This window comes from Podarcis liolepis (assembly GCF_965112155.1).
Source record: "Podarcis liolepis genome assembly, chromosome: 2".
Lineage (NCBI taxonomy): Eukaryota > Metazoa > Chordata > Lepidosauria > Squamata > Lacertidae > Podarcis > Podarcis liolepis.
In genome coordinates this window covers 119,381,512-119,448,102 of record NC_139555.1, presented here as the reverse complement: position 1 = coordinate 119,448,102, position 66,591 = coordinate 119,381,512, and the positions used below count along the sequence as shown (strand labels likewise).

The window sequence follows — 66,591 nt, the reverse complement described above, 5'->3', positions numbered from 1 at the left end:
AGGCTTAGGAAATTCAGCTATGAATAATGTGCAGTGTAACTCAAGATAGAAGAGCCTGGTACAGGAATGATTTCCAGCAACAAGGGGCAAATCCACAATTGCTATTAGTGAAGAATTGGGAATCAGAAACTTTAAGAGGTGTACTGTCAATTATTGTCAATCTCCTCCGCATCACAAGTGAGCTAAGGGAACTTTGACAATGATGCTTTTGGACCTTTTTCTCACCATACACATGATTAGCTGGAATTGCAGTGAGAGGAAACTGCTTGCCTATGCAGGGGGGAGGGGTTATTGGGGCATTGTTTTTTGATTACGTATTTTGTCGTGTCGTAGTTATACTTTGATTTTGTTCTGTGAACTACCCTGAGGCCTCCCGGCATAGGTATATAAATTCAGTTAATAATTATTGTAGCACCCTGCTTGCGGTTAACGCTTAGCTGGAATGAAATATTCAATGCAGCAATAGAGAAATTAAAATAATAATTTATTTGTCAGACAAATAAATGAGACACACAGTGGTATATGGTTACCAAAGCTCTGCTCACTCCAGCCCTGATGGCCAGCACTTATATTTCCTCAGCCCAGCCCCCTTGCTCCTCCTTTGGCTGCCTCTGTCCAATCAGCCTGGTTGAAATTCCTATTGGCTGTTTGCTAGAACCAATCATAAAAGATACACCCATTTCCTATTACCTTTTATGGGAGACAAAGAGCTATATTTCCTTCTATCCATAAATGGCAGACAAGTAGCCATATATCTTACATTTGCCTCGACCAGGCACCTTAATTACCAGATCATCTTTGCCCTATTGCCCTATTCACTCCAAAACAGATGGCTAAAACAGATGGCTCATGGTTTTAATTTTTGTCTTAAACAGAGATCTTGGGTTCACCTTCTCACACACCATCAATGAAATAAGAATCTAACATAAGAATCTAACATTTCTTACTTTCTAAATCCTTTGCATAATTACATTTAAGCCAATATATTTCATACATAACATATATAGATTTTGAGAAGAAAAGGCCTTTTCAAAGTAAAAAGGAACTTAGTAAAAACAGTTTCCAAAAGCAACCCCTTAAATCTACACCCCCCCTTTCAAGCCATCTGCTGTTTCTATTAGCTCTTGCCCTTTAACCTTAGGAAGATGTGACTCGAGTGTGATGGGAGGCACATGGTATTTTCTGTTAAACAATAAATTTCACTATTTGCCAACTCTTAATTAGTGTTTTTGCAGCTTGATTGTATTCTGTAATTTGTATGGTCAATATGACCTTTTGCTCCCAGCCTGTAAATTCCTTTTACAACTTTAAGAAACATGTCTCCTGTTATAAATCGGGGGGGGGGGCTGTTCAAGGAGATAAACATCTGCCAAAGTACTCAGCCAGCTGCTTTATGCCTGGCATGAGACATACAAACATTTGCAAATATATTTGTTAAGCTCATTTTAAAATGCAGGCCTTGATCTGATGCCTCATTATAATAATAAGTATAATAATAATAATATTCATAGAGTTTACTGCAGCCCTCAGGAAGATACTATGTGGGATCCAGATTATTTTTTAATCCCAACAACAACCTGTGGTTCCACTCAAGATTCAGAGGGGTGGGGACATTCAACTCCACAATTCTACAACTGTACAAAGGCCTCAGTTTATTTATAGCATCTTTATTTTGCTCTTTGGCCAATCTCCCACTGTAGTCTACAAATATCATCCCTAAAGCAGCCTAGCGTATTTTTCGCCCTATAGGACGCACTTTTCCCCCTCCAAAAATGAAGGGGAAATGTGTGTGCGTCCTATGGGGCAAATGCAAGCGATCACTGAAGCCTGGTGCGCACCGACCCCTCTCGCTCTCCAGGCTTCAGGAAGCTCTGCGCAACCCTCGGGAGACCGGCTCCAAGGGTTGCGCAGAGCTGCCTGCAGTCCCAGGATCAGCGCAGCTCTGCACGGGCACCGGGAGCCGGGCGCAAAGTCCCGCCCCGTTCCCGATGGCCACACAGAGCTGCCTGCAGTCCCGGAATCAGCGCAGCTCTGCGCGGCCATCGGGAGTGGGGCGCGAAGTCCCGCCCAGCTCTGGATGGCCGCACAGAGCTGCCTGCAGTCCCGGGATCAGCGCAGCTCTGCGCGGCCATCGGGAGCGGGACGCGAAGTCCCGCCCAGCTCCGGATGGCCGCACAGAGCTGCCTGCAGTCCCCGGCTTAGTGCAGCTCTGCGCGGTCGCCGGTCGCGAAGTCCCGCCCCGCTCCCGATGGCTGTGCACAGCTGCCTGCAGTCCCGGGATCAGCGCAGCTCTGCACGGCCACCGGGAGCGGGGCGCAAAGTCCCACCCAGCTCCGGATGGCCGCGCAGAGCTGCCTGCAGTCCCCGGCTCAGCGCAGCTCTACGCGGCCACCTGTCGCTGGTCGCAAAGTCCTGCCCCGCTCCGGATGGCCGTGCAGAGCTGTCGGCAGTCCCGGGATCAGCGCAGCTCTGCACGGGCACCGGGAGCGGGGCGCGAAGTCCCGCCCCGCTCCGGATGGCCGCGCAGAGCTGCCTGCAGTCCCGGGATCAGCACAGCTCTGCGCGGCCACTGTGAGCGGGGCGCGAAGTCCCGCCCAGCTCCGGATGGCCGCGCAGAGCTGCCTGCAATCCCAGGATCAGCGCACTTCTCCCCATAGCCAGCCCCACAAGCTCGGGGGACAGCAGGGAGGCAGAGCGCGCCTTCCCGCTGTTCCCCGACCTGGTTCTTCCAGCCCCGGACCTGGGGGGGAAATAATTTTTTTTTCTTTATTTCCCCCCAAAAAAACTAGGTGCGTCCTATAGGCTGGAGCGTCCTATGGGGCGCAAAATACGGTATGTCCTCAAGCTTATAATTTTAAAAGACATGGATAATAATAATAATAATAATAATAATAATAATAATAATAATAATAAAATTTTTATTTATATCCCGCCCTCCCCAGCCGAAGCCGGGCTCAGAGCGGCTAACAACAATAAAAGTAGCACAGCATTCTAAAATCAATACATTTTAAAATCCATTCAAATCAAACTAATGGCACCTCCAAGATGTTTTTATTTGAAGACCAAAAGGAGCAAAAGGAAAAGAGATTAGAAACTCCCCTCAGCCTCGGCCTCCACAAACAGTGATCAGGATGATGGGAGCCAGAGCCCAGCAGCGCCTGAAGGGCCACTGTCTCTCTATCCCTGAAATAAGAACTATTTCCCGGTTAACGGGAACCATTGAAGCGGTGGTGGAGAAGCATGATATCCATGATGTATTTAATTATTTACACTTTAAGCTTGGTTACTGGGGGCTGGGGAAAGTTATATGGAAGTTGCTCAGCAAAGCTTCTTGGAGATATGATTCCGCTAATGAGGAAGTCTCCAGGACGCGAGTAACTCTGCGCTTCATTTTCTTCCCACATCAAATTTAAGGAGCACTTTGCTTTCAGCTTCCCACAGACTTGTCATGTGACAAAGACACATGAGAGCAAAAGCAGTAAAGCAGGCTGGGAAGTGCTGGGACTGCACAGTCATTTGGGCCTACTAAAGTTATTCAGGCCTAACTGCTAACTGTCACTCTGACATGTGACATAGTAGCCAGTTTCTCTTTTGTGCTCTCTGTAAGAAATCAGAGTCTGTCTGCTTCGGTTATGAGCAGAGTCAGTATGTAATCTCAGTCAAACTGTTTGGAACCATGTTGTTTATGAAGATGTTTATTTTAACTTAGTAAAGCTTTTATTCTTCAAAACTCTGCATTATTAATTTACCCTGCGCGTCAAGACTTGATAGTGCATTAGAAGCAGAGGTAGCAGCAGAAGCTGCAGCAGGGAGGTCATTCTGGCTTGGCCTCCTACACCTCTATTTTGACTTCTCCTTTCTCCCCCACAGCCAGTTAATCAGAAGAAGTCAACACCCTCCAGCACAGTGTGATATGTATAACCTCAGGCTTCCTTGGCTTCTGATTTTTGTGCAATTGCCAGAGATCTCTCTTGAGCTTTGGGAAGAATACACCACTATCATTTTTATAATTAAAAGGGGAAGAAAGTTATTGGGATCTCTATATGGTTTAAGGGGCAGGGACAGAGTTGGGAAAATATGTGTACACCAAATCACTGCAACATGAGTCGCTTGCATTTCGGTGATGAGCTTGGCTTGACCTTTGCTAAGAACAGTCCTGCTGGGTTAGTCCAAACTCCCATCTAGTCCTGCAACACAGTGGCCAATCAGACATTGCTGAGAAGCTCACAAGCAGGGCATGAAAGCAATGGGCCTTGCCAGGCACTGGTCACCAGCGACTGGCATTGGGGGGAAGTAACTATGTACTGCATGATTCAATATTTTGTTTGCTCTCAATCTCCCAACCTTCAGATTCATTGGATGTCTATGAGTGCTGGTGCTAAATAAGAGAGGGAGACAAAAAGGGTGGATCCTGCCCTTCTCCAGAAGCTCAGTGCAAATAAGTGAGAGGTCTGCTCCAAGGGTGAATGGGGACTACCCCACCAATCTCAACCTGCCTTCATGCCACCACCACTCACCTCCCTCCTTACTTACAAGTGGTGGTTCTTCTCCATCATTGTCTCTGGCTCCAGCTATCATGGTGCCCCTCTCACTCCCACCAAACAGACAGCTGTCACATTTATTTGTTGATGCTGACCTTGAAAACCCTAAATGACATTGGTCCTGTATATCTAAAGGAGTGTCTCCACACCCATTGTCCAGACCAGATACTGAGGTCCAGCTCCAAGGGCCTTCTGGAGGTTCCCTCAAGCATTAATACACTCAAGTGAGATTCCCATTTTCAGTTGCTGTTTTTAATACTAGTGTAGCCTTTTCAGGCTTTGCCTTCGGGTGGGAAGAGCATTGCGCCCGGGACAGGGAAGTGGGAGTCAAGCAGACACTCAAGGGTTGATCCAGAGAAAGAGCTTTATTACTACCATCCGGGCTGGTAGAAGGAGCAAGCGTGATAACTCACAAGCTTAGCACAAGTTCACAGTCATTTGCACAAAGCATATATTCGCCTCCAGTTCCCTCCCCCTTCTACCCCTCCTCAGGAGTCTTTCCTCAAGAGTTTCCCTGAGCATGAACAGAAAGCACTTGTCTTGGGACTCTTGGGACTCTTGGCGACCTTCCCAGGAAAGGGGGATGAGAAGCCAAGGGGGCTGAGGAGCCTTGCGTTTCAGCGTGTCTAAGATGTGTTGCAACTAGATGAGATAAGACTCAGTTCCCAGGCCTGCTTATTCTTGGCATTGATAGAGTCTATTCATTAGCTTCTTGAAGCTCTCTCGTGCTGATAAAAATAATGTTTTGCCTATGCAGCAGCATCTTGTGAGAAAGCAGAGAAGAGCAGAGAAAAGCTGAAGCTGTGGATTTTTAGAAGAGAGAAAGGGGAAATTTGGTTTTGAGGCTTGGGGTGAAGTCTTGAGCCCTGGGGAGATTTCAGGCCTAGGTGGGGTCACCTGTCCTCACCTCCTTCATTAGAAGCAGAATTTGAAGTTACACTAAGTTATATTTTAGGCTTCGGTTATGAATTCAGGAAGAAAGGAAAGTGAGTCATTTCAAAGTACACACTGGATATGGTAGAGAAAGATAATTATTTATGAAGAGGGAGGCTGCACTCCGTGTAACTCTACAGGTAGGGTTATCCCTAAAAGTTGTAAGTCCAGACATTCTCCAGGCATGTGATTCAATGATTCCCTTTCATCATTCAAGATGAATGAAAAATGAACTTCCGGGTTGGCGCCATCGCCGAATGGCGGACTCCCTCCGAGCTCCGGAGGGAGCCTGCTCGGCAGGGGTTGGGTCCTACCGCGCCAGCGACGCAGGGACCCTCAAAAACCATGGGCACGGAGCCCATGGACATGTTTGACTCGGTGGGCACCGTTAGCGCCCCCCCGACCCGCGAAGGAGCCTTTTTAAAGGCTACGGAGCGGGGGACAGGGGTGGCGTGGTGCTATGAGTCCTCTGCTTTCCCTGCTGAGCGAAGCCGCATGCCATTCGTCAGAGAGCGCTGACTTCTTCTATTGAAAATTTGGACTATAAACAACAACCCGTGAGTAATTTGGAAATCGGACTTAAAAGGAGAGGGGAAAAAAAAATTCGGATTCGGCACGAGCGGGGGAGATCCAAAAAGGAAGTCAGTCTCCCCCCCTATTGTAGACATTTTAAAACAAGGATTTGGCAACTAATGTCGGAAAAGGAGCTTGCTTCTGTTTATTGATAAAAATTATTAATTCCACGATGCGAAATTATAAGAACTGTGCTGGAGGAGAAGAGTGGATGGTGAGAGTGAAAGTGCAACCCCCCCGGGAACCGGGGCGATCCGCGAGAGAGCCTGGTGAAGAGAGACAGAGACTTTGACAGCTGTCAAAGTAGCTGTCAAAGTTGGAGAATATAAAGAGAACTTTGCTATGAGGACTTTGCTGGTTAGATTTGTTACAATTTGGATATAAATTGTCGAAAATAAGGAATAACAATTTGACTTTTGGATTCGAGGAAACAAAGTTACTATAATCCCCCTAGAGGGGTTTCGGGACATTACAAGAACGGTCGTAAGTGGAAAAATACTCTTGGAATCGCACAGGACTTGTTATCTCCTGGGAAAGCTGCAAAAGCGAAACAGTATTTTTTCTACAGAGGTGTCTATATTAAAGGAGACAATAGAAATATCTATTGAAGAACGGAAGGGACTGGACGCAAATTTTTGTTCCTGAACTAACAACAACCCCTGTAGAAGTATTAAATTTTTGAATTAGAATGTTTTTGCAGCGGAACAGGAAAAGAAACCTGAGAAAGTGAGAAAAAAGAACAAAGGACTGATGACGACTTGGAAAGAACAAGGGAGGAGCCATGTTATTGTGAAAGACCAAGGAAAACCAAAGGCCTGTCAGGGGCCTATTTAAGACTGGGCGTCTGAAGTTAAACATTATTAAAAAAAAAACAAAAAAAACCCGGCAAGGTGGAACTGGGGGAAAAAAATTGGCTATGGACGTGAGATCTCCAGGCTGACAGTAGATAGACTGATGGACATGGGGAATCAAAACCGGGGAAGGGAGGGGGGAGATTTGGAATCCAAAGGGTGTACAACTATTTTTTGAATTTTTTTATATTTTTTATCTTGTTTGGACATCTTTACTAAAAAAAGGGAATTCGTGGAAGGAAATTGGGGTGGACCTTGGGGGAAAATTTTTTCTTTTAATGATGAGGGATGGTGGAATGTAAGGGGAAAGTGGTTATACAACTAATTTGAATAATGGGTTAAACAAAATAAGTTTTAAATTGGGAGTAAGAACTTGTGGAACTAAATTAATGAAAGGGGAATACAAATAGGGAGGGGGATGGGGGAGTCCTGAAAAGATGTTAATGAAAGTAAGGCTTTAATTGTAAAGGTTTATTTTTTCTTTTTCTTTTGTCTTTTCTTTTTTGAGTTCTGGAAATTTCAATAAATATGATTTAAAAACAAAACAAAACAAGATGAATGAAAAATGAAGAGCAAACTTTATCTAAGGAGATAAATTCATTCCCAAGGCAACTCTGTGGAGGAAAACAGTTATAAATAAGTAAAGAAGCAGACAACAACTTTAGTTTTTGTGGCCAGGTGTTCCTTTGTGTTCAGATCAGGCCTCAGCATAATAATGTAGCATTTGGGAATGAAGATGCAGCCCAGAAGCCCAGCACTGGAAGCCAAGATAGAGAAGATCTGCACAGCTACCATGTATTTCCCCTTTGTGCTCAGGTAGGTGGGCACAAAGGAGACCCAAACGCTGCAGAAGACCAGCATGCTGAAGGTGATCAGCTTGGCTTCATTGAAGGCCCCAGGCAGCTTCCTGGCCAGGAAAGCCACCGTGAAGCAGATGGAGGCCAGGAAGCCCATGTAACCCAGGGCAGCATAAAACATGGCAACAGACCCTTCATTGCATTGTAGAATGATCTCTCCAGCCTGCGAATGCTTGTCAGAGTCTGGGAATGGGGGAGAGATACCCAGCCAAATGATGCAAATGACCATTTGGACACTGGAGCAGGAAAGGACAATGGAGTTGGCCAGACCTTTCCCTAACCATCTCCTCACCCTGTTCCCCGGCTTTGTGGCCAGGAAGGCCAGCACCACCATGATGGTTTTGGACAGCAAAGAAGATACAGCCACTGAGAAGATGGTGCTGAAGGCCGTTTGTCGAAGGAGGCAGGTGACTTTCCTGGGACGGCCAATGAAGAGGAAGGAGGACAAGAAGGACAGCAGGAGGGAGACAAGGAGGATGTAGGAGAGGTCCCTGTTGTTGGCTTTGACTATGGGAGTTTCCCTGTATTTAATGAAGATCCCTACAACAAAGCCTGTGGTTAAGGACAGGAAGAGAGCCAAAGAAGTCAGAAGAATCCCCAAATATTGTTTATATGATAGGAAGGTGATAATCCTCGGAATGCAGTGATCTCGGTCCTTGTTTGGATATTGTTCTTCTGGACATTTGGTGCAACGCTCTGTATCTGAGGAGGAGAAAAGGAATGGCTTTGGCTTTGCTTACAGACATATTCTATTACATGTCGAGAAATGCACTCATATGGGAGATATCAGAAAATGAGAATGTATTGTAAGAAAGGCAAGCTTTTTGGTGCATTTCCTTATGCGATAGTTTTCGGGCAGTAACACTACTTCATTTCCATATTTCATTTCGCTTTTAATTTGTATACTGCCTTTCTATATTGCTATGCAGAAGGAGGGTTACAAGCTGAAGAAACAACAAAATAGACAGCAAAGATCACAGACGTAATACACACAAAAAAGTCATAATAAAAGCATAACTTTAAAATAAACAACATATCAAATTAAGCAAAATTCAATAATATTCAATAATAATACTAAGGAATAGTAAACAGTAAAATTTAATATCAGCAAATAATAAATAGCTAACACTTACCATGTACAATAAAGAATTACTAATGTATAATCAATAAAAAACAGCAAGTCAAAATGAATAAAATACCACAAAACATGCAAACCATGTAAAAGTATCAAACTGAGAAACAAGGACACACAACTTATGATTTATTTATTTTTAATATCCTTGAACTCTTTGCTTCCAAGCTGCTACAGCTGTTCTCAAACTCCTTGTCTGGGATATCCAATAACGTCCTGCTTAAATCCAATAATTTGTAATTGTTCTACAATGCAGTGGAATGGAATGTTCACCTAATTATTTTGATTATTGTGCCTCATGCTTTCTCTCTTTTAAATGAATTGAAATTTTCGGTATTTCTCATTAATTTTAAAGACAATTTAAATTCACTTTTGTGAGGGTGGTTCTGGTTCTCTGATCCTAGAAGGCATGGTATAAAGTAACCAAAGCTGTGCCTTATTGGCAGGGCAGGCTGAACCCAATTTGCATCCCAGAGATTGCTTCCTGCAAGTAATTTCTTTCAAATTACTTCCTGGGAGGGGGTTAAAAATGAAGAAATCAATAAAGGATCTGCATCCAAATATGTCTTTAGAATCTTCACAGAAAGTTTCTAGCCAATATGTTGCCCTATTCATATTCTCCCAACCAATTCCATCTCCTGTGGCTTCACCCACCTTCCTGTGTAGATATGGTCCCTTCCCCACACGGAACACAAGCGTAGCAGCAAACCGGCTTGTCTTCTTGAACCACCTTGGCATATCCTGGGCGACACCTTTTGGTACACCTGGCATGAGGCACAGTCTAGCCATAAAGAACAGATGGCACATTAAAGGGGAAGTGTCAGCAATACTTGTGCATATGGAACACACTCAGAGAGTCTGGAAAGAACCCTTCAGGGTCGCCAGTCCCACAAGCAAGCACCCTTGATGTCAGGGGTGCCAACTTGAATAAAATATTGTGGGTGTCCAGGTAAGCCACACAACACATAATCAATGCCCATCAACTTTCCTAGGAGTTGGCTCCTATGGTTGATGCAGAACGGAAACCTCCCTTCTGTGTTTGCTTTTTTAACAATAACAATAATAGTTTATTTATACCACACCCATCTGGCTGGGTTTCCCCAGCCACTCTGGGCGGCTTCCAACAAAAGATTAGGAATACATTAAAATATGAATCATTAAGAACTTCCCTAAACTTGGCTGCCTTCAGATGTCTTATAAAAGTTAGGAAGTTGTTTATTTCCTTGACATCTGATGGGAGGGCGTTCCACAGGGCAGGCCCCACTACTGAGAAGGCCCTCTGCCTTGTTCCCTGTAACCTCACTTCTTGCAGAGCGGGAACCACCAGAAGGCCCTCGGAGCTGGACATCAATATCCGGGCTGAACAATGGGGTTGGAGACGCTCCTTCAAATATATTGGGCTGAGGCGGTTTAGGTCTTTACAGGTCAGCACCAACACTTTGAATTGTGGCTTTCAATTGAGTGCAGGAAGCTCCCGCAGCCAATTGGAAGCCGTTCCTTGGTTTTCGAACAGTTTGGGGAGTTGAGCAGACTTCCGGAATGGATTAAGTTAAAGAACCAAAATTCCACTGTACTCGAATTCGGCCCTTGGAACGGCTCCTGCACAACCACCCTGACCTTCCGGAACTGGCATGCCAAGCAGCCTTACTCCCAAGCTCTCTGGATTGCTCACTGGGCTCCAGGATGCTCTTGCGTGGGCTCTGCGATGTTCTCATGAGATCTTGCAGAGCCGGGCTGGATTTACCATTAAGCAAAATAAGTACATGCTTAGGGCATCCAGGGAAGGCGGGTACCATAGGAATTTTTCTGTTGCTGGATTTACCATGGACCATATTGTGCAGCTCAAACAGGTTCCACAAAAAAGGCTCCCACAATAAATGAAAAAATTACATACATACATACATACAAACATAGATACATACATACATACATGTGTGTGTATCTGCACATGAAGAGTGTTATGCACATTTAATAATTTGCTTAATTAATTATAACGAAAGCATCAGCCAAACTCCCAAAAGATTATACTTGAATTCCTCTTGGAAATATTCAACAGATTACTAGATCTTCATGTGTATCATGTGGAATAAAGGGGCTCTTACCTGGTTGAACCTCTTGGGCCACACAATAGCTTCTGGGTTAATGGTGAGCTTGAAGTCAGTAGATGCCTCTCTCTCTATCCTCCCAATTTTCACTCTAACACAAGACTCATTTGGAAGCACCACCCAATTCTCAATATCAAACATGATTGGCAGCTCCCCATTCTCACTCAAATACAGTCCACCCATGGAAGTGTTCAACAACCGGGTTTCTCTTAAGAAAGGGTGAAGCTGGAATGACAGGGAAAACACCAGCATTTCAAAGCATTTTGGACATCTCATCCCTTCTCCTTTGAGCTCCAAAGTCCTGGCATACCTGGCCTCATTGGAATCTACAGAGGACTTAACACCCGAACTTAGAAAGCATTTTAGATGCCTCATCCCTGCTTCCTTGGAACTCAAAACTCCTGTTGTGCCACAACTTCTCCTACTGGCAAGACTAAACAGACACCCTCCAGGTGGAGGGACGTCTGTTTTTACCTTGTTTTGGCTTCTTATGGTTTTATTATATGGTCTGATGTTTTTTATTGCAGTAGACCACCTTGATATTTTACGAAATACACTATATATCCAGGAGCTGGATTATTGTACAGTTGGTAGAAAGAACTTCGATTTCTAGAAAATGAAAGGAAATACCTGCCATGGCTGTAGCCTTTGACATGCCAACTGGTCTCCTCCACCCGCCATCATCTGCTTTGATGTGGATGAACAGGCAAGATTTAAAGCATGTGCCATGATTTGGACACTGAAGTATGTTCTGTGGCTGTCTTGAGACAGAACAGTCTGCAGCTCCTCTTCAGACGGCACCTCTGGATTCTCCACATCTCTGCATCTTGTCCAACCTCTCACAGCGAGGACGTGCTTTGAGTATGAACAACTAAATGCTTTTTGCCAAAACAGATTAAAAAGATGGGACTCTGATTTACAGCAGTCACGTTTGCTCCTTATTTTGGTCTTCATTACAAAGGAGAATGAACCATGGATATACTTCAAGTACTTGGGACCGTAAAGCAAATTGATGTCAATGTCTTGAAAAGCTGTTGTGAGCCATACTTTTGACCCAAGTTCTTGTTTCCAAAGTACTTCTTCTTGTGTCATGAGGGTACGCAGTGCTAAATGACTGTTTAAATAGTAAAGGCATACATTGGTCTGTCTCCGTAGGGCAATTAATTCACTTAGTGTGAACCTCCCCGGTTCATTCCTGTCTGGTATTGTTACTGAAAAGGCAACACAAATTCCATTGCTGGCCATCAGAGATGTCAAGGCACTCAAGAACCTTTCTCCATTCTCATTCTCTGGAGTAAAGAGGCCGATCCACGTCCATCCAAAATGCTGGAGGAACTTTACAATCCCTGTGTACTGAACTTCTTCATTGGGGACCGTACGGTAGACAAAAGGGACTTTGGTGTTCTCATCAACAACCCCAGATACAAAGCCATAACTGATCTGGAGTGGGGAAGAAAAAGTATAGTGTTTCATTTTCAGAGCAAAGTACAGGATTAGCCTGAAATATTTAATACCTAACAAATATTTTGCTAGTTTAGTTTATTTTGCTGCTTGGGGCTGATAGTTTTACTTTGAAACTTTGGGCAGTTGCAACCGTAGCAAAGTCTCCGTGTTGAAAAACCATAGAATCGTAGAGTTGGAAGTGACCCTGAGGTTCATCTTGTTCTGCAACCTTGACGTTGGCAGCACCACACTCTAACCAACTGTGCTATCTAGCTTAACATAGCTCAGGATTTTCTCCCTCTTTGGTGCCTCTTTTTGCTGACAATAATGAGAATTTATATTCCTGCTGAACCTCTTTTGTGTCCCTCCATGCCCCACCCTTCATACCTGTGGGATTTTGTACATGCCTGACGTGGTTGAAATCACTTTGGAGATGATGGAATTGGCTCCTTCAAGAACAGCCAAGATATTATTCCATTTTCCACAGCGATAGTTTGGAATATTGATTTCCCCACCTGCAAGCAGGTCTAGCATGGCATCAGAAGTGATCCTTGCATTGTAATAGTTCTCATAGAGGCTGTAGCCCAATGTGATGTTGGGTAAGAGCCTGGGATCCCGGTTGATCTCTTGGATGGTGAACAAGAAGGACAAGATGTGCCAGTAGAACCTAAATGGCAATCTGTAAGAAATCAATCAAATAAAAAGTGTCAAACCATTCACCACTTATTGAAAATAAATAGTATTTGATTCCCTAAACCATGGTCTGCATTAGGGCTGCCATACACACATAGCAGGAAGACTATGTGTGTGAGTGGAAATCACTGGAATTTCCTTTAAAAAGAGACATATCCTTCTTACAAGATGAAAATCCATTCGCCACCTAAGAATTAAAATATAGGGATTTCTCAAGAGGAGAAGCAAACATCTTCAAAGAACGAAAATGAAGAAGACATTCTTCGTTCCGAATGTGTGAGAGATATGGGGACATGACTGCTAAGGTTCGTATTGGCTGCTTCCAAGGAGTTGCATAAAGAGCCAACTGCAATGGAGAGCTAAGTCTGTTTAGAAGCTCTATTTGATTGGTATGGCTTATCTTCAATAGGCATGATTAGGATTGGGCTGTTATTTAAGAAAGGTCAGTTTCAACCAGTCTTTCAGCAAAACAAACAATCAGAAGGGTGTATTTTCTTCAGTCTACTTAAACTAACATTTCATCCAGGAGGATAGTTTCCTTGTCATTCATATTTCTCCCTCTGGGAACTGTTCAATCTCATTGCAATGGCAGTCGCAGACACTAATTCTGCTGATATCTTCTGGGAGGTTATTTCAGGCAGGGGAAAGGATGGAATCAAATGCCCTCCCAAATATCAGCACAAAAGACCTCTGTTTTGTTTGTTTAAATATGTTTTGTTTTGGTTTTCAACAGTAACACTATAAACTTAACAAGAACAGCAAACACAACACTTAGAGTATATGTTATTGGAAGTAACCTTAAGGTACATACATAATAGGCTCACTGGTTAATTAGTCCTCTCCATAGAGATACATGTGTTATAGGGGGTTGCAATAACTGTGCTGGCTTCTTAATGTGATCTGTAAAGAACAAGCACATGCTTAAAAATGCTATTTCCCATACACCTGCATACCAGGAACACAAAGTAGGATTTTCTCCAGTGTCCCACTCATCTCATGAATGCAGGTGTGATCATTCAGTGAATTATTTTGAGGTCTGATCAGGTTCATTTATACACTTGTGTTCTTCAGCAAGCAACACAGCAGCACAGACGGTAAAAATAGAGCACGTCTGGGAACATGCAACCCACTAGCTGGTGTGAAACTCAAGTTCCCTTCAGCCCCGCCAGCATGGCCAGTGATCAGGGGTGATGGGAGCTGCAGTCCCGCAATATCTGGAAGACCATAGAGTCCTCACCCTAAAATGGAGACTATTTCCCTAGTAAACAGGAGCCATTGGGGTGCAGGAGAAAAACGTGACGCCCTTCTGCATATAATTACTTACTCTTGTTTAAACCTGGTTGATGGGGGCTGTGAAAAGATGTATGGAAGCTGCAGACCAAACAAATTTGGAGATATTATCCCACCAATGAGGAAGTCGCCAGTCTGGAAATAATTCTGTGCTTTGATTCCTTCCCGGATTGGATTCAAGGGACATTTTGCCTTCAGGTTTCTACAGGATTCAAGCAAAATGAGCAGCATCAGCATCTGGGATCTCATTCTGACTGACTGCTAAACCTCTCTTGTGAGTGTTCCTCTCTCTCCCATAGCCAGCTATGTCAGAAGAAGCCAAAAAACTCTTAATTATCCAATATGGGTAGTGCTCAGCGATAGCTTCAGAGCCATTAAACCTCACACAGATGTATCCCACCCCCCTTACTCTCAATCATGACTCAGTCTGTCTCTGACACAGGTGATCTTATTTTCCCTCAGGAACAAGGCAGAATAAATCACTATGATGTTGATAATTATAAGGGGAAGGAAGTTCATCTCTGCAACAACCTGAAGTCTCTGTGTGGCCTGAGGGGCAGGAGCAGAGTTGGAGATAAACATGTTTGGGAGGAAACAAAGTTGCTGCTCCAAAGTTTGACATGGGTCACGTGGTGAGTGAGAGTTTAGCATGAACTTTGCTGCTGACAAGAGCATTAGAAGATTCCTGCTGCTGGTTCAAATCAAAGCTTAATCCAGTCCAGTATCCTGTTGCCCCCAGTGGCCAATCAGACATTTCTGGGATCCATCCAAGCTGATGGCAGTAGAGTTGATCCCAGCAACTGACATTCAGAGATATGCAGCTTCTGATCCTGGAAGTCATGTGTCTTTTAAAAGTGTCTCAGTTAGCAGCTGAAACAATATTTTAAAAATTCCTTCCAGTAGCACCTTAGAGACCAACTAAGTTTGTTATTGGTATGAGCTTTTGTGTTCATGCATAGGTAAAGGTAAAGGGCCCCCTGACCGTTAGGTCCAGTCGTGGCCGACTCTGGGGTTGCGGCGCTCATCTCGCTTTACTGGCCGAAGGAGCCGGCATACTTCTTTGGGGTCATGTGGCCAGCATGACTAAGCCGCTTCTGGCAAACCAGAGCAGCGCACGGAAACGCCGTTTACCTTCCCGCCGGAGCGGTACCTATTTATCTACTTGCACTTTTACGTGTTTTCGAACTGCTAGGTTGGCAGAAGCAGGGACCCAGCAACGGGAGCTCACCCCGTCGCTGGGATTTGAACCGCCAACCTTCTGATCATAAAAGTCCTAGGCTCTGAGGTTTAACCCACAGCGCCACCCGTGTCCCGTGCATGCGTACTTCTTCCTTCTTTCCTGTGTCAGTGAATTTCTCCATTGGGCTACAGTATCCAAAAAATTGCTTCCTATTTTCTATCTAGATTCTCCAAGTGGATTCTTCCATGGATGCCTCTTTGAGTAATAATCTTTCAGGAAAAACCTATTCATTTTCGCTTTCTCCATGATTTTATGCATCTCTTTTAAGTCCCACTTTTACAGTCTTCATTCCTTAACCAGGGTCTACCAACCTTTTTAGGCCCCTAAAAACAACTGGGTATTTTATAGAGACTCTCCTCCCCGAAGGGGAGGGGAGGGGTTGTGGTCGGGGCTCGAGCTCCGGCTAGCAGGGGGCGTGGCCCCCAGCTGCCCACTCACCTGGCTGGCGCTCACGCCCCCTCGGTGGCCATCCAACCGGGGGCCACGGTGGGGGCGTGTTCAGCAGCATTTTGCTGCAGCGCCAGCCTTCCTCCGGCCTCATTCTTCCTTCCTTCGCCCCTCGCGAGTCAGCAGAGCTGGAGACTGCTGCCTTCAGAAGCCAGGGAAGTATTTGCGTTGCTGCTTTTTCGGTCTTTAACCCGGTAGTGTGTGGTGTACTGAAAGGTGTTGCTGTGAGCGTCCCCTGCGTTTTTTCCCCGGATTTCGCAGCGGTAAGCATCTCCCTGCTCTGGGCTACAGCCCACGTGGGAGGAACGTAGTGGCTGCCGCCGGCCGTCCTTTGCCGCCTCACAGCTGGAGCCCTATTCCTACCTGTAGTGGGTTTCCGGAAGAGAGCTCTAGGGGTTTGTAGGTGCTTGTGGTACCGCCTAGTTGGTACTTTGTTGCTGGTGTCTCGGATTTGGTTGTGGCCTCCATCTTTTGTCCTTCGAGCTTACCAACCCTGCAAGTTTATTGCTTCCTCACACTCCTTTGCTCTGTTTGTGGGTCTTTGATTGGGTGTCCCCTGGTGGGCATAGACTCAATCCTTCTGTGTCCTCTGGCCCCTGTACCCCTTCCTTCTCCCCCCTTTTTGTTCTTGAAGGGGCGTTTGCTTATTTCCTGGTCTGCTTGGGGACCCCGCTGGGTTACCATAGGAACGCCTCTGCTGTTGCCTCTTAAAGAACAGCTATTGTTGTCGGCTAGCTCTTCTGTTGCAGGACAATTTAAATGCTAACGAGCGATAGTTAAGCCTATTGTTCCCCAGAGGCACATTTTCAGGGGGTTTTTTGCAGCTTATCTCACCTGTGGCAGGCAGAGGATTCCTGAGTTTTTGTTCTTTTGTGTGAGGAAGGGAAGCTTGGCAGCAGTTTGCAGCCACCTATAGTACCTTGGCAGGCAGTAGATTGCTCAGCTATTGTTCTTTTGTTTGAGGAAGTGAACCTTGGCAGCAGTCTTGGCTTTATTAACTGGAGTCTAGTAGGAGCGGCTTTTCTCCTAGCCGCTGCCCTCACCTTGGCTTTATTAACTGAAATTTAGTAGGAGCGGCTTTTCTCCCAGCTGCTGCCCTCACCTGGCTAACACACAAAGGGGGAGTTATATATTCCTGATTTACTGCCTAGTTACAATACGGTGGTTACCAGCCCACTGAGCCACTGCCTGCTGGTAGCTCAGGCAAATTGGTAGAATATATTTGTTTATTAGCAATAATAATCACAAGGCTTGGATAAATTGAGAATTTATTGGCTTGTTTTTGATTTGGTTATTTTGGCACAACCTATACTGGGTAGTATTAAGTAGACTATATAGTAAGAGAGAACAAATAAGAAATTAATTAATTAATAAATAGAAAAATACATTATAAACAGATATATAGATATAGTTAATAAATACAATATAAACAAAGAAATAAATAAATAAAGAGTTTTAAAAAAAAAACTTATTATAACATATATATATAAAATAAAATAAATATAAATAAATAAATAAATAAAAAACAAAAAGATATATACATACATATATTAATTAATTAATACACACACACTCACTCACACACACACACACACACACACTAACAAACACCTTGCATGTGTAGTGTGCAAGGCACGCCTTATGGCTCCTAAGAGAAAGCGCGCGCCTGTGGCCACACGTAGCTCAGCAGAGAGCACATCACGGGGACGACAGGGCAGGGGTAATAATACAAGGCCTCCCGTCTCCCACTTCCTAAACGCTTTTAGATCTTTTATAGATGAATACGAACAACGCTTCCCGGACGCGAACCCCAGTCCCCCCTCTTCCCCGGATGTCATCCCGGACACCCAGGAGTTCCCAGAGAGTTCTCAATCTTCCCAATGGGACGAACTGCCTAGTACATCGGCCGCCCTCTTTAATTATACACAATCTGTGCAGACTAGGTCCCAGTCACGGGCTTCGGCATCCGGATCTCGGGCGCGGGGGGGGGAAAGCTACCTCTAAGTCTATTCGCAATAACAATCCTGCTGCCCCTAGCTCTTCTAATCGCTCACAGGACAAGCGGCCCAGGGTCCAGTCGCCCGATTCTGCGGCTTCGTCGGCGGCTGAAGACGTGCAACAGGAGGAGGAGGGCACCGTTGCTGCAGCGCCAGTGGAGAAGCCTTCGGGGAAGAGGCGCGAAAAGAAGAAGCATGTATGTCGGAAGAGCAGGTCTCGGAAGGAGGACTCAGATGATGATACAGGTACTTCTTCTTCGGAGTATGACAGTGACGCGTCCCTAGGTTCCTATTGGGGGAAGGGCGAGGAAGTCTCTGGACTCCCGGACTGGGCACTGTCAAGGAGGGCCAATTGCCATCGTAAAAAGTTTGGGGGGACCCAGGAGTGGAAGGATGGGGCTCTGGTAAAAGATGCCACCACATCCATCTACTCAACCTCAGATGTTATACCGGGTGATCACCTATCCCCTAAACTGCGAGCAAAAATCTTAAATGGTGAGTTTGTTGACATGTTTAAATTAGTGCCCCCAGCAGAGGAGTTAGGTAGGGGTGAAAAGAGGCCCTCGCATGGTAAGAGAAAGAGCAAGTACCCTTCTGTGCCTAGGACATTCGAAAATTGGCTTGATGGTTTTCAAGCCTTTATGGGGACAATTGTCGCTGCTTACCCAAAGCGGGCGGTTCACCTTGTTGCCTACCTTTCACATATTCGCACGGCCTGTGCCCTTTCGGGGGAGGCGGCGGCCATAAGCTATGACAAGAAATTCAGAAGGAAGGCGTCCAGGAACCCGTTAGCATGCTGGGATCAGATTGAGAATGGAATATGGTCAGTGGCTGTCGGTCCGTACGTGGAAAAGAGGCCAGTCGACCCATATCGGTCGACCAGAAGTGACCAAAGGAAGGATTTTAAGCGTCGGGTGTGCTGGGAGTACAACAAAGGGTTTTGCCAAAGGCCATCTTGTAAATTCACACATGAATGCGAAAGATGCGCCGGGGGTCACCCTGTTACATCCTGCTTAAAAGGGGGGAAGCAGCCCTTTCGTGGAGGCCGGGGGTTCCATCATCCCAGTTCCAGGGGGGCCCCCGCAGCAGGGAACAGACGGTGAAGTAGTCTTGGGATTGGCCTTTTCCCCTATTAAGCTCGTCCCCCTTTGCAACCTTCTGTCTCTTTACCCGGATAAGGTCGCAGCCTCCTACCTCAGGGAAGGTTTTTCCAGTGGATTTCGCATTCCCATAGCGGGTTCCTTAATTGCAAAAGATTCACCCAATCAAAAATCAGTTAGAGAGAGACCGGAAGTTGCCGAAAGAAAGATAGCAAAAGAGGTCAGCGCGGGCAGGGTTGCAGGCCCCTTCGATAGTCCCCCCATACCAAATTTGCACATATCTCCACTAGGCATTGTGCCCAAGAAGACCCCCGGTGAGTTTAGGCTCATTCACAATCTGTCCTTTCCAAAGGGTGGCTCGGTCAACGATGCCATCCCGCCTGAGTTATGCACAGTCAAATATGCCACCTTCGATCAGGCAGTTAAGTTGATCCGCAGTTTCGGCCCCGGGGCGTTGTTGGCAAAGTGTGATATCGAATCGGCCTTCCGCCTCTTGCCAGTACATCCCGCTGATTTCCGGCTCCTGGGTTTTAAGTTTCAGGGAAAATACTATGTTGACAGGGCCATGCCAATGGGCTGCGCTGTTGCCTGTTCGGCATTCGAAGCCTTCAGCACGTTCTTGGACTGGGCCCTGCGTTTCAGGGCGAATACCATTGGGGTCACACATTACCTGGATGATTTTCTTTTCGTGGGAGGTGCCAACTCGGGGGAGTGCGCCTCCTTGCTGGAGGCCTTCTCAGCCCTGGCCGAGGACCTTGGGGTCCCTCTTGCTGCGGAGAAAACAGAGGGACCAGCCACGCGCCTGACTTACCTTGGTATTGAGCTGGATACAGTGGCCCAGTCATCCCGCTTACCTGTTGAAAAGATCGAAGCCCTTAAACAACTAATTCAGGACACCCTTAAGCTTAGAAAGATCACCCTTAGGCAAATTCAATCTCTATTGGGCCACTTTAACTTCACGTGCAGGGTGGTGTCCCCCGGACGCCCCTTCTGTGCCCGCCTTGCCAGATTGTCAGTCGGTCTGAAACACCCCCTCCACAGGGTTCGCCTCCCCAGGTCGGCCAAAGCAGATCTCGAGGTGTGGACAGCCTTTTTGGGGAAATATAACGGGGTCTCTCTTTGGCAGGATGTTTTGAATCTATCATCTGACTTTCAGGTTCAATCGGATGCAGCAGGGTCTTTAGGTTTCGGTTTGTATTTCAAAGGGCGCTGGTGCGCACAACGCTGGCCTTCAGCATGGCAGGGTCAGGCCATCACGCGGGATCTCACCTTTCTCGAGTTCTTTCCAATAGTAGTGGCCGTGCACATCTGGACCGAGGAGTTCCGAGATCACCGAGTGTGCTTCAGGACCGACAACCTGGCGGTGGTGAACATTCTTGCCAGGCAGTCATCGCGGTCTGCGAGGGTCTCCTCTCTCCTGCGGGCGTTCGTCCTCCGTTGCCTTGAGTACAATATCTTATTTTCAGCCAAATTCGTACCAGGTGCCAATAATGATATAGCCGACGCCTTGTCTCGATTCCAGATTCCTCGTTTCCGGTCGCTCGCACCTGGAGCACAACTGTTGCCCGAACCCTTTCCGGAGTACCTGTGGAACGTTGGAGACGCAAAGTGATACAGGGAGTATTAGCGTCCGTGGCACCTTCCACGCTCAGGTCCTATAAGAAGGCCTGGTGTGATTTCCTGGGTTTCAGGTTTGGGTTGTCTGGGCTGTCACATAACACACCCCCCACCACTGATGACGTCCTGCAGTACCTGTCCCATCTGGATGATCTCGGACGTGCTACGAAAACCTTAAAGATCCACGTAGCAGCCATCAGCTTCTTTTCAAAGGCGACGTTTGCGCAAGACCCATGTAGTGATTTTCTGATCCGTAGAGCCATTGAGGGTTGGGGCAGGTTGCAACCGCCCAGGACCGTTGGTCGTAAGCCTATTTCTTATGGATTGCTATCTCAGATACGCGTAAAGCTCAGGACAATTTGCTGGTCTAAGTTTGAGGCACGGCTCTTTTCTGCGGCTTACGCTATAGCCTTTTTTGGTGCGCTCAGAGTTGGTGAGGTTGTGTGTGAAGCTAGTGCGCGGGGTTTAACTCGCGGCCTCCTGTGCGAGGATGTACAGCTATCCGAATCTGCTGTGTCAGTACTAGTGCGTCAGTCCAAGACCGATCAGACTGGCAAGGGTGTCCTGCTCAAGCTCACGGCGTCGGCCCAGCAGGGCCCATGTCCGGTGAAGGACACGAGGCGGTTTCTCCGCCTTAGACCAGCCGTCCCGGGACCATTCTTGATACACGAGGATGGGTCGCCCCTGTTGAGGTACCAATTCACTAGAGTAATGCGCAAGGCTATTGAGGCTTGCGGCCTACCCCCCCCATGAGTATGCTGCACATTCGTTCAGGATCGGGGCCGCCACCACGGCCGCGCACCTGGGGTTGCCGGCAGAAAGGATAAAAGAGTTGGGCCGGTGGAAATCCAATGTTTATAAGTCGTATATTCGCAACCTTGCGCCTACCCCTTAGTTTGCTTACCCTTCCTTTTGTTCTATCTTTATTCCCAGCTATGCCCGGAAGAAACGTGTGGATTTGCGGTCACAGCATTGTTCATTGGGCCCGCGTGCGAGCGGTGAGCTGCGGCCTGGCACCCAACCTTGGTCTGCCACGTGATGTTCGAGTTTCCTGGATTTCGAGAAGAGGCATGCGTTGGGAAGAACTGATGCCTTTGCTGTGGGAGAAAATAGCCAAGCTCGGCTCTCCCGACATCCTGGTGATTCATTTAGGGGAGAATGACCTCGGCAACAAAAGGAGTGTGGACTTGCTGTCGAGCATAAAAAGAGACTTGAATGCATTTGCAGCCCTGTGTCCCAGAACGACAGTGTGCTGGTCCTCCTTCTTGAAAAGAACTGTGTGGCGCGGTGCGCAGGACTGTATGGCCATTGAAAGAACCAGGAAACTCGTAAATCGGGCGGTAGCCCGTTGGGTGCGCTTTATGGATGGCCGAGTGATTTACCATGACCGTATCCGGATTAGCGACAAAGCTTTATACCGGGATGACGGTGTCCACCTATCAGATCTGGGGAATGACTTCTGGTTAGCTAGTGTCATTAAAAACATCTGGGATTGGTTGCAGCTTTGAGGGTATTGGCGGCGAGCCTTTAGCTCGGGTGGCGGTTAGGCATTGGAATAATGTGTTGCGCTGTGTGGAAGTGCTAGGTGTGGCCATCGCCTATGCCTTCAATTTTTAGGGGTATTCCGTTAAAGGAATCTGGGGGTCGTGTATTCCGTCCGATGCCTGCTTGGCGGGAGGCCTTGGCACGACCCTCGGTGACAGCAGGGGTGAGCCTATAGTCGGATTAGCATCGACAGGCTCCACTTACTGGTGAAGAACCCACTTATTTCGATCCAATGCCTAAGCCAATACCTTTTCAAATGCTGTAACCAATAAAGTTGTGGCCTTTTCCTAGCCCATTAACCTTATATCACGTGTCCTTGTGTCTTCATTTCACTTCACCGGGGTCGGGTCCTCGAACCACAAAGACTCTCCTCCCCGAAGGGGAGGGGAGGGGTTGTGGTCGGGGCTCGAGCTCCGGCTAGCAGGGGGCGTGGCCCCCTGCTGCCCACTCACTTGGCTGGCGCTCACGCCCCCTCGGTGGCCATCCAACCGGGGGCCACGGTGGGGGCGTGTTCAGCAGCATTTTGCTGCAGCGCCAGCCTTCCTCCGGCCTCATTCTTCCTTCCTTCGCCCCTCGCGAGTCACCCACCCTCCACTCCCTTTAGTTAGGGCTCAGGTTTTTCGGCCTTGCTATGGACCTTAGGTTGGTCGCCCTGGTTGGCTGGGGGGCCTGGTAGGAGTTTTTCCATTTGGCACTAGGCTAATTGGTTTTTTCGCCTACCTCGTAGCAATCGTCACAACTTTTGTGGTATTGGTGGGTAGGTTAGGCATTGGAATAATGTGTTGCGCTGTGTGGAAGTGCTAGGTGTGGCCATCGCCTATGCCTTCAATTTTTAGGGGTATTCCGTTAAAGGAATCTGGGGGTCGTGTATTCCGTCCGATGCCTGCTTGGCGGGAGGCCTTGGCACGACCCTCGGTGACAGCAGGGGTGAGCCTATAGTCGGATTAGCATCGACAGGCTCCACTTACTGGTGAAGAACCCACTTATTTCGATCCAATGCCTAAGCCAATACCTTTTCAAATGCTGTAACCAATAAAGTTGTGGCCTTTTCCTAGCCCATTAACCTTATATCACGTGTCCTTGTGTCTTCATTTCACTTCACCGGGGTCGGGTCCTCGAACCACAATCCGAAGCTGTAAGAGGAAGTGGGGAAGAGCATAATTCTTTCCAACCTCCTTCCTCAGTTCCATGTTATTTTCAAGGGATTAAAGGTGATCGCCCTCACTACCTCATAACCGAGTGGACAAGGGTGAGGGGCTTAGAGGATTCACAAAGATTCCAGGGGATTCCTCAAGGACACAATTTGTGGAATGCTTTCCAGGGAGGTACGGCTGGTACCTTCATTGTACACCTTTAGGTGCCAAGCGAAATGTTCCTTTTTAAACAGGCCTTTGGCTGATTGACATCCAAGGCCCTTTTAAATGTCTTCTGGTGGAGGCATTATTGGTTAGTTTGTGTTCTTTTTTATTATGTATTTTGTCTTTTTTACATTGTCTTTTTATGTTGTGAACCACCCTGACATCTATGGCCAATGGGCGCTATAGAAATTTACTTATTATTAATAATAATAATTAATCAAACTGAGGTGTCTGGCTTAGCTCGTTTCAGACTACCTGATATCAAGTTTCAGTCATGTCCTTCCATGTACTAAGTTTTCTCCTAGTCTTGTACTTTTGATTCTCATCAAAACTCATGTGCCAGAAATATTTCCATATGAAAGTTGCAGATTTCCATATGACCTTTTATCTATGTCCTTCATGTACCTAGTATAATGTCCCTTTTCTTCTAATTTAGCTAAGTTCATTTTCTACTGTAGCAATTCAGTTGACAATGTCTTTTTTTATAAGATATTTATTGAAATTTTCAAAATTTTACAAAATAAAAATAAAAAAGAAGAAAGTACAAAATAAAAATAGTTAACAAAGTAGAAAAAGAAAAAAACCCTTCCAACAATACAAATACAAATTCAAAAATAAGAAAAAGAAACAGAAAAAAACAAAAATATGCATAAAATATTTAAGAACATTTAAAAACAAATTCATTATTCTCAAATCCTCAACTGTCATTACCTTCTTTCTTTGACCTCCTCCTCCTCCCTTTCTTTGTATCCTAGTTATTAATTATCCCAGCAAATCCTTTCCATATTTCATAATATTCTGTCATTACATTACCTTAAACTGTTTTAATCTTATCTTTCTATATAAAAAAAATAAACCTTGAAACTTAAACTTAGATCTTGTCCTTACCAACTTCTCATAACCATAATATTCTTTTATAATTCTTTAAACATCTTTACTAAAGCCAAGTAATTTCATTCCAACAGTTGACAATGTCTTAAGCAGCTTAGGAAATTCAGCTATGACTAATATGCCGTCTAACTCAAGATCGAAGAGGAATAATTTTAAGCAACAATGGCAACTCCACAATTGCTATTAGTGAAGAATGGGGAATCAGAAACTTTAAGAGGTCTCATTGTGAATTATCTATCTCCTCCGCATCACAAGTGAGCTAAGGGAACTTTGACGATGATGCTTTTGGACCTTTTTATCACCATACACATGGTTAGCTGGAATTGCAGTGAGAGGAAACTGCTTGCCTATGCAGTGGGGAGGGGGCAGGGTTATTGGGGCATTGTTTTTTGATTATGTATTTTGTGGTTTCATATTTATACTTTGATTTTGTTCTGTGAACCACCCTGACACCTCCCGGTAGAGGGTGGTATATAAATTCAATAAATAATGATAATAATAATATTTGTGGAGTTTACTGCAGCCCTCAGGAAAATACTATCTGGGATCCAGATTATTTTTTAATTCCAACAACAACCTGTGTTTCCACTCAAGATTCAGAGGGGTGGGGACATTCAACTCTACAATTCTACAACTGTACAAAGGCCTCAGTTTATTTATAGCGTCCTGATCTTGCTCTTTGGCTAAACTCCCACTGCAGCTTACAAATATCATTCCTAAAACAGCATATGTCCTCAAGCTTATAATTTAAAAAGACATAGATAATAATAATAATAATAATAATAATAATAATAATAATAATAATAATAATAATTTATTTATACCCCGCCCACCCCAGCCGAAGCCAGGCTCAGAGTGGCTAACAACAATAAAAGTAGGACAGCATTCTAAAATCATTTAATTTAAAATCATTTCTTATCAAATTAATGGCAACCATTGAGCTAGAATTCTGTGAGGATTACCAAAGGAGGGGGTCAGACTGTGCCTTGGCCAAAGGCCTGGTGGAACAGCTCTGTCTTGCAGGCCCTGCGGAAAGATGTCAACTCCCGCAGGGCCCTAGTCTCTTGTGACAGAGCGTTCCACCAGATCGGGGCCACAGCCGAAAAAGCCCTGGCTCTGGTTGAGGCCAGCCCAACCTCCCTGTGGCCCGGGACCTCCAAGATGTTTTTATTTGAAGACCAAAAGGAGCAAAAGGAAAAGAGATTAGAAACTCCCCTCAGCCTCGGCCTCCACAAACAGTGGTCAGGATGATAGGAGCCAGAGCCCAGCAGCGCCTGAAGGGCCACTGTCTCCCTATCCCTAAATAAGACCTATTTCCCTGTGAAAGGGAACCATTGAAGCGGTGGTGGAGAAGCATGATATCCATGATGTGTTTAATTATTTACACTTTAAACTTGGTTACTGGGGGCTGAGGAAAGTTATATGGAAGTTGCTCAGCAAAGCTTCTTGGAGATATGATTCCGCTAATGAGGAAATCTCCAGGCCACAAGTAACTCTGTGCTTCATTTTCTTCCCTCATCAAATTTAAGGAGCACTTTGCTTTCAGCTTCCCACAGACTTGTCATGTGACAAAGACACATGAGAGCAGAAGCAGCAAAGCAGGCTGGGAAGTGCTGGGACTGCACAGTCATTTGGGCCTACTAAAGTTATTCAGGCCTAACTGCTAACTGTTGGGTGACTCTGACATGTGACAAAGTAGCCAGTTTCTCTTTTGTCCTCTCTGTAAGAAATCAGAGTCTGTCTGCTTCAGATGTGAGCAGAGTCAGTATGTAATCTGAGTGTCAAACTGTTAGGAACCATGTTGTTTATGAAGAAGTTTATTTTAACTTAGTAAAGCTTTTATTCTTTAAAACTCTGCATTATTAATTTACGCTGCGCGTCAAGACTTGATGGGACATTAGAAGCAGAGGTAGCAGCAGAAGCCCCAGCAGGGAGGTCATTCTGGCTTGGCCTCCTACACCTCTATTTTGACTTCTCCTTTCTCGCCCACAGCCAGTTAATCAGAACAAGTCAACGCCCTCCAGCACAGTGTGATATGTATAACCTCAGGCTTCCTTGGCTTCTGATGTTTGGGCAATTGCCAGAGCTCTCTCTTGAGCTTAGGGAAGAATAAATCACTATCATTTTTATAATTATAAGGGGAAGAAAGTTCCCAGGATCTCTACATGGTTCAAGGGGCAGGGACAGAGCCGGAAAATTATGTTTACACCAAATCACAGATTTGGTTTCAAACTGCAACATGAGTCACTTGCATTTCGGGGATGAGTTCGGCTTGACCTTTGCTAAGAACAGCCCTGCTGGGTTAGTCCAAACTCCCATCTAGTCCTGCAACACAGTGGCCTATCAGACATTGCTGATTAGCTCACAAGCAGGGCATGAAAGCAATGGGCCTTGCCAGGCACTGGTCGCCAGCAACAGGCATTTGGGGGAAGTAACTATGAATTTCATGATTGAATAATTTGTTTGCTCTCAATCTCCCAACCTTCCGATTCATTGGATGTCTATGAGTGCTGGTGCTATATAAGAGAGGGAGACAAAAAGGATGCATCCTGCCCTTCTCCAGCAGCTCATGGCAAATAAGTGAGAGGTCTGGTCCATGGGGGTGAGTGGGGACTACCCCACCAATCTCAACCTGCCTTCATGCCACCACCACTCACCTGCCTTCTTACTTACAAGTGGTGGTTCTTGTCCATCATTGTCTCTGGCTACAGCTATCGTGGTTTCCCCTCACTCCCACCAAACAGACAGCTGCCACATTCATTTGTTGATGCCAACCTTGAAAACCCTAAATGACATTGGCCCTGTATATCTATTTTTTAAAAAAATAATTTTTATTAACTGTCAAATCACATTAATTCCAAATGACATTAGTTCCAAATTATACAGCCAAATTTTTAAAATTTTGTTGGGTGTACCCATACTTCGAGCTCCGAAAGGGATCCAAACATCACTCTTGCTGCTGCTTTAATTGCACAGTTCTGTCCAGATAGTCTCTTTGTTATTTTCCTCATCTTCTTGTTGTTATCATATATTCCTTTCTTTGTGATCTCTGATAATCTTCACAAGTGGGTTGAAGACAAACATATCCTGTGTGGATTTTACACTCTCCAAGAGCCATATCACATAAAGGACAGACGCCATTTCCACATCTCCGTAAAAAAACATTTCCACAGTCTGTCCGTTGATTTCCACAGGCCTGCCGATCTGCATCTTTGGGGGCCCTGCCAGGTCAAATTCACATTCCGATAACCATACATTCACATTCCAATGACCATGGTCCTCCTCCCCCTCGTCCTCCTGTGGGCAGGCCTGTCTTGACGAATCTCCATTTGTAGCTGCGTCACAAAGCTTTCTTTCCATTCCCGATGTTCCCACCAGTCCTCTCTTTGATCAGTAATTCATTTCCACACAGTTCTTAATCTCCTGCTTGTGATTAGTAATTTGCAATGATTCTTTCTCTCGGGGGGGGGGGAGGGTTGTTGGGTACTCACATAAGACAAAAAAGGAAAGTTTTTTCCTCCCCCCTTCCGTTTTGCTCCGACATACCGATCTTTTAATGATGAGTCTTCACTTGATTTATTGTCCAGCCCGTTTCTCCGCATCTCAGAGATCCCATTAATCAGCAATCTGTACTCCCGATCTTCACTTGAAGTATGTGCATTTGCTTCTATTCCAATTATATATTTCAAGCTGATGCAAACCAGTGCACGATCAGAGACAGCGTCCGGGAGAGCCGACTCCACCCGAGGGCTTCGTGCATAGTGCCCTCACCCCCTCCTTTTGAATCCGGGGGTGAATTATGGACACAGCAGGCAAGGCAGTACCCCCCCATTCCCTTGGGGGGCAAGGGAGGCTGCATACTCCCATATTACCCTCTTAATTACCTCGTGTGGGTTGGAGAGATGCTATTGTCGGTCATCTTCCATTGTGCCCCTGGTGGCCCCGGCCCTGTATATCTAAAGGAGCGTCTCCACACCCATCGTCCAGACCAGATACTGAGGTCCAGCTCCAAGGGCCTTCTGGAGGTTCCCTCAAGCATTAATACACTCAAGTGAGATTCCATTTTTCAGTTGCTGTTTTTAATACTAGAAGAAGAATTGCAAGTTACACTAAGTTATTATTTAGGCTTCGGTTATGTACTCAGGAAGAAAGGAAGGTGGGTCATGTCAATTTACAAACTGGATATGGTAGATAAGGGTAATTATGTATGAAGAGGGAGGCTGTACTCCATGTAACTCTACAGGTAGGGTTATCCCTAAAAGTTGTATCTCCAGAAACTCTCCAGGCATGTGATTCAATGATTCCCTTTCATCATTCAAGATGAATGAAAAATGAAGAGCAAACTTTATCTAAGGAGATACATTCATTACCAAGGCAACTCTGTGTGTTTCATTACTACTGTGGTAGAAAACAGTTATAAATGTGTTAAGAATCAGACAACAACTTTAGTTTTTGTGGCCAGATGTTCCTTTGTGTTCAGATCAGGCCTCAGCACAATAATGTAGCATTTGGGAATGAAGATGCAGCCCAGAAGCCCAGCACTGGAAGCCAAGATAGAGAAGATCTGCACAGCTACCATGTATTTCCCCTAACTGGAATTGCAGTGAGAGGAAACTGCTTGCCTATGCAGTGGGGGGGGGTTATTGGGGCATTGTTTTTTTATTATGTATTTTGTGGTTTCATAGTTATACTTTGATTTTGTTCTGGGAACCACCCTGAGACCTCCTGGCATAGGGTGGTATATAAATTGAGTAAATAATGATAATAATAATATTTGTATAGTTTACTGCAGCCCTCAGGAAAATACTATCTGGGATCCAGATTATTTTTTAATTCCAACAACAACCTGTGGTTCCACTCAAGATTCAGAGGGGTGGGGACATTCAACTCTACAATTCTACAACTGTACAAAGGCCTCAGTTTATTTGTAGCATCTTTATTTTTCTCGTTGGCAAATCTCCCACTGTAGCTTACAAATATCATTCCTAAAACAGTCTATGTCCTCAAGCTTATAATTTTAAAAGACATGGATAATAATAATAATAATAATAATAATAATAATAAATTATTTTTATTTATATCCCACCATCACAAGCAGGGCATGAAAGCAATGGGCCTTGCCAGGCACTGGTCACCAGCCACTGGCATTGGAGGGAAGTGTTAGAGGACATTCGGCACAGAAACATGTGTGTATACCTTTAAGAAGTTTCTGGGATTAATTGGCTGCAGGTGACCGTTGCTATAAAGGAAAAAAGCTGAGTTTTGTTGCTTGCCTGCAGGAATAACATCCACCAGAGTTTGTGTTTATTTGCTTAGTAATAAAGCTTTCGTTTTTGTTTGGGTTTTACACCTATGTCTCCTGGAGTCCATCTGTCCTCTGCCACCGGCTGGAAATTCCCCTCCAACAGGTTATGGGCCCAGTCCCCAGTCCTGAGTGGGCAGAGACAGAGCGTGAAAAGAACCCAGAGACTGGAAGCAACTCAGCGTTTCTCAAGCAGCTGGCTGTGTGAAGGCATCGGCAGGGAGTGTCTGTTTGTGACCAGGAGCCGAACTTTTTTCTTCAAGCCACGTGTGAGTAAGAACTGAGTGGAAAGCTGAAAGCTGGGTGGTGCCATGGCTGGACTTGGAGCTGGAGCTCAAGGGGGAGCTTCCTATTTTCCAGTAGAGAAACTGGGAGAGTCCAATTATATGTCATGGAGTTTACAGATGCAGGCGTTTTTAAAGAAAGAACAATGTTGGACTGTTATTGTTAACCCTCCTGTAAAAGAGGAGGATGAAGAAGTAGATGAAGCAGACCAAAGGCTGGAGGACAAAGCCTATGCCAATTTAATTTTGAGTTTAGAGAAGTCTCAGTTATCTCATGTGCGAGACCTTGAAACAGCAAGTGAGATTTGGCAAGCACTGAGAGCGATGCATATTAGAGACACTGCTGGCAGCAAAATTACTCTAACGAGAGCTCTGTACCGAGCCAGACTAAGTGAGGGTGAATGTGTTTCAACACACCTTCAAAGAATGCGTGATTTGTTTTCACAGTTAAATGAACTTGGGGAACATTTTCCTGAACAGAGAAAAGTTTATATTGTGCTGTCTTCACTTCCTGAGTCATGGGACAATTTAGTGATGACTCTGGAAGCAATCCCAGAAAGCCAATTAACAATGCATTTCTTAACTGGCCGTTTGCTTGATGAGGAGGAAAGACGCCATGAGAGGAAGGCCACAACCCCTCACCGTAACTCCAGAAATGGGAGGCAGTCCAGTAAAAGATATGCAACTGATGAGGAGCGGCATCCTAAAGAGGTTATAGACCACAGAGAGGAAGCAGCGTTCACAGTTAGAAGATGCTATCGTTGTGGGTCAACTAAGCATTTAGTACGACAGTGCACTGTGTCTGTGGGAGAAAATACAAGACAAGGGCGGCCTGCGTTTGCTGGGAAGCGAGGAGACAGGAAGAATCGAATCCAGTATGTTTCTGCAGCAGTTCGAGGCACCAGTCACGACGTTGGACAAGACTGGTTTTTAGACTCAGCAGCGACAAACATTTTTGTCAAGTCTGCACAAACCCTTGTAGAAAAGCAGCCTTGTAAATCTGTAAATGTAGTACTAGCTGATGGAACAGTGCATGAGTCAGCTGGAAAGGGTAGTGTGAATATCAACTGTTTAAGTACCAAGTTTACCAATGTTTTATGTGTACCAAGTTTAGAAAATAATTTGCTTTCAGTTACAAGTCTTGTTAAGCAGGGATTTAAAGTAACCTTTTCTGGTTCAGGCTGTAGAATAGAGAAAGCTGGAAAAGTGGTTACAGCGTCGCTACAAAATGGTTTGTTTGTTTTGAAAGACCAGCTAGTAAGTGAGTCTGGGGCATGTGTTAAAGCCTATAATAGAGCCTTGCATGATGAGTGTCAGCATCTGTGGCATCGTCGTTTGGGGCATGCCAATTTCCGCAGTATTGCGAAAATGCCAGAATTAAGCAAGGGAATTAAAATGAAAAAATGTTCAGTTTTTCTAGACTGCAATACCTGCAAGGAGTCTAAAAGTAAGCGAGGGTCTTATCCTGAAAGTACTAGAATAAGCAAGAGGCCATTTGCTTTAGTACATTCAGACCTTTGTGGGCCATTTGCAGAGTCTGAAGGAGGAGCAAAGTTTTTTTTTATTCTTGTGGATGATTATAGCCGGTATACTTGGGTATATCTGTTGAAACATAAAAGTGAAACTGGTCAACTGATTAAGAATTGGGTCAACTATATAGAAAGGCAGTTTCCTTACAAAGTTACCCAGTTGCAAAGTGACCGTGGAGGCGAGTTCATGTGTGAAGCCCTCCAAGTTTGGTTGAAAAAGCGTGGTATTAGTCACCGTAAATCGTGTCCTTTTTCGCCTGAAGAAAATTCAGTTGCAGAACGCAAGATAAGATCTTTACAAACAATGCTAGATTCAATGCTATGTGATTCTGGCCTATCCAGGAAGTATTGGGGGGAAGGAATTCTGTGTGCTAACTACATACAGAACAGATTGTTTCATTCTACCATTAACAACACCCCTCATTTTTTGCTTTATGGAAAAAAACCCTTTTTGGACCATGTTAAAACTTTTGGTTGCTGGGCTTGGGTTCACATCCCAAAAGGACAGAGAAGGAAAGGAGAGCCCAAGGCAAAGAAACTTAGGTTTGTTGGCTATCAAACTTGGTCAAAGGGGTATCGTTTTGCACTAGGGCGTGGCAGAGTTGTAATATCAAGACATGCAGAGTTTTGTGAGCAAGATGGTTGGGTTCGTTTACATGGAAATTCAGAAGTTGTGTTATCTTCTGATAATACAGCCAAATTTGTGAAATCTGAGGAAGAAAAGCCACAAATTAAAGAAGGTTCTGAAAGTGACAGTGATGAGGATTCAGGGGATGAGGATCCCAGTACACAATCTCCTAAAGCTGAACCAATTTCTCCTGAGCAGGATGAATCAGAAGGGGAAGATAGTTCAGAGGGGGAGAGTGTTCAAGTTAGAAGGTCACAAAGAAGCAATAAGGGGGTACCTCCAGAAAGGTTTACTATACAAGAAGTTAAAACTGTTGATGTGAAAAAGGAACCACGTGATTATGAGGAAGTTTTAAAGTTACCACACCAGGAAATAGTAAGGTGGAAAAATGCAATGAAAGCAGAAATGAAATCTTTAGCAGAACACAATGTCTTTACCATTCAGCCATTGCCAGAAGGAAAAAAGGCAGTGGGCTGTAGATGGGTGTATAAAATAAAACACTTGGCAGATGGTGATGTTAAGTACAAAGCCAGACTGGTAGCACAAGGCTTTACTCAAAGAAAAGGTGAAAGCTTTGATGAAACCTTTTCTCCTACTGCAAGGAGTGAAAGTGTACGTTTATTGCTAGCTCTTGCAGCACAACGTGGGTTTAAGGTAAACCATTTTGATATTGAAACAGCTTATCTTAACGCAAATCTGCAAGAAGAGATTTTTATGAATCAAGCGCCAGGTTTTGAGGCAGAACAGAATTCTGTATATAGGCTGAACAAAGCAATTTATGGGCTCAAACAGTCAGCTAGAAATTGGAGCGAGTGTCTTGATAATGCTTTAAAAAATCTTGGTTTTAAAAGAAGCTTAGCTGATAACTGCTTGTACACTAAAGGAAAGGGTGATAAACAAGAATTGTGTTTGTGTTATGTTGATGATTTGCTTTACTCTACAAAAGGTGACAAGCAAGTGGAAAAATTTGCAGAACAACTAAGAAAGGTATTTAAAGTAAGAGATTTGGGGCCAGTAAAAAATTATCTCGGTTTAGAAATTCAAAGAACAAACGATGGAAGTTTTTTGTTGAGTCAAAAAGACAAAATAATAGAGCTACTTGAAAGAAACAATATGCAAAACTGCAAGGGAGTAAAAACCCCAATGGAAATAGGTTTTTTCAAAAATGAAGGAGAATGCACAGAACCTGTAAATCCTGAAATGTACCATTCAATAATTGGAAGTTTATTATACATCTCATTGTGGAGCAGACCAGATTTGAGTTATGCAGTTGGAATACTAAGCAGACTAGTAAGCTGTCCTACAGAAAATGCCTGGAAAGGTTTAAAACGCATTTTCCGGTATCTAAAGCAAACACTTGATTATTGTTTAAGATTACCATCTTCAGGTTCCACAAAATTGCAGTGTTACGTTGACAGCGATTGGGCCAACCTGCCTGATAAAAAATCAATTTCTGGAATGGTTTTTCAATTTGGAGATTCTTTAATAGGTTGGAAATCCAAAAAACAAAGTATAGTGGCCACATCATCAACTGAGGCCGAATACTGTGCGTTGTCGGAATTATGTAATGAAGTTAAATTTTATGTACAGATCCTCAAGGATATAAACGTACAGTGTAATTATCCTATTCAAGTTATGGAAGATAATCAAGCCGTGATAACCTTGTCTGGATCTGACCAGTTTAGAAACAAATCAAAGCATTTGGAAATTAAATATCAAAATGTAGCTGAAAACGTAAAACAGAACCAGATAATGCTGAAGTATTGTGAAAGTGCACAAAATGTGGCGGATGTATTCACAAAAGCGTTAACCTTTGAAAAACATACACGACTGGTAGCAAAGTTGGGAGTTGCTGTGTGTGATATGTAAATATGTTCTGTTCTGTTCTGTTTAAAATACTATTTGTTTCTGTTTGAACGAGAGGGGGTGTTAGAGGACATTCGGCACAGAAACATGTGTGTATACCTTTAAGAAGTTTCTGGGATTAATTGGCTGCAGGTGACCGTTGCTATAAAGGAAAAAAGCTGAGTTTTGTTGCTTGCCTGCAGGAATAACATCCACCAGAGTTTGTGTTTATTTGCTTAGTAATAAAGCTTTCGTTTTTGTTTGGGTTTTACACCTATGTCTCCTGGAGTCCATCTGTCCTCTGCCACCGGCTGGAAATTCCCCTCCAACAGGAAGTAACTATGTACTGCATGAATAAATGTTGTGTTTGCTCTCAATCTCCCAACCTTCCGATTTATTGGATGTCTATGAGTGCTGGTGCTATACAAGAGAGGGAGACAAAAAGGATGCATCCTGCCCTTCTTCGGCAGCTCAGTGCAAATAAATGAGAGGTCTACTCCATGGGGGTGAATGGGGACTACCCCACCAATCTCAACAGGCCTTCATGCCACCACCACTCACCTGCCTTCTTACTTACAAGTGGTGGTTCTTGTCCATCACTGACTCTGGCTCCAGCTATCGTGGTGCCCCCTCACTCCCACCAAACAGACAGCTGTCACATTTATTTGTTAATGCTGACCTTGAAAACCCTAAATGACATTGGTCCTGTATATCTAAAGGAGTGTCTCCACACGCATCGTCCAGACCAGATACTGAGGTCCAGCTCCAAGGGCTTTCTGGAGGTTCCCTCAAGCATTAATACACTCCATTGAGATTCCATTTTTCAGTTGCTGTTTTTAATCCTAGTGTAGCCTTTTCAGGCTTTGCCTTCGGGTGGGAAGAGCATTGCGACCGGGACAGGGAAGTGGGAGTCAAGCAGACACTCAGGGGTTGATCCAGAGAAAGAGCTTTATTACTACCATCCGGGCTTGGTAGAAGGAGCAAGTGTGATAAAAGCCACCGTGAAGCAGATGGCAGCCAGGAAGCCCATGTAACCGAGGGCAGCATAAAACATGGCAACAGACCCTTCATTGCATTGCAGGGTGATCTGCACAGCTACCATGTATTTCCCCTTTGTGCTCAGGTAGGTGGGCACAAAGGAGACCCAAACACTGCAGAAGACCAGCATGCTGAAGGTGATCAGCTTGGCTTCATTGAAGGCCCCAGGCAGCTTCCTGGCCAGGAAAGCCACCGTGAAGCAGATGGCGGCCAGGAAGCCCATGTAACCCAGGGCAGCATAAAACATGGCAACAGACCCTTCATTGCATTGCAGGGTGATTTCTCCAGCCTGGGAATGCTTGTCAGAGTCTGGGAATGGGGGAGAGATACACAGCCAAATGATGCAAATGACCATTTGGACACTGGAGCAGGAAAGGACAATGGAGTTGGCCAGACTTTTCCCTAACCATCTCCTCACCTTGTTCCCTGGCTTTGTGGCCAGGAAGGCAAGCACCACCATGATGGTTTTGGACAGCAAAGAAGATACAGCAACTGAGAAGATGGTGCTGAAGGCCGTTTGTCGAAGGAGGCAGGTGACTTTCCTGGGACGGCCAATGAAGAGGAAGGAGGACAAGAAGGACAGCAGGAGGGAGACAAGGAGGATGTAGGAGAGGTCCCTGTTGTTGGCTTTGACTATGGGAGTTTCCCTGTGTTTAATGAAGATCCCTACAATAAAGCCTGTGGTTAAGGACAGGAAGAGAGCCAAAGAAGTCAGGATAATCCCCAAATATTGTTTATATGATAGGAAGGTGATAATCCTCGGAATGCAGTGATCTCGGTCCTTGTTTGGATATTGTTCTTCTGGACATTTGGTGCAACGCTCTGCATCTGAGGAGGAGAAAAGGAATGGCTTTGGCTTTGCTTACAGACATATTCTATTACATGTCGAGAAATGCACTCACATGGGAGATACCAGAAAATGAGAATGTATTGTAAGAAAGGGGAGCCATTTGGTGCATTTCCTTATGCGATAGTTTTCGGGCAGTAACACTACTTCATTTACATTTTTCATTTCGCTTTTAATTTGTATACTGCCTTTTTATATTGCTATGCAGAAGGAGTGTTACAAGTTGAAGAAAGAACAAAATAGACAGCAAAGATCACAGACGTGATACACACACAAAAAGTTATAATAAAAGCATAACTTAAAATAAAGTAAACAGCATATCAAATAAAGCAAAATTCAATAATATTCAATAATTATATTCAGGAATAGTAAACAGTAAAATTTAATATCAGCAAATGATTAACAGCTTATACTTATTATGTACAGTGGTATCTCGGGTTACATACGCTTCAGGTTACATATGCTTTAGGTTACAAACTCCGCTATCCCAGAAATAGTGCTTCAGGCTAAGAACTTTGCTTCAGGATGAGAACAGAAATCGTGCTCCGGCGGCTCGGCAGCAGCAGGAGGCCCCATTAGCTAAAGTGGTGCTTCAGCTTAAGAACAGTTCCAGGTTAAGTACGGACCTACGGAATGAATTACGTACTTAAGCCAAGGTACCACTGTATTAGCAAATTGAATACTATTCAATAATAATACTAAGGAATAGTAAATAGTAAAATTTAATATCAGCAAAGAATAAACAGCTAACACTTATCATGTACAATAAAGAATTGCTAATTTATAATCAATAAAAAACAGCAAGTCACAATGAATAAAAGACCACAAAATATGCAAACCATGTAAAAGGGTCAAACTGAGAAACAAGGACACACAACTTATGATTTATTTATTTTTAATATCCTTGAACTCCTCTCTTCCAAGCTGCTACAGCTGTTCTCAAATTCCTTCTCTAGGATATCCAATAACTTCCTGCTGAAATCCCATAATTTTTAATTCCTCTACAATGGAATGGAATGGAATGATCACCTAATTTTTTTGATTATTGTGCATCATGCTTTCTCTCTTTTAAATAATTATTTGCTATTTTCACTATTTCTCGTTTATTTTGAAGACATTTTTAATTTCCTTTTGTGAGGGTGGTTCTGGTTCTGTGATCCTAGAAGGCATGGTATAAAATAGCCAAAGCTGTGCCATATGGGCAGGGCAGGCTGAACCCAATTTGCATCCCAGAGATTGCTTTCTGCAAGTCATTTCTTTCAAATTAAAAATGAAGAAATCAAGAAAGGATCTGCATCCAAATATGTCTTTAGAATCTTCACAGAAAGTGTCCGAATAATATGTTGCCCTAATCATATTTTCCAACAAAATCCATCTCCTGTGGCATCACCCACCTTCTTGTGTAGATATGGTCCCTTGCGCACATGGAACACAAGCGTAGCAGCAAACCGGCTTATCTTCTTGAACCACCTTGGCATATCCTGGGCGACACCTTTTGGTACACCTGGCGTGAGGAACAGTCTAGCCATAAAGAAAAGATGACACATTAAAGGGGAAGTGTCAGCAATATTTGTGCATATGGAACTCACTCAGAGAGTCTGGAAAGAACCCAGCAGGACTCCAGTCCCACAAGAAAGCACCCTTGATGTCAGGGGTGCCAACTTGAATAAAATATTGTGGGGGCCCAGGTAAGCCGCACAACACATAATCAATGCCCATCAACTTTATGGGGCCGCAGCCCCCTCAAATATTTTATTGCAGGGGCCAAAGCCCCCACAGCTCCTAGGCGTTGGCTCCTATGCTTGATGTAGAACGGAAGCCTTCCTGCTGTGTTTCACATGGGATGGGAGGGTTTTCCACAGGGCGTGCGCCAACACTGAGTAGGCCCTTTGCCTGGTTCCCTGTAACCTTACTTCTTGCAAGGAGGGAACCACCAGCAGGTCCTCGGAGCTCAACCTCAGTCTCTTTGCACTTTGAATTGTGCTCAGAAATGTTTTGAAAAGAGTATTAATACATAGGTCTTTGAACAACTGGACTGAGGCACAGTCTAATAAAAAAAGAAGTTACATTCAGGGGAAGTATTTGTGTGCCAGGAGAATTTGTGTCTATGGAGTTGATTCATAGAGTTTGGAAACAACCCAATAAGTTCTCTCGGCACAGGGCAAAAGATGCAGAAAGAAAAGAAAAGAAAAATTCCATCCCAGAACAGCAGCAATAAAACACTCTGATGAAGAGCAGTATTTAAACATAGAGTATGATCACATCTTATGCAGGGGTTACATTCCGGGGATGGAGTAGTATATGTAAAAATGTATATACAGTCGTACCTTGGTTCCTGAATGGCTTGGCTCCCAAACAAATCAGCTCCCGAACGCTGCAAACCCGGAAGCAAGTGAAATTTATTCAGAAGCCAAACATTCGACATGGCTTTCAATTGAGTGCAAGAAGCTCCCGCACCCAATCGGAAGCCGTACCTTGGTTTTCAAACAGTTTGGGGAGTTGAAGAGACTTCTGGAATGGGTTAAGTTCAAGAACCAAAATTCCACTGCACTCGAATGAGCCCCTTGGAACGGCTCCTGCACAACCACCCTGACCTTCCGGAACTGGCATGCCAAGCAGGCCTTACTCCCAAGCTCTCTGTTTTGCTCACTGGGCTCCAGGATGCTCTTGCGTGGGCTCTGCGATGTTCTCATGAGATCTCGCAGGGCCGGGCTAGATTAACCATTAAGCAAAATAAGTACGTGCTTAGGGCATCCAGGGAAGTCGGGCACCACAGGAATTTTTCTGTTGCTGGATTTACCATGGACCATATTGTGCAGCTCAATCAGGTTCCACAAAAAAGGCTCCCACAATAAATGAAAAAATTACATACATACAAACATACATGGTTCCAGTAGTAGATAGGTAGCCGTGTTGGTCTGCCATAGTCAAAATAAAAAAATTCCTTCCAGTAGCACCTTAAAGACCAACTAAGTTAGTTCTTGGTATGAGCTTTCGTGTGCATGCACACTTCTTCAGATAGAAGAAGTATCTGAAGAAGTGTGCATGCACACGAAAGCTCATACCAAGAACTAACTTAGTTGGTCTTTAAGGTGCTACTGGAAGGAATTTTTTTATACAAACATACATGCGTGTGTGTATCTGCACATGAAGAGCATTATACACATTTAATAATTTGCTTAATTAATTATAATGAAAGCTTCAGCCAAACTTCCAAAAGATTATACTTGAATTCCTCTTGGAAATATTCAACAGATTACTAGATCTTCATGTGTATCATGTGGAATAAAGGGGCTCTTACCTGGTTGAACCACTTGGGCCACACAATAGCTTCTGGGTTAATGGTGAGCTTGAAGTCAGTAGATGCCTCTCTCTCTATCCTCCCAATTTTCACTCTAACACAAGACTCATTTGGAAGCACCACCCAATTCTCAATATCAAACATGATTGGCAGCTCCCCATTCTCACTCAAATACAGTCCACCCATGGAAGTGTTCAACAACCGGGTTTCTCTTAAGAAAGGGTGAAGCTGGAATGACAGGGAAAACACCAGCATTTCAAAGCATTTTGGACATCTCATCCCTTCTCCTTTGAGCTCCAAAGTCCTGGCATACCTGGCCTCATTGGAATCTACAGAGGACTTAACACCCGAACTTAGAAAGCATTTTAGATGCCTCATCCCTGCTTCCTTGGAACTCAAAACTCCTGTTGTGCCACAACTTCTCCTACTGGCAAGACTAAACAGACACCCTCCAGGTGGAGGGACGTCTCCTTTTAACTTGTTTGGTTTTATTATATGGTCTTATGGTTTTTATTGCATTAGACCACCTTGATATTTTATGAAATACACATTATATATATATATATAATTCCAGCTGGAGACTAAAGATAGAATCTAAATCTAAATAAATAAAATAAAAACCTTTTCCTCACTGTTGCATTCATGTCTAAATCAATGAGAATGATTATTGTAGAGTTGGTGGAAAGAACTTTGATTTCTAGAAAGGGAAAGGAAATACCTGCCATGGCTGGAGCCTTTGACATGCCAACTGGTCTCCTCCACCCGCCATCAACATCTGCTTTGATCTGGATGAACAGGCAACATTTAAAGCATGTGCCATGATTTGGACACTGAAGTATGTTCTGTGGCTGTCTTGAGACAGAACAGTCTGCAGCTCCTCTTCAGACGGCACCTCCGGATTCTCCACATCTCTGCATCTTGTCCAACCTCTCACAGTGAGGACGTGATTTGAGTATGAACAACTAAATGCTTTTTGCTGAAACAGATTAAAAAGATAGGACTCTTTTTTACAGCAGTCTCGTTTGCTCCTCATTTTGGTCTTCATTACAAAGGAGAATGAACCATGGATATACTTCAAGTACTTGGGACCGTAAAGCAAATTCATGTCAATGTCCTGAAAAGCTGTTGTGAGCCATACTTTTGGCCCAATTTGTTTCTCGAGTTCTTGCTGTAGTGTCATGATGAAACCCAGTGCCGTCTGAATGTTTACATAGTAAAGGAATACATTGGTTTGTCTCCATAGGCCAATAAATTCACTTTGTGTGAACATCTTAGGTTCATTCTTTTCTGGAATTCTTACTGAAAAGGCAACACAAATTCCATTGCTGGCCATCAGAGATGTCAAAGCACTCAAGAACCTTTCTCCATTCTCATTCTCTGGAGCAAAGAGGCCGATCCACGTCCATCCAAAATGCTGGAACATCTTTATAATCCCCAGATACTGAACTTCTTCATTGGGGACCATGCGGTAGACAAAAGGAACTTTGGTGTTCTCATCAACAACCCCAGATACAAAGCCATAACTGATCTGGAGTGGGGAAGAAAAAGTATACTGTTTCATTTTCAAAGAACAGGATTAGCCTGAACTATTTAATACCTAACAAATATTGTGCTAGCCAGGGCTGATAGTTTTATTTTGAAACTTTGGGAGGCTGCAACCCTAGCAAAGTCTCCGTGTTAATAATAATAATAATAAATTATTATTTATACCCCGCTCATCTGGCGAGGATTGCCCAGCCGCTCTGGGCAGCTTCCAACAGAACACTAAAATGCAATAACCTATTAAACATTAAAAGCTTCCCTAGTAGGGAAGAATCATAGAATTGTAGAGTTGGAAGCGACCCTGAGGTTCATGTTGTCCTCTCCCCTGCAATGCAGATGTCCCATACAGGGATCAAGCCTGCAACCTTGACGTTGGCAGCACCACACTCTAACCAACTGAGCTATCTAGCTTAACATAGCTCAGGATTTTCTCCCTCTTTGATGACTCTTTTTGTTTACAATAAAGTGAATTTATTTTGCTGCTGTACGTCTTTTGTGTCCCTCCATACCCCACCCTTCTTACCTGTGGGATTTTGTACATGCCTGACGTGGTTGAAATCACTTTGGAGATGATGGAATTGGCTCCTTCAAGAACAGCCAAGATATTATTCCATTTTCCACAGCGATAGTTTGGAATATTGCTTTCCCCACCTGCAAGCAGGTCTAGCATGGCATCAGAAGTGATCCTTGCATTGTAATAGTTCTCATAGAGGCTGTAGCCCAGGGTGATGTTGGGTAAGAGCCTGGGATCCCGGTTGATCTCTTGGATGGTGAACAAGAACGACAAGATATGCCCAAAAAACCTACTCGGCATACTGTAAGAAATCAATCAATTAAAACCATTCACCACTTAATGAAAATAAATTGTATTTGATTCCCAATTAATGGTCTGCATTAGGGCTGCCATACAGACATAGAAGGAAGACAGCAGTTGGAAACAGTGTCCAGGTGGTAATCACTGGAATTTCCTTTCAAATAACTCAAAATAACTTTTGCGTCTGGATTTTCATTGTTGCAATAGGGGGACCCTAATCTGTATGTTTGTTTGAAGGGTGAGAAGAGACCTATCCTTCTCACAAGATGAAAATCCATTTGCCACTTAAGAATTAAAATATAAGGATTGCTCAAGAGGAGAAGTACACATCTTCAAAGAAGGAAAATGAAGAAAACGTTCTTTTTTCCGAATGTGTGAGAAATATGGGGACATGGCTGCTAAGGCTCGTATTGGCTGCTTCAAATGAGTTGCATAAAGAGCCAACTGCAATGGAGAGCTAAGTCTGTTTAGAAGCTCTATTTGATTACTATGGCTTATTTTCAATAGGCATGATTAGGATTGGGCTGTTATTTAATGAAGGTCAGTTTCAACCAGTCTTTCTGTGAAACAAGCCATCAGAAGGATGGATTTCCTTCCGTCTCTCCTGCGCAAGTGAATTCAGGTGTCTGGCTCAGCAGTGAGGGGGAAATCTTAGGAATGTGGATTGCTGCTGGGGGGGGGTCAGAGAAAAAGTCCCTGGAGCCAAATTAATTCCCCGGAAGCACTGAACTTGGCTAAGCTTGCAATTGCGTGTCTTATTCTGCATCCAGGGGGCATTCTAGTGTAGTTCCAGGTTGAGATAATGTCCGCTTAAACTAACATTTCATCCAGAAGGATAGCTTCTTTGTCATTCGTATTTCTCCCTGTAGGAACTGTTCAGTCTCATTGCAATGGCAGTCACAGACACTAATATTGCTGATATCTTCTGGGAGGGTATTTCAGACAGGGGAAGGGATGGAATCAAATGCCCTCCCAAATATCAGCACAAAAGACTTTTGTTTTGTTTGTTTAAATACGTGTTGTTTTGGTTTTCAACGGTAACACCATAAACGTAACATGAACAGCAAACACAACACTTGGAGTATATGTTATTGGAAGTCACCTTAAGGTACATACATAATAGGCTCACTGGTTAATCAATCCTCTCCATAGAGATACATGTGTTATAGGGGGTTGCAATAACTGAGCTAGCTTCTTAATGTGATCTGTAAAGAACAAGCACATGCTTAAAAATTCAGCTTCATTTACATGTCCATTAAAAACTCTGCTGCATTGGGTCAAGTGTTCAGAAAGTGCTATTTCCCATACACCTTTATACACTTGTGTTCTTCAAGAAGCAACACAGCAGCACAGCAGGTAAAAATAGACCTGGGAATTGTATGGGAACAAGGAACCCACTAGCTGCTGCAGACTTCAAGTTCCCTTCAGCCCCTGACAGGATGGCCATTGATTAGGGATAATGGGAGCTGTAGTCCTGCAACATCTGGAACACCACAGAGTCCTCACCCTAAAATAGAGACTATTTCCCTTGTAAACAGGAGCCTTTGGGGTGCAGTAGAAAAACATGACATTCTTCTGCATATAATTACTTACTCGTCTTTAAACCTGGTTAATGGGGGCTCCGAAAAGATGTATGGAAGTTGTAGAATAAACCAATTTGGAGATATTATCCCGCCAATGAGGAGGTCGCCAGTCTGGAAATAATTCTGTGCTTTGATTCCTTCCCGGATCGGATTCAAGGGGCATTTTGCCTTCAGGTTTCTGCAGGATTCAAGCAAAATGAGCAGCATCAGCATCTGGGATCTCATTCTGACTGACTGCTACACCTCTCTTGTGAGTGTTCCTTTCTCCCCCATTGCCAGCTACATCAGAAGAAGCCAAAAAAACTCTTATTTATCCAATATGGGTAGTGCTCAGCTATACCTTCAGAGCCATTAAACCTCACACAGATGTATCCCACCCCCCTTACTCTCAATCATGACTCAGTCTGTCTCTGACACAGGTGATCTTATTTTCCCTCAGGAACAAGGCAGAATAAATCACTATGATGTTGATAATTATAAGGGGAAGGAAGTTCATCTTTGCAACAACCTGAAGTCTCTGTGTGGCTTGAGGGGCAGGTGCAGAGTTGGAGATAAACATGTTTTGGAGGAAACAAAGTTGCTGCTCCAAAGTTTGACATGGGTCACGTGGTGAGTGAGAGTTTGGCCTGAACTTTCCTGCTGACAAGAGCATTAGAAGAGTCCTGCTGCTGGTTCAGATCAAAGCTTAATCCAGTCCAGTATCCTGTTGCCCCCAGTGGCCAATCAGACATTTCTGGGATCCATCCAAGCTGATGGCAGTAGAGTTGATCCCAGCAACTGACATTCCGAGATATGCAGCTTCTGATTCTGGAAGTCATGTGTCTTTTAAAAGTGTTTAAGTTAGCAGCTGAAACAAAATAAAAATATTCCTTCCAGTAGCACCTTAGAGACCAACTAAGTTTGTTATTGGTATGAGCTTTTGTGTGCATGCACACTTCTTCACTCTTTCCTGTGTCAGTGAATTTCTCCATTGGGCTACAGTATCCAAAAAATTGCTTCCTATTTTCTAGCTAGATTCTCCAAGTGGATTCTTCTGTGAATGCCTCTTTGAGTAATAATTTTCCAGGAAAAGCCTCTAGTTTTTCGCTTTCTCCATGATTTTATGCATCTCTATTAAGTCCCACTTTTACAGTCTTTGTTCCTTAACCAGGGTCTACCAACATTTTTAGGCCCCTAAAAACAACTGGATATGTTATAGACCTGTGGGTGCCACACATTCTGGTCACTCCCCCCATACCCGCAAGACAACCACAATCCCAGAGACAGAAAGACAGAAAATGTTGCAGACTCTTAGATAAACCAAGAGAATTAATGTGAGCCTTGATAAACACATAAAGCTGTAAGAGAAAGTGGGAAACAGCATCATTCTTTCCAACTTCCTTCTTCAGTTCCATGTTATTTTCAAGGGATTAAAAGGTGATCGCCCTCACTACCTCATAACCGAGTAGACAATGGGGAGGGGCTTAGAGGATTTACAAAGAATCCAGGGGATTCCTCAAGGACACAATTTGTGGAATGCTTTCCAGGGAGGTTCGGCTGCTACCTTCATTGTACACCTTTAGGTGCCGAGCGAAAGGTTCCTTTTTAACCAGGCCTTTGGCTGATTGACACCTAATGCCCTTTGAAATGTCTTCTGAGTGGAGGATTATTGGTTAGTTTTTGTTCTTATCTTTATTATGTCTTTTGTCTTTTTTACATTGTATTTTTATATTGTGAACCACCCTGACATCTATGGCCGATGGGCATTATAGAAATTTAATAAATAATAAGAATTAATCAAACTGGCTTCAGGAATCTCCTTCCCGCTATCATAGGACTCAGCTATGTTCGTAAAGATAAAGTGCTTTATATGCATTATAACACTGTGACACCAGATGGCGCTGTGGAGTCCCATCATTCACCAGCAGGATTTCCCTGTATGAAGTTTACAACACATTTAACTGAATTGCTTTTTGATGTGTCTAGATTCAGCCATACGGATTTTATACTGGTGAGGGGTTTGCCAGCTATTAACACCATACAGGAAGACCCCAGAAATAGGTAATAAAATGCTATTTTATTTCAAGAATCAGAGTTCCTAATACAGTGGGAGAGGGGGAGTCGGAAAGTAAGAGAAAGAGAGATCGAAACATGCAAAGCAGGAAAAACGTTCCCAGAGAGATGTATTTTGTCCAGATTCAGTTACTTCTGAAGAGGAGACAAGCTCTTGGTGTACACCTGGTACTATGCTTTCAATTTGCTTTTGCCAAGAAAATAGACCTTTCTGGTGTCAAACTGTTCACATTCCCTTTGGTTAGCATAGATACCAGGACATGCCTACATGAGCTCATTATCACATGAATCTTGTATTCTGTAGATGGAACAAAACTTTAGCCAAATTCCACTTTCCTTATGTCTGACAACTTTACTTCTCCAGTGACCACTTACCTAATATCAAGTTTCAGTCATGTCCTTCAATATACTCAGTTTTCTCCTTACTCTTGCACTTTTGATCCTCGTCAACACTCACGTGCCAAAAATATTTCTTTTCCGCAAACTATGTGTATCACCGTTCCCATATGACCTTTTATCTATGTCCTTCATGTAGCTCGTTTAATGTCCCTTTTCTACTAATTTAGCTAAGTTCATTTTGCACTTTAGCATTTCAGTTGACAATGTGTTAAGAGGCTTAGGAAATTCAGCTATGAGTAATATGCGGTCTAACTCAAGACAGAAGAGCCTGGTACAGGAATGATTTCAAGCAACAACGGGCAACTCCACAATTGCTATTAGTGAAGAATTGGGAATCAGAAACTTTAAGAGGTCTACTGCAAATTATCTATCTCCTCCCCATCACAAGTGAACAAAGGGAACTTTGACAAGGATACATGCACACACACATATTTGTGGAGTTTACTGGAGCCTTCTGGAAAACACTAACAAGAAAAAGCTATGTTTCTACTCAAGATTCAGGTGGGGACTTCCAACTCTACAATTCTATGATTCTATGTTATCCTTAAAGCTAAGAATCAAATGTCATGTTTAGCTCTTTCTTGTCAGATGCTCTCTCATGTTCAGATCTGGCCTCAGTACAATAATGTAGCACTTGGGAATGAAGATGCAGCCCAGAAGCCCAGCACTAGAAGCCAAGATAGAGAAGACCTGCACAGCCACCATGTATTTCCCCTTTGTGCTCAGGTAGGTAGGCACAAAGGAGAGCCAAACACTGCAGAAGACCAGCATGCTGAAGGTGATCAGCTTGGCTTCATTGAAATTTCCAGGCAGCTTCCTGGCTAGGAAAGCCACCATGAAGCAGATGGCAGCCAAGAAGCCCATGTAGCTGAGGGAGCCATAAAACATGAGCACAGACCCTTCATTGCATTGCAGGGTGATCTCTCCAAGCTGGGAATGCATGTCAGAATCTGGGAATGGAGGAGAGGCCCCAAGCCAGATGGTGCAGATGAGAACTTGGACACTGGAACAGGAAATGACAATGGAGTTGGCCAGACTCTTCCCTAGCCATCTCCTTACCCTGTTCCCTGGCTTTGTGGCCAGGAAGGCCAGCACCACAGTGATGGTTTTTGCCAACACAGAGGAGACGGCAACTGAGAAGATGATGCTGAAGGCTGTTTGTCGGAGAAGGCAGGTGACTTTCCTTGGCCTTCCAATGAAGAGGAAGGAGGACAAGAAGGACAGCAGGAGGGAGACAAGGAGGATGTAGGAGAGGTCCCTGTTGTTGGCTTTGACTATGGGAGTTTCTTTGTATTTAATGAAGATTCCTAACACAAAGCCTGTGGTTAAGGATAAGAAGAGAGAAAGGGAAGCTAGGAGGCTCCCCAAATATTCATCGTAGGACAGGAAGACAATCGCTTTGGGGACACATTGATCTCGGTCCTCACTTGGATGCTGATCTTCTGGACAATTGCTGCATTCATCAGCATCTGCATAGAGGAAAACACACTTCAGTATCCTAACATGAATCACACACCTACAATGGTCTTATGCTGTTTCAATTCTGAGGAAAGGTGGGCATTGGATACTTCTATGTGAAAGATGGTGATAAATTCAATAGGGCAAACCTCACAAGTGGGTTTAAAAAAAAATATTCAATGGTCTTATGCTGTTTCAATTCTGAGGAAAGGTGGGCATCTGGGAGAAATCAGGAAAGGTTGTTTTGTAGGGAAGGAGAGAGGCAAACATTCACAGCCAGAAAAGAATCGATCCATCAATTCTTTCCCACTGGCTTCTCTTAGAACATGATGCTTTGGTCTTGAATCCTTGAGGTTTCTTATAAGTTAATCTTTACTGATGAATGGGTGGATTTGAAAGATGTTTCACCTGTCTAACTCTAAAACTGTATGGATTCAGTAGTAGAAGCCAAAATGAGAACTGAGAAAACAACTATATAAAAACCACAAATCAATACTCTGTAGAGCAGCTAACATCATTAAATACAGATAAATAATACATGCTTGAGCACATGGACAAATAAAATTTCCTGGTGCTGGGGGGGGGGGACACTGAAGGCTGGCAATAGGGGAGCTCCCCTGAAGAGGGTATTTCATTCATGAGGTGCCATTAATAACATCATGTTTGGATAAAATAAAAAAAATTTCCAGTAGCACCTTAAAGACCAACTAAGTTAGTTCTTGGTATGAGCTTTCGTGTGCATGCACACTTCTTCAGATACACTGAAACAGAAGTTGCCAGATCCGTCTATATAGTGAGAAGGTGGGGAGGGGTATTACTCAGAAGGGTGGTGGGAATGGGTGATTGGCAGATAGCTGAGATGAGCCTGTTGACGACTCTTAACGACTGCAATAGGTCTTACAGGAAAAGGCAAGGGGTGAGAAGGTGAGAAATGGCTTAGTCATGTATAATGAGATAAGAATCCAATGTCTTTGTTCAAACCAGGTCTCTCCATGGTTTTAAGTTTGGTAATGAGTTGCAATTCAGCAGCTTCTCTTTCCAGTCTATTTCTGAAATTCCTTTGTAGTAAAACAGCTACTTTGAGATCTTGTATAGAATGTCCTGGGAGATTGAAGTGTTCTCCTACTGGTTTCTCTGTTTTGTGATTCTTGATGTCTGATTTATGTCCGTTTATTCTTTGGCGTAAGACTCATGTTTGGAGTGACTCAGGAATTAGCCCCGTCCTCCTGTCAAAGGTCCTTTCCTCTGAGATCCTCCCCTACCTTCCTGAGTGGAGATTGTCCCTTCTGAGCAGGGAGCACAATCATAGCAGCACGGCGGCTTCCCTTCCTGAACCTTTTTGGCATATCCAGGGAGACAGCTTTCTGTGCATCTTGAACGAGGCGCCGTCTAGACGTAAAGAGATTGAGCACCAAGGAGAAAGTGTCAGTAGCAATTGTGCCTTGGATTAAAGGTTATACCTGTTTACTCAAGAGCAGGTCCCATTAATCTCAGTGGGACTTAGCTGCAGGGAAGTGAGCACAAGATTGCAGTCCAAGCATCATATGTATTATTCAAAATGTTGTTAGAGCGTGGAAGATGCCATAGTTAATAAAATGACAGATATAATTTCTCATACCTTCTGAAATAGATTGGGCCACACAATTGCTTCCGGATTAATGGTGAACTTCATATTTGAGGACCCCTGTCTCTCTATTCTCCCAATCTTCACTCTAGCAAGAGAACTGTTGGGAAACAGCACCAGATTCACGATATCGAAGTCAGCGGCCACTGCTCCATCCTCATCCAAGTACTGTCCATCAGCTGAAGTATTAGTATAGAAGCGGACTTCTTTCAAGAAAGGATGAAGCTGGAATGACAGAGGAAACTCCAGCATTGAGAGAACGTGAACCCACCAGGGGAGAAATAAATACAGTTCAAATTGGGGAAAATAAAGACAGTGGTACCTCAGTTTTCGAACAACTTAGTTCTTGAACTACTTGGAACTGGAACACTTCAAACCTAGAAATGAATGTTCTGATTTTGGAATTTCTTTTGGAAGCCGAACATGCTCTGTTCACAACATCTGTTTGCGAACTACTTCCACAGCGTTGGACGCCATAAACAAAGCTTTACAGCCTGTTTTTACCAGATAAGAATCTGATACATTGCTTCTTTCAGAGAATGACTTTCAGAGACTTATAAGACTTAAGTTTATTTGGTTTTATGTTTTCAAGAGAATCCATTAAGAGTGCATAATTTGTGACTTTCAGAGATTCATAAGTTTTCTCTTTATGTGATTTCATATATTTTGTATTATATAAAGTGTGCATATTGATAATGTATCATTGTATTTGGTCATTGTGTTGCCTTGGATATTACTGACTACTGTTTGCAACACAGAGGTTAAATTGTTTGGTGTCTTCGTGGGGTTGCAGGGGATCCGATGCAAAGGTGAGGGCTCCTTTAAACTTCTCCCTTGAGGGGAGTGCAGCCGTGAACTCCTCAACGGAAAGTGTGATGGAGCCTGCACCTCCCCAGCTGAGCAGCCCCAGTCCAGTTCCTGTTCCCCTGCAAGCAGCAACGCTGCTGCCCGTTCCCACTCCTACTTGCCTGCAAGCAGGAGTGGAGGCGGGGATCTCTCAGAAGTGGAGCAGGCTGGGGGGTGGGGGGTGACATCCCTTACCTGCTTGCTTGCCGCCCTGGCCCAGCCTTCCCTCACTCAGCGCTGGGGCCACAGGGCTGCATTCAAAAAAAAAAAACACAGAAACTTTCCAGAAAACCACAAAGCCAAGAATCTTGAAACTCATGAAAAAGCAGCAACAAACTGAAAAAAGCAAACCGACTGCAAATGAATCAAAATCACAAGAAAACATAAAACAGCACTGAATCTGGCTGACAGTAAGAAATCTTACAATCCTTTGCAAAAGGGAACGGACATACCTGCCATGACCATAGACTTTGACGTTCCAACCTGCCTCCTCCTCTTCCACCTCCCACAATCAAACTCCGCTTTGATCTGGATGAATATGCTGCATTTAAGGCCTGAGCCACAACTTGGGTATTCAAGTAATTGATGTAGCTGTCTTGCGACTGGATTCTTTCCACCTCTTCCTGGGGCAGCAACCGCAAATTCTTCTTCTCCCTGCATTTTGTTAAACCCCTCAGGGACAAGGCATGCTTTGAATATGAACAATCATACACATTTACCATGCAGCTTGGACTAGTTGGGGACATTGGCTCATAGTAGTCCTTTTTCGTCCTTTTTCTAGTCTTCATTACAAAGGACAAAGAGCCATGCACATACGGGAAGCAGTCAGTGTCACATAATGAGATTTTGTTCTGAAGGCCTGTGGTTATCCAGACTTTCCCTCCACTCTGTACCCTTTGAAATAAGGATTCCACCTCTATGATTATAAAAAGTCCATACTGAGAGTCTGCAGTGTAAACAAATACATTGACTTCTCTCCATATGGCAGGTAGTTCCTGGGGTCTCCAGAGCCACGTCTTATGTACAACTCTTTCTGTGAAGGCAATACAAATTTCCTTTTTGATCATCAGAGGCGTCAAGGTACTCAGGGACCTTTCTCCGTTGTCATTGTCTGGAGCAAAGAGGCCGACCCATGTCCACCGGAAATGCAGGAGGAGTTGGACCACCCCCTGGTACTGAGTATCTTGCTTTGGAGTCATCCAGTAGACAAACGGGAACTGGGCTTTATCATTAAGAACAAAGCCATAGCTGAGCTGGTGAGGAAAGAAAAAGAGACTGGTGGTTTGTTTTTTTAAGACTAAGATTGGATACTTCTATGTGAAAGAATTTTTAATATTAATATTGAAGCAGTTTTTATACTGCTTAACTGCAATAGTCTCAAAAGAGTTTAGAAAGGTGCAATACAAAAAAAATCAAGAAGGTAAAACTTTCAAATCGGACTTCAATAAAATGCCTGCTGAAATAATAAAACAAAATAAACCTCTTCAGTGGGCCCCAGAAAGTCAGTAGCCAAGTGGTCTGCCCATCCTCAACTGGAAAGGCGTTTGATAACATTGGGTCCACAACACTGAACACATGGCTCCTGTTGGATACAAACTATGCATCTGAGCCAAATGGGAACCACCAACAGTGACTCCCCCAAAGAGCTCAGTGATTGGGCCACTAGAGCACACTTTACAGCAGTGGAGTTACTTGTTGGCAATAGAGTGCATTGCAGTAATGGAGCCTTGAGGTCACCAATGCATGGATCACCATGTCCACACTGCATCAAACACAGAAGAGGACCCTCAGTCAACCAGCTACAAATCCCCCTAACAGTTACCTCATCCAGCCCAAACTTCTCTGCATGTATATTATGGGGGATGTTTTCAAAAGTCTTACTGAAATCAAGATACACTAGATCCACAGAATTCCCCTGATCTACCAAGCTTGTAACACTATCAAAAATATGTTTACCTACAGAATGTAACTTGAAAACAATCAGAATCACATTCGCTTAGTTGCATAAATCTTATATTGGTCCCAGTATATGGGATAATAACGTGGATTACAAATATATTGCATTCTGAGCTAAAAACAGAGCTCCATCTCTTCTCCACTGCAGCCCTTATTCAGCCACAGGCAGTTTGCTAGAGACAGAGAGAAAACACATCCATTCTCTTCAGCAGCTAAGAACAAAGAGCACCCTACCCAATAGGGATGCCTCCCAGGTTAGCATATACATAGATGAGCTAAACACCTTGTGACACAACCAATGAAAGTTTCCAGCCATGCTTCGCAGTGTACAATACAGACACATTATTCATTTCCCATTTCAATGTACATTAAACAATTGTACTTACATGCAAAAGGTTCCAGGCTCAATTTATTTCTATATGGCTCTTCACCTCATGAAAGACAATGTTTCAAAGCAGTGTACAATGTAAGGTAAGCAATACAATCAGTTACATTATCCTACGTTTTTCCCTACAGTCTGACTAGGTGGCATATGTTGCCTGGGGTGTTGGACCTGAACCCAGTTCTTACCTGTGGGATCTTGTAGATGCCCAACATGCTTGCAATGTGTGTGGAGATGTCAGATTCACCCGATTCAAGAACAGCCAACAGCTTTTTCTGTCTTCCATACCTGTAGTTTGGAATACTGATTTTCCCACCAGAAAAAAGGTCTATCAGGGCATCGGAAGTCATTCTTCCCTGAAAACAGGTATCATACATGCTGAAGCCAAGGGTGATGTTTGGTAAGAGTTTGGGATTATCATTGATATCCTGAACAGCAAGGGCAAATGACAGAACGTGTGAGCTCCTCACAATCTCCCATCTGCAAAAATAGTGTGTCACACAGTTACCCTCTATCCAGTTAGACTGTTTATGTATGCGACAACAGCCGCAAGTGTGGTACTAGCCCAAAGATGGAAGGAAGAAATAATCCCGACTAGGGAAGAATGGCAAGCCAAGCTTCTGGACCACACTGAAATGGCAAAGCTAACCGGGAGACTCAGGAACCAAGACAAGGACTTTAAAAAAGAATGGGAAAATTTTATAATTTACTTAGAAGACCATTGCAAGCAAATCAAAACTTTAGCTGGACTCTAAGAATCACTTGTAAAGTGATGGAGATTATGGATAATTTGGAAAATGGAAAATTGTGGGGAACGTATGCATATGTAGATTTAAATTCTGTTACAAGGACCCATTGTAGGGGATGGGGGTAGTCATGAAATGATTATATAAATTGTTTGACTGTAGATTTCTAATGATAAAACCAATTCAAATATTTCACACAAAGGTAGGCTACCAAAAAACAGGGGTAACACAGGTATATCTGGAACTGGAGAGTAGCTAGGAGCAGAAATAATTCCCATTAATACTGGAACTGGAGAGTAGCTAGGAGCAGAAATAAATCACATTGATACATCAGTACTTACAGCACAATTCTCTTGAAGGGGCTACTGGAAAAGGTAAAGTATTGCTGCTTTTGAAAGAATCTTGGAGATATGATTCCACCAATGAGGTGGTCTGCTGGCCGGTAAAAATTCACAGGAGAGTTTACATCACCGATGAAAATCGGTGGGCACTTTACCCTCTGCTGCAACCCATAGGTTGTGAGAGACATCACCAGAAGCAGTGTTATCATTCTGGGTCTCTTGTCGAAGGGGGATTGAGGGGAAGGGCCAAAAATTCAGTGGACAAGCATCTTCTTTTGCACCCAGGTGGTGTGAAGTGCAATCCTGACTCACCTTTCCAGGCAGAGCTGAGGATGTCCCCTTCCTGGAAAGCTATTGCCAGTCAGCAGATGGTACAGATCTCAAAGGCAGCTTCCTATGTCCTAGTTAAGCTTTGCACAAACTTAGCTTCCCCCCTCACCTGCCCTATATCTTAGCCCCAAGGACTCTGTGGCACATGAGATATTTTATACATCAAATCCTTCAGGCACAGTGGAAGAAATAATCCTCCAGGGGCCCTTAATTGTGATGTTTGTGTCATTGTTCCCAAATGCAATATTTGAGGGTGGAGTGTGAGGATCCCTTGGACTCTGTAAATAATAAGAATAAATCGCTGTGGTTCAGATAATTGTAAAGGGAAGAGAGGTTTCCTCTGGGACTTCAGAAGAGCAGCTGCAGAGCAAGAGAAAAACATGTTTACTGAAAAGACTGACATGGGTCAAGGAGGCAAAAAGATGAGTTCAAATGATCTTTATTGGCCTCTTAAGAGCCCTGCAGCTGATCAGGCCAAAGGCCCATCAAGTCCAGCATCCTGTAATCACAATGACCGATGAGTTGCCCCAAAGGGAAGCCCACAAGCAGATGTGGAGCAGAACCTTCTCTACATGTGATTTCCAAAACCCATCACACAGGGGCCTCCTACTTTCAGCAGAGGAGGGAGAACATATCCTTGAAGATAATAACCTTGGGTACCCTTTCGCCCTCCATAAAGGTAAAGGTCTAGGTTTGTCATCGTTTTTCTCCCAAGGAGCAGGCGTCTTTTAATTTCATGACCGCTGTCACCATCTGCAATGATCATGGAGCCCAAGAAAGTAAAATCTCTCACTGCCTCCATTTCTTCCCCTTCTATTTGCCAGGAGGTGATGGGACCAGTGGCCATGATGTTAGTTTTTTTGATGTTGAGCTTCAGATGATATTTTGCGCTCTCCTCTTTCACCCTCATTAAAAGGTTCGTTAATTCCTCCTCACTTTCTGCCATCAAGGTTGTGTCATCTGCATATCTGAGGTTATTGGTATTTCTTCCGGCAATCTTAATTCCGGCTTGGGATTCATCCAAACCAGCCTTTTGCATGATGAATTCTGCATATAAGTTAAACAAGCAGGGAGACAATATACAGCCTTGCCGTACTCCTTTCCCAATTTTGAACCAATCAGTTGTTCCATATCCAGTTCTAACTGTACCTTCTTGTCCCACATAGAGACATCACCTTGCCAACAAAGGTCCGTATAGTTAAAGCTATGGTTTTCCCAGTAGTGATGTATGGAAGTGAGAGCCGGACCATAAAGAAGGCTGATCACCGAAGAATTGATGCTTTTGAGTTATGGTGCTGGGGGAGACTCTTGAGAGTCCCATGGACTGCAAGTAGATCAAACCTATCCATTCTTAAGGAAATCAGCCCTGAGTGCTCACTGGAAGGACAGGTTGTGAAGCTGAGGCTCCAATACTTTGGCCACCTCATGAGAAGAGAAGATTCCTAGAAAAAGACCCTGATGTTGGGAAAGACTGAGGGCACAAGGATCAGTGGAAGACAGAGAATGAGATGGTTGGACAGTGTTCTCAAAGCTACCAGCATGAGTTTGACCGAACTGCGGGAGGCAGTGGAAGACAGGAGTGCCTGGCGTGCTCTGGTCCATGGGGTCACGAAGAGTCGAACACGACTAAACGACTAAACAACAACAAAGGTAAAGGTACCCCTGACCTTAGGTCCAGTCTCAGACAACTCTAGGGTTGTGCGCTCGTCTTGCTCTTTAGGCTGAGGGAGCCGGCGTTTGTCCGCAGACAGCTTCCGGGTCATGTGGCCAGCACGACTAAGCCGCTTCTGGTAAACCAGAGCAGCGCACAGAAATGCCATTTACCTTCCCTCTGGAGTGGTACCTATTATCTACTTGCACTTTTACGTGCTTTCGAACTGCTAGGTTGGCAGGAGCTGGAACTGAGCAACAGGAGCTCAACCCATTGCGGGGATTCGAACCACCAACCTTCTGATCTGCAAGCCCTAGGCTCTGTGATTTAGACCACAGCGCCCCCACGTCCCATTCCCCTCCGTAAATTTGTCTAAACTTCTGTTACTACACAATTGTAAACAGACCTACTCAGCGGATTACTAACTATCTCAATAAAGACCTGAGTGCATTCCAGCAACCCAATCTTGAATTCAAGGTTGTGCCCTTCCAATTGTGATGTGCCTGGTATAATGACAATTTAAGTAAGCCCAATGATTGCCATGGAAGCCATGAACTCTCAGCTGGGCTCAGTGGCAAACTCAGAATGACTATGTTCCTCCAAAACCATGCCAGAGACCACCTCTGCCAGCTCAGTCAGGGGAGTTCCTCCACCCACTTCAGTCATTTTGGTTGCCCCTTTGTGAACCAGGCGCTTGTGGGGTTGGAAGAGACCCAAAGGGTCATCTAATCCAACCCCCCAATCTTATTCCTTTCCACCACCCTTTCCCCAAATTCCAAGCTGCAGTCGCTACGTGTGACAAATAGTCTCCTGCACAGGGTAAAATTTGCACTTCCTGATATTTCTGATGGTGTATCCAAGCAAAAAGTTTTAAAACGAGCATTAGGGGAAAGTGTGCATTGAATGCATAGAGTCACGAAAAGAACACGCAAAAGTATAATATAGGTGCATGTACAGCTCTGTTCACCTCATCCTAAAAGGTTAATCATTAAGACGGTGGGAACAATGTCCCTCTGGAAGTCCAGAAATGGCTGGACTCCAACCCCCATCAGCCCCCCATGACCAAGGGTTAGGGACAAAGAGAGCTGGGGAGAGCTGAATATTCCCCTTTGCTGGAAAAACAAACAAACCCAAAACCTGTTATTTTTTTTCTTTTTCATGCTTAAATTCCTACCCAAAACACAGCGGGGGTTGGTTGGAACCACCACTCCCATCAACCTTTGCCAATCCTAAAGGAACCCCCCCCCCCCTTCCTCAAATCGGAAGCTTTTGGAGGGAAATTGAGCAACCCCCTTCCAGAGAGTAAGCTTGGGAACACAAGATCTCCAGGTTGGGTTTCTGTTCCAATGGGGCTCCACTTCCGGAAACGACGTCGCAACCAGCTGCTTTTTTAAAAATTCCCGCTTCCGGATCTCTCTTTTTCCCCACGGACGCAGCTGCTTCTGGATCCTCTCGCTGGAAGACCTTAGGTGAGTTCAAGAGAGGGGATTTTTTTTTTTTTTTTTTGTAAGCTCCTCCAGAGAAAAACAGAAATTGGAGGTGTGAGGGTTGTGTGTCTCTTCTGTAATAAAGCCACAGACGTAAATCTGCATATTTTGTAAATGTATATATTTATATTATATATATTTGGGGAGACTCCGTGCAACAACAGTGGCATGAGGGTCTTCTAACAGGCGATTCAAGGCTAGACCTATTTTTATTGCTTTTGCGCCAAAAGGGTGGATTCTAAAGCAAAGGGCGCACCTCGCAGAAGAATCCTGATCTCACTTGCAGGTTTCATTAGCCAGGCGTTTTGGTGTCCCAACTTTAACTAGCTTTTTTGGGCACGCGCACCGATTCCCCGGAAATTTCAACCACGTTGCAAAAAGCGAGGCAGAGATTTAAAGCCTCGGCGACTGGAGAAAACACGTGCGCTTGAAAGCTCCCATTGGGGAATAAATTCCCAGAGGCAAGTTCCTTTAACCAAGGCGCGCGCGCGTTGCAAGAGAAAATTGGGCATCGACACAGTCAAACGACCGTGCAAGGCGCCTCACTGCTTTTGTTTTAGAAGAAGCCCTGGTCGGAAAAGTAGATCCCACTCTCCGTTACGGATTCGGGTGCAAAATCCTTGCGTGGAGTTTTTTTTAATCCCTCTTCCTCACTTTTGCGGCGTGGTTGAAATGGCTGGAGAGGAGCAGGAGTTTAATAAATGTGGGTCCAAAGTGCCCCCTCACAAAACATTTAACAATTTTCTCAGCTTGGCTTAAGGGGAGTGCCCCCTCCCCCTTTGGCTTGGGAACCAGATTCCCAAATAGTTTAAGGCACAGTTGCCCATTGAAAACTGCTGGGGAATCTCCAGGAAACCGGAGAAGGGCATTGCAATCGCCTTTGACTGTGACTGCAGACAAATCTTTGTCACCACAAAGGTGGTGGCAGCGATGGTGATTGTCTATAATCAAAGGGGATTGCAACACACCTCCACGGTTTGCAGGAGCAAGGCCCTTTCTCAATTACAACACCACCCCACTGCTTTGATTAGGTTTGAAACCCTCACTTTTCCTGCATGGTTAAAATTTTCTGTTTCCAGAAGCGCTGTGTTTATTCCAAATGTGGAATCATAAACAGTGGTTACAGAGCAGGACTGTCACAAGTGTTTGCAATTCCCGAACCCCAGCATGGGTGCATCCCAAGGGCAAGGCAAAAATAAAAAATGGCTCCACCTACACCATATATTAAAAGCGTATGGATTGCCCCAAAGAATCCTGGGAGTTGTAGTTCAAGGGTCCAAGGACTGTAGCTCTGAGGGGTAAGCTAGGAAGGTAGTAAGCTGTCTCATATTGAGTCGAAGCATTGGTCCATGTAGGCTCAGTGTTGTCTAGAAGGCTTTGTCTCCAAAGTTTCAGGTGGGGAGCCTGTAAAAGCCATTAGGGACCTTCTGCATGCAGAGCTACAGCCCTTCCTCATGCAGTTCCCAGAATCCTTTGGGGGAAGCCCATGTGCTTTAATTGGCTAGGGTGGGTGTGACCGATGTCTCTCCTCTCCCAAGGAAAGAAGCAGCTGGGGGTGGGCATGAATAGAAGTGTGTAAATCTATGCACAGGAACCCATGGCCCTTGAGATGTTTCAGGACTCTCCAACTCCCATCAACCCCAGGCAATGAACCTGGATGATAAAGTGGAAGACGGGCTTTGGCAGGGCCACAGGTTCCCCATATCTGGTGTAGACTTAAATGGATCTCTCCACTTACCCGCATTTTGTTATAATAATAATAATTTATTATTTATACCCAGCCCATCTGGCTGAGTTTCCCCAGCCACTCTGGGCGGCTTCCGATCAAGCGTTAAAAACAATGCAGCATTAAATCTTAAAAACTTCCCTGAACAGGGCTGCCTTCAGATGTCTTGTAAAGAGAAGATAGCTGCTTATTCCCTTCACATCTGAAGGGAGGGCGTTCCACAGGGTGGGCGCCACTACTGAGAAGGCCCTCTGTCTGGTTCCCTGTAACCTCACTTCTCACAATGAGGGAACCGCCAGAAGACCCTCGGCGCTGGACCTCAGTGTCTGGGCTGAACGATGGGGGTGGAGACGTTACAATGCGGTTCAGATTTCATCTCAGACTGAAGATTTCCCCCACTCTTTTGATCCATCCTTCTTATGGATTTTATGATACTTATAAGGGGTTTTTAATTCTTTATTTACTTTCCTTTCATTTATATCCCATCTTGGTCCCCAAGGCGGCGTACATAGCCCCAGCCCCCAGTTAATTCTCACAACAACCCTGTGAGGTGGATTAGGCTGCCTGGCAGTCACTGACCCAACAGTCATGGCCAAGCAGGGATTTGAACCCTGGTCTCCAAGGACTGCAAGAGTTGGAAGGGCCCTCAAAAGGAACTCTGAGGAAAGATACAACCTTTGTGGCTTTTTAGGTGAGAAAAGGGGCAAGGGTGGAGAGACAGGATGGGGACAGATGAGGGAAGAGACCTCTCATAGAATTGGTACAGTTGCAAGGGACACCGAGGGTCATCTAGTCCAACCCGCTGCAGTGCAGGAATCCTGCCCACAGCCGTCCTTGGGTGTGTTAAAAGCCAAACCCACTGACCCATTTTGCCACCTGGGACCAGGGCCCAATTGGTTTAAACAAGCTTCTCTGGCCATTGCTTGCCCTTGGTTTTAATTACTTTTTGAAGGTTTTAAATAGTTGTTTTGGGGGCTGGGGAGGAGAGGTGATGGCCGCCAACTTGGTCACTGTTGAAAATTGGAAGTTGGGTCTTTGGCCTGATCCTGCCTGGTTCTTCTTATGTCCCTAAGCTGCTAGTCATCATGGCTTTCTTCTGTTCAGAGGCAGCCTTGCCACCAAACGCCAATTGCTTGGAATCTCAAGAGGAGAGAATTGCTGTCGCCCACAGTTCCTGCAACTGGTTGTCCCCCCTGGGCTAGAAGTCTCTTTTGGAGCCAAGCAGTTTCTATCTTAGTAAATAATGCTATGAACATTATTATTATTATTATGTAATTCAACAAAACATATTATCTTAAAACATATCATCCTTAATTTTTTCCCTCATTTTCCCCCCTCCCTCCCACAAACAACCCAGCCCCCACCCCTGACTTCCCTCAGTTCCAATCTCTGGTTTCTCTATAAATGCTATTCTATGCATGTTACAGAATTGTATAAATCCTTAATTTATCTAACTAATTATTATCAATAAGAAGTTTGTGAGTGTTTATTCAACACCTGCCAAAGAGTCCAATTCACTTTGTTGCGTCTTTAGGTACTGTGTAAAAGGTTCCCATTCCTCTTTAAAGTCACAGTTATCCTTGTCCCATAGTTTATATGTCAATTTAATGGTACAAACATTATTGAACAGGGCTCTCCATTCACTATATAACGAGCTGTCCTAAGCTTGAGAAAATAGAAAGTGTCCCCTCATATTGCACCACAGTGTGGTACGTTGGCTTGACAGCCACAGACAGAAAGTCTTTACAGAGGGTGGTGAGCCTGCTAGATGACATCGCAAGGGATCATTGCCTTAGAAGAAGAAGAAGAAGAAGAAGAAGAAGAAGAGTTTGGATTTGATATCCCGCCTTTCACTCCCCTTCAGGAGTCTCAAAGCGGCTAACATTCTCCTTTCCCTTCCTCCCCCACAACAAACACTCTGTGAGGTGAGTGGGGCTGAGAGACTTCAGAGAAGTGTGACTGGCCCAAGGTCACCCAGCAGCTACATGTGGAGGAGCGGAGATGCGAACCCGGTTCCCCAGATTACGTGACTACCGCTCTTAACCACAACACCACACTGGTAGGAGAGTGAGAAAAATTATCAGGGATGATTCACACCCCGGCCAGCACCTCTTTAATCTTCTACCCTCGGGCAGGAGATATAGAAGTATAATCAGCCGTACCAACAGGCTAAAAAACAGCTTCTATCCGTGGGCTGTTAGGCTGCTGAATGGAAAATAATACAGTGCAGCTGACATTCAGGGTTGGTGTGTTGTTCAACAAGCACACAGAGAGCAATGAGACTGAGTGTTTGTGGGTGGGGAGGAGGGAGGTTCAGTTAATTTCATTGTGCACAGGTTATACATTGACAATAAAGGTATTATTATTATTATTATTATTATTATTATTATTATTATTTATTATGTCCTGCTATCCAGTCTTGATCCCTTGCATTTCTTTTTGTTTCCCATAGTGCTGCACTGTTTGTCTGAGGCAAGCCATGGCGGATCAAAACCCCAGATTTTCCCACCCCGGGATGTGGCCAACTATGACCCGTGATATCATCCAGGTGCCAATAAGACTTCTTACTGTGGGGGTGGAGGGCTAAATGGGGTCCAGCGCTAATACTCTACCTTAACACATCTCTTCTTCACTGTTGCAGGTGTTACGGGAGGCGCGTGTGAGTTCCTTGCGTGATACCATGCGGAGTCCCTCAGCGTTTTCCAAAGATTGCTCACCCAGAAAAGTAAGCCCAGTTCAAAGCCCACTGTTGTCTTCAAGAAAAGACTTGATTTATAACCAAACAAACAAAACGGGATAAACACATATACAGTGGTACCTCGGGTTGCAAACGCTTTGGGTTACAAATGCTTCGGGTTACAGACTCTGCTAACCCAGAAGTAGTACCTCGGGTTAAGAACTTTACCTCAGGATGAGAACAGAAATCGCACGGCGGCAGCAGGAGGCCCCATTAGCTAAAGTGGTACCTCAGGTTAAGAACGGACCTTCAGAACGAATTAAGTACATAACCAGAGGTACCACTGTATAAACTATACAAGCCAGTATCTTTCTGATTTGTTGTTATCATAGAACTCGTTTCCAGAGACATTAGCTCTGATTCCTGCATTGCAGGGGGTTGGAGTAGATGACCATTGGGTTCCCTTCCAACTCTGCAGTTCTGCGATTCTCTTAAAATTGACCAAACAGTAGTAGGCCGTATTGCAGTGCCTGTTATATATGAAATGCATTGAGGAAATTATTCTCCTTGGAGTTGCAGCAAGCAGGCATTCCCAACGTAGTTGATGGGAAGAAGATGAAACCTGGCGATTTTCTTGTGACCCTCCCCATTTTCAGCAGAATTTGCTGTTCTTAAAGGCTCGTAAGCAGAGGAGGCTTTTCCTTTTTATATTTCCCCCCTCCCTTCCTCCACATGCCTCTCAAAAAAGTACCGTATTTTTTGCACCATAACACTCACTTTTTTCCTCCTAAAAAGTAAGGGGAAATGTCTGTGCGTGTTATGGAGGGAATGCCTACGGGTGGCATGCCTACGGATTTTCCTCCTCTAAAAACTACGTGCGTGTTATGGTCGGGTGCGTGTTATAGAGCGAAAAATACGGTAGTTTTATCAGGGCTTTGGAACTCAGTTCTGGCACCTCTCAGGTGGGCACTGTTGCCCTTCTAAGAGAAGGAGGGATGTTTTTGTGGCGAGTTCCAACACCTCTTTTTCTAGAAAAAAAAGTGCTGTTTTTTATCAGTCTCCTGCAATTTCTCCTCCTCTTCTCCTTTCCTACAAAACTCTCCTTTTATTTCGTCCCTCCTTCCTGGTCCATTCCCTTCTTCCTCTGGTAACGGCCGTCATCTCTTAGCCTCCTCCTCTCTATTCCCCATTTGATGCTGTTCTATAATATCGCCCTTTGCCCTCACTTTCTAGCTTCCAGCCCAGCCGAAGACGGGACTTAAGCGGTTTCATCCGGAGGAGGCCCAAGGGGAAGCCGAAGACAAAGAAGAGGAGCAAGACAACAGCTCAGAAGCTGCAGAGAGTGACGGTCTTGCTCGCTGGTCCCCTGGGTTGGGCCGAGGCCTGATGCCTCCCACAAAATCAATCAAACTCCTTCCGGGACAAGGCCCCTTTGCGCAAGAGGAAAGCCACCGACAGATTCTGGGGGGTGATGACATGGAGTGGGACTGGGAGACGTTTATAAGTAGCCACCAAGAAAGGCCGCAGAATGGTTATGAGGGGGGAAAGGAAGCCGACAGAGGGACGAAAACGGGAGAAGGGGTGGTGTCCGGCATCCAAACCCATGGAATTTTTTCCCTGGGGGATGTGACGTTTTGCCGCAGCAGGGCTGTACAGAAAGAGTCCCTGCCCTTATCGCAGTCCGAGGAAGAGGAAGGGGACCAGGCCGGGTTTTGGTGCAGACCATCTTGGCGTCAGTCCCGGGTCCCGGCCTTTTGGCGGTTTCCACCCTGGGGCCAGAGAGCTGGGGCGGTGCTGGACTTATCACAGCGCAATCCCCAAAGAGCTTCAGGGGCCCTGGACTTAACACAACGCAGATTGGGGGGCCAGGTGGCCCTGGGTTCATTGCAGTGCAAATCCGAGGGCCAGATAGGTGAGAGGGCCATGGACATATCGCGGCCCAGACCCCAGGACCCAATAGCTGGAGAAGCTCCTGCCTTTCCAGAGTACAGAGCCCAGGACCAACTCCTTGGAGGTCCTCTTGACTTATCAAGGCCCAGACCCCAGGGCCCAACAGCTGGAGAAGCTCCTGCCCTTCCAGAGTACAGACCCCAGGGCCAACTCCTTGGAGGTCCTCTTGACTTATCACAGCCCAGACCCCAGGACCCAACAGCTGGAGAAGCTCCTGCCTTTCCAGAGTACAGACCCCAGGGCCAACTCCTTGGAGGTCCTCTTGACTTATCACACCCCAGACCCCAGGGCCCAACAGCTGGAGAAGCTCCTGCCCTTCCAGAGTACAGACCCCAGGGCCAACTCCTTGGAGGTCCTCTTGACTTATCACAGCCCAGACCCCAAGACCCAACAGCTGGAGAAGCTCCTGCCCTTCCAGAGTACAGACCCCAGGGCCAACTCCTTGGAGGTCCTCTTGACTTATCAAGGCCCAGGCTCCAGGACCAGATAAATGGAGGCACACCTGACTTACAACAGGCAGCCTGGAATCTGTGTGTGTCCTTTGTAGGGTGCCATATACAAAGATGGTGCTATGTACTGCTGCCCCTACTGCTTATGCTGCAACTTCTACATCATCATCGCCGTATTTAAGATGTCATCCACATCTGATCCTGCCAGGCAGTCCCGATGTAGCAACATGATTTTCAGCCTTTATATTGGGGGGGTGGGGAGCGTGTTGCATTGTTGAAGCCCAAGTTTTAAAATTTAAGAAGAGGAATGGTGGGTTATTTTATTTAAAAAAAAACACTTTTATCAACCTCACCTGCCCTAAGCTAACCTCTAAATAACCAGAACTCTTTCAATGGGGGGAATATATGTATTTTTCCTCTGAAGTTCAGTAATCGGTACGAAGCTCAAGGACTAGTTTTACTTAAATTGCCTGCAATCAAGATATAGCTTGTCTCTCTTCTGCTGCTTGTTCCTTGTACATTTCATAGGTCCTAGAAGATTATGTGAATGATATATTTGTGCAAAGTTTAAAAGGCAAGGCCTTGAGATGTCCTAGTTGTTTTTAAAAGGTGGTTATGAATAAAGTTTATCCTAATAAACAGGCAGATTCATCAGTCCAGTTTACTTTTTTTAAAAAAATATATATTTATTTGGCTTTTCAAATTACACTTATCATTCCGGTTTACAATCCTCAGCATGCTGCAAGGCAATTTTCCCTGAATTGACACCAGCTCAAGCGTTTACAACAGTTGGTGGTGGTTTGTCTGGGGTACTGCCTTCACCCACACTTCATCTTCCTTAAATTGTTTGTTCTCCTCTCGTAAATGAGGCCTCTTACTTTCTTCCACCGGTTCCTTAACTTCACTGCCATCCAAAGAAGTTAATGCTTTAGACCAGGCCCTTTTGCGATGAATAAGGTTCATCATACTCCCATATGAAGAGCCAGTGTGGTGTAGTGGTTAAGAGCGGTAGTCTCGTAATCTGGGGAACCGGGTTCGCGTCTCCGCTCCTCCACCTGCAGCTGCTGGGTGACCTTGGGCCAGTCACACTTCTTTGAAGTCTCTCAGCCCCACTCACCTCACAGAGTGTTTGTTGTGGGGGAGGAAGGGAAAGGAGATTGTTAGCCGCTTTGAGACTCCTGAAGGGGAGTGAAAGGTGGGATATCAAATCCAAACTCTCATATCATGGCCCAGAATACTCATAATAATAATTTTATTATTTATACCCCACCCATCTGGCTGGGTTTCCCCAGGCACTCTGGGCAGCTTCCAGCAAAATATTAAAATACAATAGTCTGTCAAACATTAAAAGCTTCCAGATAGAGGGCTGCCTTCAGATGTCTTCTAAAAGTCAGACAGTTGTTTATTTCCTTGACATCTGGTGGGAGGGCATTCCACAGGGCTGGTGCCACTACCAAGAAGGCCCTCTGCCTGGTTCCCTGTAACTTCACTTCCTGCAGTGAGGTAATTACCACACAGCATAAATTAGGCAAAACACCTGGGTTGCTACATTCAGTTTTCTAGTAATTCCTGTAGGGCAATGGTTCCCTAGTACTCAATTATTGCAAACCCCCCGTTTTTCGAAAGCCAAGGACCACCCCCCCCCTCACTTTTCAAAATGTTAATATCTATGGTAGTTTTTGTTATGTGAATGGTGCCAAGGGCCTCCTGGCTGGGTTATACAAACCACCAACTGCTGCAAGGAGAGAACTGCTTCAGGCTTGCATGGATCAAAAGCCTCTGGTGGGGAGAATTTGGTCATTTGTGGCAATAAGGATGCGGGTGATACTGTGGGTTAAACCACAGAGCCTAGGACTTGCCGATCAGAAGGTCGGCGGTTCGAATCCCCGCGACGGGGTGAGCTCCTGTTGCTCAGTCCCTGCTCCTGCCAACCTGGCAGTTCAAAAGCACGTCAAAGTGCAAGTAGATAAATAGGTACCGCTCCGGCGGGAAGGTAAACAGTGTTTCTGTGTGCTGCTCTGGTTCGCCAGAAGCGGCTTAGTCATGCTGGCCACATGACCCGGAAGCTGTACCCCGGCTCCCTGAGCCAATAAAGCAAGATGAGCGCTGCAACCCCAGAGTCGGCCATGACTGGACCTAATGGCCAGGGGTCCCTTTACCTTTAAGGTGTTGTTCCTCTTTGGAGCACTATGTGAACACCATTTTTACAGCAAACACACACACCAAAAACCATAGATGCTGTAGTCTGTTACGATATAGAAGCAATGCAGCCGCGAGCTGGTAGCTTGAAAGCAAAACATAATGGGAATGTTGGGACTGTTCCGTGGGAAACAGAGGGACAGTCTATTCACAGTGCGAAGCACTGGAATTAACTCAGAGTGTAATATGAGCTGTACAGGAAGTACAGGAGGAGTTTGTCTCTCGGCTGTCGTGTTTTCTGTAACGCTGGAAAGACAGAAATAAAGGCATGTAAATACGTTTCTGTCTATCTCTTTCCCCTGCCTGGGGGGGGGGGGCAGGAAAGAGTGGTGTCTTCTCACGCTGAGAAGGATCGCCTATCGCGACCTAGCCTGTATCCTGCCGGGGAATGCAGACAGGGAGGTCAACCGGAGATCAAGCCGGGTGCCTGGAGAGTGGCCAGTTTCTCTTGATAAAGGCTTGATTCCCAACAATCTGTTGTGGGTGCCAAGAGTGGTTAGGAGATACCTATTCCCCCTGGGAGAACTGCGGAGACTGTGTGGTATAGTGCTTAGAGAGTCAGCCTAGGAGCTAGGAGACCAAGAATTTAAGTTTTTACTCTGCTAACTATACGTTGAGGTTCTGCTCTGGATCAATATTGAGTAGAATATGTGACAAATTCACCACCCTATTAAGCTGCAACAAAGTTGAAGCTGTCATGAAGTTTAGATGGAGTCATAACCATGACCACATTCACCCCACAGAATCATAGTTGGAAGGGGCACCCCCGAGGGTCATCTAGTCCAACCCCCTGCAATGCAGATAGACAGGTGGCCATTCAAACTCTGCTTAAAAACCTCCAAGGAAGGACCATTTAAAACACTATGAAACAACAAAGTAGTTCAAGGGTGCTGAGAGCTGTTAGGAACTCCCCCACCCAATTATGGAATGGTTTAGCAGTCTGAGATGATTATATATTACACCTGTCAAATTAGTGAAAATGTATAAAGTCA

At 44.7% G+C, this 66,591-nt stretch overlaps 4 protein-coding genes across 4 annotated transcripts; 1 reads left to right on the top strand and 3 right to left on the bottom strand.

Moving 5' to 3' along the window:
• Window positions 1-7,528: 7,528 nt before the first annotated feature.
• Window positions 7,529-14,667, bottom strand: LOC310700946 (vomeronasal type-2 receptor 26-like; the record flags this gene model as incomplete). The annotated part of the gene is made up of 6 exons (XM_083490903.1): window positions 7,529-8,457; window positions 9,542-9,668; window positions 10,990-11,217; window positions 11,623-12,432; window positions 12,823-13,114; window positions 14,453-14,667. 6 exons carry the CDS (start codon window positions 14,665-14,667, stop codon window positions 7,529-7,531), a joined length of 2,601 nt encoding a protein of 866 aa, XP_083347029.1.
• A 14,378-nt stretch (window positions 14,668-29,045) lies between these two features.
• On the bottom strand, window positions 29,046-43,551 carry LOC310700945 (vomeronasal type-2 receptor 26-like; the record flags this gene model as incomplete). Its single annotated transcript, XM_083490902.1, has 7 exons — window positions 29,046-29,189; window positions 35,301-36,067; window positions 37,481-37,607; window positions 39,388-39,615; window positions 40,106-40,915; window positions 41,453-41,744; window positions 43,337-43,551. 7 exons carry the CDS (start codon window positions 43,549-43,551, stop codon window positions 29,046-29,048), a joined length of 2,583 nt encoding a protein of 860 aa, XP_083347028.1.
• Window positions 43,552-45,817: 2,266 nt separating this feature from the next.
• LOC310700944 (vomeronasal type-2 receptor 26-like) lies at window positions 45,818-53,339 on the bottom strand (the record flags this gene model as incomplete). Its single annotated transcript, XM_083490901.1, has 6 exons — window positions 45,818-47,246; window positions 48,498-48,624; window positions 48,854-49,084; window positions 50,158-50,958; window positions 52,232-52,523; window positions 53,131-53,339. 6 exons carry the CDS (start codon window positions 53,337-53,339, stop codon window positions 46,348-46,350), a joined length of 2,559 nt encoding a protein of 852 aa, XP_083347027.1. The 3' UTR covers window positions 45,818-46,347.
• A 3,130-nt stretch (window positions 53,340-56,469) lies between these two features.
• LOC310701585 (uncharacterized protein) lies at window positions 56,470-64,006 on the top strand. The gene is made up of 4 exons (XM_083492711.1): window positions 56,470-56,580; window positions 60,777-60,872; window positions 60,966-61,049; window positions 62,235-64,006. Exons 2-4 carry the CDS (start codon window positions 60,804-60,806, stop codon window positions 63,579-63,581), a joined length of 1,500 nt encoding a protein of 499 aa, XP_083348837.1. The 5' UTR covers window positions 56,470-56,580; window positions 60,777-60,803; the 3' UTR covers window positions 63,582-64,006.
• The last annotated feature ends 2,585 nt before the right edge of the window (window positions 64,007-66,591 follow it).

Coding starts and splice junctions, on each gene's coding strand:
- LOC310701585 (XM_083492711.1), top strand. CDS start 60,804: ATGGCGGATCAAAACCCCAGATTTTCCCACCCCGGGATGTGGCCAACT. Junction 60,873..60,965: donor TGACCCGTGATATCATCCAG/GTGCCAATAAGA, acceptor TCACTGTTGCAG/GTGTTACGGGAGGCGCGTGT. Junction 61,050..62,234: donor AAGATTGCTCACCCAGAAAA/GTAAGCCCAGTT, acceptor CTCACTTTCTAG/CTTCCAGCCCAGCCGAAGAC.